The following is a 72,089-nucleotide window of genomic DNA, read 5'->3' as shown; positions in this document are numbered from 1 at the left end:
AGACTATTCTCTGACAAAGTGAAAATATCCCCATCCAAATTTCATATTCCAATTGTTAAAAACAAATATTGCTGTTTTAAATGTTATTTATGGGACAGCTGGAGAGGTATCGTTTGTCAAGATATTCCAAAACAGTCACTGGAATTGCTGCATGTCCCCACTCTCTTTACATATTTAAGTGTGTGTTACTTATTTTTCCTTAAAGATACAGTTCTGTATGCAAAAAATACAAAAATAAATACAAAAAATGATAACAATGATTTGCATTTTATATATATAATATATATATATATATGTTATATATATATATATATATTATATAAAATTGTATGATTTCCTAAAAGAAAAAATTATCTCACAAACGTATCACATTTAGAAACACATTTAAAAATATATAAACCTTTTTTACTGCTATGATCAGATACAGTGTTGACAATCTGAAAGCTGGAATAAAAAAACGCTATCTAGATACACCTAGATACAATTTATGATGTTTTCTATATGGATATGTATTCTACCTATATATGAATGGAGAAACACTATAGTGTTTAGATCAATCACAGTATGTTATATCTATTTCTTTTAATTTTACAATAGTATTGTTGTAATGTATGCCCTTTCCTAACAAAAATCTAATCTAATTTAAAATTTGTTAACTCATTGCCTAGGGCTGTTGAGCCCGCAAAGCTTAGGGCTGCTGAGCCCGCAAAGCTTAGGGCTGCTGAGCCCACAAAGCCTAGGCCTGCCGAGCCCGGAAAGCCTAGGCCTGCCGAGCCCGCAAAGCTTAGGGCTGCTGAGCCCACAAAGCCTAGGCCTGCCGAGCCCGCAAAGCCTAGGGCTGCTGAGCCCACAAAGCCTAGGCCTGCCGAGCCCGCAAAGCCTAGGGCTGCTGAGCCCGCAAAGCTTAGGGCTGCTGAGCCCGCAGCACCTGGGGATGCCTGTTCGTCATTGCCTGGAGATGCTTGTGTGCTATTGCCAGGAAATGTCTGTTCCGAAGTTCGTTTGCTTGTGACCTCCAGTGATTTGCTGGGGTTGGAGGAGCCAGACTTGGCGCTGTCAGCATGTCTTTTGGTTTTAAAATACCTTGTGAAGATGCATGTCTGATCAGCTACTGAGGATTTAATTAGTTGAGAGTCACGCATCCTTATTAAACTCGTGCAGAATGTGGGGGACAATATAATAATAGCTAGCTAGTTAGTCCCTCGGTCACAAATGTAAAAGATTCGCAGTTTTGCTGCACGGAAAAAAGTGTGTTCAAGAGTGGAGAAGGGTGTGGAGAGGAGGTCATAATTTAACTAAAGACATAACAATTGCTAATGTCCTGGGTCAGCACAATACTTGTTATTGTTTGTTGTTTGTTCATTCTGGCCAATGTGCCTTTTGCTTTATAAAAGTGTTGTGTTTTGTTTAAATCTTTTGTTTTATTATTTAACAAAATGCTGAGTGCCATAGCGTCTTAGTTTCATCCCGCAGTTACCTGCGTTTTGGTTTCAATTCTCTAGTCTGACGTCACCGTTGCAGCCATCCTTGTCACACGGAGCAGACTGAAACTTCAACAATGGGTTTATAAAACAGCTATTTTACCACTGTATGAAATAGATTGCGAATATACAGTGGGCTTTGGCAGATTACAAAAGAATGTGTGTGTATACCACTCACCCGATAAACCTGTTAACAAAATAATCCTGTTTTTTCCAGAAATAATCCTAAAGGTGTATTCTATCAAAATAGTAATAATTTTCCAGTTCAAAAACATAAAATTGTTAGCAGTCAAGTGAAATGAAGTGCTATCAACTCCAAAAATAACAGTAGAAGCACTACAGTCAAATGATAGTGCCTTTTGCAAGCATTAAAGATATTCTGATTGTACTGGGATGTGCTGTTGGCTAACACTGACTTACTGTATGAACTTCAATAAATGCAAATTATTCATCAGGTAAAAGCAAGGTGAATGGATCTTTAGGGACTTTTTTTTTTCATATACTACCGTCCAAAACGTGTATGAACCAGTTATTAAAAAATGAAAGAAGCAAACCAAATTAAAACAAGATCGTTTTTAGCTGATTTAACCCTTTAAGGACCGCGATCATGTAAAAACGAATATACCGAAATGTCTTTCTGGGCCCATGATCGGGTAAACAAGATAGAAAACGCACTTCGTTTCTTTGCCATACTGAGCCTCCATACTTTGCAGTACAGCTTGTTAACACATATCACTGGATAGGGGAGGGATTGAATGTCACTTGTTGCTTGTTTGTTTATTCAAGTGACATCACTGAGACGGGCATTTCATTTTTAAAGGGCAGAGACATTTCACAGCAACAAGCAGAAACAAAACATGACACAGGAACTTGTTTACAGATAAGAAAAAAAGGAAACACTGTAAATCTCATATATTTGTCTTATGGCTATATTAGAGCATTTATTCTGCCTTGTTTTTTTTTTATAATATATATATATATATATATATATATATATATATATATATATATATATATATATGATATCTAAACAATTGTGTTGCCACCGGCCTGTCTGTATGTTTTTACAACGTTTTGTTGATTATAAAATATTCAGTTTCAGGAAGTAAATTTATCAGGTACTTTTATTTTCATTTAAAATAGTAATAAAATAAAAGGAATCAATGTTATTTATTTATTTAGGAATCAATTTATTTATTTATTTTCCTTGGTTCCTGGGTAGTAAGTGTTATTTCCTAATTGCTTATGCCTCAAAAGTATAGAAAATGGCTATTATACCCCACAAATGATATTTTGGAAAGAAGAACTGTTTTTTTTTTTTTTTTTTTTTTATAAATATTTCTTTTCAGAAAAAGAAAAAGAGAGTAGCATCCACTATTGCTTATAAAGACCCTGTAAGGTCCCTCAGGTCATAGCATAACCTACTTTTACTTTAAAGTGTTAGAAAACTGTGAAAAGCTTGTATGGTTTCTGAAGTACTTTATAATGTTCCCCAGAGTGTTCTGAAAAAATGACACCAATTCCAAGATGCTACTGTAAAAAAAGATTTTTAATGAATTTTTATAGAAGAGAGTCAACTACAACCAGAAAAACACTGGTCCTGGGGGAGCATCCCACTGAAAAAAACTTGGTTCTTAAAAGGTTAAGTTGATAAGCCAACACTCAAGCCACTGCACCATTTAATTTATCATACACAATTTTTATGTTTTCTATTGATCAATTAATCATTTGATCTATTAATCAATTAATCACACCTGTTTGCGAGGGATATGAAATTGTATTGAAAGACAATTACAGTAAAACGAAGTATAACCATAACATAATGCTATTGAAGCTAGATGAAAGAAAACACTTCCAAACAGATATTGTGAAACCAATCGATGTAACGTTTATTGTTATATCTCCCAAATACAAAGTACTGATTATGCCTTTGCCAATTATACAAACAGGAATAAGAACTGATGGTCTTGAAAGTTTGAAGCTGCCCAATTAACACATGGATTGCAAGGTTGTTCTACAACTATAACTCCTCCACTATCCCTGCAAGTAGTGAGTGACGGGGCCAGCGGGATTGGGAGGCATGGGAATAAATTTCTCTGTTTACAGGAATGGATGGAAATGGAAATAAAACTGGCAGGAATGGATGGGACCGTGAATAAAGAGTTTTAATTCTCAAAGGAACAGATGGGAGTGGAACTGAAGGCTGCAGGAATGAGTGGGAGCAAAACTGAAGGCTGCAAGAAGAGCACTGGCAAGTTTTAGTTTGTCAGACAAGTTACAAGAGCTTTACTGCCTGAATCATAAACTGTGCCCATGGTCACCTTTTGTTTCTACCTATCTATATTAAATGTTGTAATATTAAACCAATCAAATGTGTACTCAAACTTCTGGGTATCCACATATTTACCAAGACAGACACCATAACCCTTGTATCAACGACACTCAGTTTAACTGTCACACCACATTTAGTGATGTCACTGGCCCACCCATTCAATTCAACCCCATTGCATCTTGCTATCGTTGATTGCAACCAACATTAATTAACTCGCCTCCATAATTAGTGGTATAACAAATAAAAATTGAGTAATCCAAATCAACTATCCAAGAACTTGATCAAAGTGGCAGAATCTCTTACCAAACAACTCACGGCAAAAGCAATATCTGTCGTTACATACACATTTTTGAGAAGGTGTGGAGGTATATGGAAGACCATTTTTTTCTCCTGTCACCTTTGATGCTGAGTTTTTCTGGGCTTTGAGGGCTGATTAACCAGAGCATGGTCCTCAAAAATTGTGCTATATGACTGCAGTCCCCACAGTCATAACACTGGATAGCCCCTAAACGAGGTTGGTTAATTAACCCAGGTTTATCTTTGTCCCTCTGTGCCCAAGGTCCCTTCATGGAACCAGGCCACTCTTCAGCTCCAGTAAGTCCTGGCTCTGTTCTCTTACCAGTTTTCTGAAGATCATGTTACGAATGCTGCTGTTTTGACCTCAACAGCCCCAGAGTGTGTCTAAGTTGCTGTGACATGTGGTCCTTTAGCCCACTGGAAAGCATCAGCTGTCCTGAAACAATGGAAACAGACTTGGCTATCATGACGGATGCGTGGAAGGGGAGTGCTGCTTGTTCTCAGCAAGAAATCCTCGCTTCGAAACGCGTTCAAGCTGTCGTTGACTGAAGAAATGGCTGCAGCCGTACACAGTAAATAAAGAAAATGAACAGCACGTATAGCTTCAGAAGCCTGGGTGACCAGACAGCGGGAGCATGCTGTAAGTGGGACCACAAGACTGGCAGATTGTCCAGGAAGAGAAATGCCACCTTTTGAGAATTTGATTCTGGAAAGAATGAAAAAAGTGGTAGGTGAGTAGCCATTTCAAATTTAAATTGATCAGATTTAAATGATTAAGTTGGAGTCTGCAGGGCTGTGTAGCAATACAGAAACAAAAACAGACAGCCCATATGGGAATTCAGATTCAGCATTTGAGAATTCGGAGCGAGAAAACTTTGTCCAGCAGTGTAGAGGGTAGAATGGTCAGCTGCATTTGTCAGCTGTGTAGTGGCATGTAAGCAAAAAATGAAAGACAGAGCATGAGGGCATGATTTGGAGGGAGGTGCCCTAGCTCCTGCCTCCTGAATCACGGGATGATTACAATTAAATATCACGTGCTTTAGGGATTGATAACCATGCATTTTCTGCATCTTGCTACCATTATTACTGGTCCCTTTTATTGTGCTGAGAATATTTTGTGTTTTGTTTTTGTTTGTTTTTTTGTTTTTATTTATTTATTTATGATTAAGTGCAGAAGATAAGAGTGACACAATATTGTACTTAAGCACAGGCTCTGCCTTTATGGGTATTACAAATAATATTATTAAACAGTAAACTGAATTGTTTGAATTTCATTTCTAGTGTTTCCCATTGAGACCGTGGAAAGAGTATAGATACTTACACTGGATCAATTAATTCTGTACTAACTCTTTATTTTCTGTGGTCCCCATGCACTACATTACCTTCCCACCACCACCAAAAAGGAGGCAAAAGCCAAAGGTAGTTTTCATTTTTCACATTAATGCTCGATAACCCATGGCTACAGCTGGAGCTTAATTGGATTGAATCCTGGGGTTTAAAACATGGTGTTTGCTTGCATAGCTAGTGTGATGTTGTTGCTAATAATCTAGATAAAATGCAATATATGTCACTGTTTGACTCTCCTTGTCCTCCCACTCTATTTCTTACCCATCAAGTCCCTAATTTGTAATTAAAAAAAAAAAAAAAAACATCAAATAACTTTTGAAAATGCTCCTAAGATGGAACAAAAACAAGGACTGCAGTTTACAATTACCTGCAATGCTTTGATCACACAGCAGTTGGTCACATCCCTGGCTCTGCCCCTAGGTCCACTGATGTACAAACTACAGAAAGCTAAGCATAATGTACATGTAAAGAAGATACATACACACACACACACACACATTATATATATATATATATATATATATATATATATATATATATATATATATATATATATATATGTATGTGTGTGTGTGTGTGTGTGTGTGTTTTTGTTTTTAGGTGGGTGGTCACATAATGCAATTAAGGCATGTTTGTCGAAGTAGCCCTCTAGTTCAACAAGTTAATCACCCAGCAGCATCCAGCTCTAGAGACTCAATTTTCTACAGGTCATTTTTACTTGACACCAATGACAGTGCAAATGCCTCAGGGTGGGTAATTGTATGAGGTCGGTAGCACTATAATTTGCTTTGGACCTGATCTATATATATATTGAAGAAAGTGAAAAGCTTAAAATGCTCCCAGATAGACAGAACATATATCATAACATTTAAAGAGTGATAACCAACACTTCTTAAACATTATTACTGATCACTCTTTTAATGTGCTAAAAATCGTATGTGTACAAGTTTCTAACTTAAAGTTTGTAACAGGGGTGTTCTGTTACTGTGCGGCTTTTGTAAATGCAACGTAGCATCAATACAGCAAGAAATAACTTATCACAGATTGACATTTCAGGAACCACAAGCAGCTGTCTAAGTATTTGCTTTAGGCTATCTGTAACTACAGCTATGGCCAAAGGGTTTGCATCACCTCGAATTTTAGGATTTAGACATAATTTAAAACAAAAAAAAAAAACTATAGGAACATAATTTAGATCTTTTATTTAACATTATTTAATGAAAGATACTATAAAATCATACTGCAAAATTCAACAAGAAGCCAGTAGAGTATTTCATGTTAGATTTCGAAATGTCACATTTTTTCAGTTTTTTTTCAGTTTTTCATTAAGTTTAAGGGAACTACAAAGCGGTACTTAATTCAATATGTTAACATTATTTTCTTAGTCAGCAGGTTCATTCGACTTTATGAAGCAAAATTAGTAAATTCCTTAGGGTGATGAAAAAGTTTGGTCATAGCTGTATACTAATATGAAAATACAACATTCAACATTTAAAATAATAATAATAAAACATACTGTACATATAATGAATCTGTCAAAAAATGGAGAAAACATCCTCTATTTAATATTTGAATCATCCCTCTATGTTATTCTTCCATTCCTTAATATTTGAAAAAAAATAATAATCACTTTAGTTTTTGCTTAAAGTCATAAGGTTCCAAAGGCAAAGCTTAGTGCAAGGTTGTGTGGAGAGCGTGCAGATATTCAAAAGTTTATAAACTAACCTAATAACAACTACTGTAAACCAATATAATCCAATGTAAGTGGACAAGCTTTTTTCTACCCAAGTCTTGTGCATGCAACTCTTCTTTGTGAAAAATGGTTGGCTGTATTGATTACAGTATAGAGTCGTGGGGCAGCAAAACTGATAAACAACAGACTGGTGAATATGTTACTGCACTTACAGTTGCAGGCAGATTCATGTTAAATGCTAGTTGTACTCGTTGCTTCCTAGTTTGCCTAATGTGTTTTTCTCTCTTTTTTCACACACATGGCATAAAGTTAAATGCACAGAATGGTTATAAAATTTAAAGTTGTAATTGTTAATATAATATAAAGCAATGCTATTGCTCTTCTGAAATAGAAGGTTTGAATGGAATGAAAAAAAAACAAACAAAAAAAAAACAACATTACTCTTAGTGGGCGCATTGTTATCCAGGTTTCAGTAGTCTACCAATATATAATATACCTGCTTGTAATTTTTTAATTCTGTTTTAACATATTTTGTAGTTTTCAGGAGTTTTGTTGAGAATTAGTGTTGATCTGCTTCAAAATGCATGATCTTCACTGTTCTACTATATTCTATAAATGATGTGTAAAATACATTTGGTGTGATGCGTTCCAATCCAAATGCAAAAAGAAAAACATCTGATACAGCAGTTGGTAAGTCAAATCACATGCAGTTTCCCACTCAGTCAGTGCTACCACTTTGATTTCTGCATGGTATGACTGTAGCTTGATGTGACAGAGAGCGAATAAATCCTAGTCAACAATGTCCATCCCGATCTGTGAGAGCGCTGTATAACAGGTTGGTCTGGCATTTAATTCCAGGGTCAGTCAGAAGCCAGACATCCAGGAAGGGGACAGAGTCACAATGCCCAAAGTCATTGCCCTAAAGCTGTACGCGATGTGTCAGTCATGGATCGAAGGAGACGTGACTGAACTAGCTATTGCAGGGGCATGCCTAAGGGTATAATTGGGAGTGTGATGATGTAATCTGTTCCTTTGATCTGGTTATGAGAATGACCGAGAAAGGAAATGGACTGTGAAAAGTGTATTGTGAGTGTTAAGTGATTTGTTTGTTTGTGGAAACAGTCTGTGTTTGTCACTGTTAGACAGCTTACACAAACTGGGAGCTATCGCTACAGGCCAGCATCACTGCATGACTGTCGCTGTAATTACCTTGCACCGCACCTGCACTCGGAGCACTCACTGTCAGAAGTGACCGTGTCTGTGTTGTGTGTTGTTTTTTGTATTATTAGTTAGTGACTGAACCCTGTGTTTTATATTTTGGCAATACACATTGTTGTGTAGAGCCAGCATTATTATTTAACAGTCTCAAGCAGAAAAGAGAAAATAGAGAACTGTTTTGAACCATGAACTTTGTGTCTGTCTTTGTTGGATCACTTGCCTCACCTGTACACCTGCACACTGCAAACCACTTGATCATACTTGACCACTAGAGTAAGTTAAAACAACAGCACATAAATGATAAGGTACCAAGAAGCAGAAGCAACTTTTAATCTAAAACATGAAAAAACTGCAAGTTACTTTAAAGAACTAAAGTTCTTTGAATATGTCTTTCACACAAGCACACACACACACACACACACAAAGCAATATTTGTTTACTTGCAACCAAGCATAACTGGTTGATATTTGATCTGCTTTGTGTTTTTGCTGTACTATAGCTCTATGACTGTACACAAGATACAAGCTAAAGACCACACAGCTGTGTAGGTCTTGGCCACTCTAAAGTTTGCTGGTTCCCAGCTGTTTGATCATTATTTCAATGCCTATGGTTTGTTGTCTATTATTATTATTATCTTTCTTAGATAGTGGTAACCTTAAAACTAAAACATGACTGTGATGGAAACGGCATGGAAATTCAATAAATAATTCAGAAACTGCTCAATGCCTGAGTGAATAAACCTCTATGGGCTCTTATTTTAAATTATTAAATAATCTTTAGCTTGCTCCAGATATAGGAATTTAAATCTGTTTTGTGCTTTATGGAACATAAGGTGTATGGACAACTATAGGAACTATATAAAATACAGAATTTATTTGAATAATTTAGTGGTAAATGTTGTAATTTAGTAATGGTAAAACAAATGCTCTCTTTCCACCCATCTCCCTCCCACTTTTTGACATCTGTCCTAGTTGATAATCTTCAACCACCCTAAACCAATCACAAAATTGGGGGAAATTCACATTTATTTGTAATATGGGAGGGCCAGTATCTCCTTATTGACAGTTAGACATTTTTCACACAGTAAATTTACTGTGTTACAGCAGCATGGGAGATGAGGCAAGCAAAGTTGAAAGGCCACAGCATTATATTTTTCATTGCCATTTTTTTTTTTTTTTTTCTCCCAATTTGAAATGCCCAATTATTATTTAGGCTCAGCTCACTGCTCCCATCCCTGTGCTGACTCGGGAGCGGCGAAGATGAACACACGCTGTCCTCCGAAGCGTGTGCCGTCAGCCGACCGCTTCTTTACACACTGCGGATTCACCATGCAGCCGCCCAGGAGCTACAGCGCAGGAGGACAACACACCTCCCGGGCAGCTAACAGGCAAGCCCACAGACGCCCGGCCAGACTACAGGGGTCACTGGTGCGTTGTGAGCCGAGGACACCCTGGCCGACCTAAAAGTATAACAACACTTTATTGGCAAGAGACTTCCACTTACCTGCGGAATTCGGATTCAGGATATAATAATTAGAAGAAAAAGAAGAAGAAGAAGAAGATGTAGTGGGATATGTAGCCTATTGTAGTTTGAATAGATAATTTTTATATCATTACCCTAAAGTGCTGGATTTTAGCTCTGTTCTAGACTACCATAAAGATCAGAATTGCTGAAGCTATCATTCTATAAGAAAACATAATATCTTCTCTCTCTCTCTCTCTCTCTCTCTCTCTCTCTCTCTCTCTCTCTCTCTCTATATATATATATATATATATATATATATACATATATATATATATATATATATATACATGTGACATCTGTGATACTCTATTGCTCGGATTCAAAGCCAGAAGAAACAGACTGGCATCTCAAGCTGCCTGTAACCCAAAGCAGTGGGAATGAACCTACTCTAGTTTCCCAGCATTTAGAAAAAGCAGATCAGCCAATAAGATTTCTGTAAGCATGTGAGTGGAGTGGATGTGGGTAAAAATGGTAACAGCAAGTTCGAGCAAATTGTCAAATACCACAGCTAAGCAAAGAAGTGAAAAATATGCGAGTGAGTTGTTTTCTGTAAAGACAGAAGAACAGATGCATCTCAGATCAGACGTTTTCTGACTTACAAAGGCTTTTTGCACCACTAGTATTCCACTTCACGCCTTAGAAAAACCATGCTATGAAACCCTATTTGGAAAGCTCTCTGCAAAACATTAGTTATAACTGTTGAAGGAGTGTCTTGGACCAAGTCTTGTAGCAGATGACACGATGGATACTGAAGGCCATTATATTCAAAATATCATGTTATTCTTTTGCTGACACTTCAAGTTCAAGCCAACAAGGGGAGAAGAATGTGGAACTTAAGCCTCTTTTAATAGACTGCTTTTGTTTAGAGACTGTGAGCTGAAAAACTGTAAATCAAGCAGTGTTGGAAACAGTTCATAAATATAGAATGCCATTTGATAAAATCACTTCTTTTGTTAGTGGAAATGCTGCATACATGTCAAAAACCTGGGAACGAAGTCTCAAAAGAGTTTTTTCTGAATGCAGTGCATATGACTTGCATGGCACATCTGCTCGATTTAGTCGGAGATCTCTGGAGAAAAACACTCAGAAAAGTAAATAAACTTGCAATTGAGAGGGCTGCCCTCCAGCATTTGGTTCTCCTAGAGAACTGTTAACAGATAGAGTAGTCTAAGACTCCTGCCAGTGTCCTAGCCGCATGATCACAGCACAATGAGATCCGTGGTCCAGGGTCCTTCCTAAAGGGCCTCCGGAACCCCACCTACAACTGTGACTAGGGAGCTCCCCCATAACTCTGGTTCACCCTCTCCTTCCCCACCAATGTGGGAGGCATAGACGCCCCTCTGGTGGACACCACCAAGGTGGAACTGCTTGAGAGGGCGCTCACCAGGAGGCAGGTGATCGTAGCGGAGTTACCGCTCCCCTTGTAGGCACAGGCTCTCCCCTTCTGAGTCACCAGAGGGACTCCAAAGCTCAGATGAGCGACGTTTCAAGGAGCTGGCTCAGATAGCGAGGGCCCAGCAAACCATGCTGGAAACCCTGTTGCAAGCTCAGGGTAGACTGCCCCCTGCTACCGGGTAGCCCTAGCTTCCCATTCTCCGTCCCCGGCCCCACCTAGACCCCCAAGCCCTGGCAAGCTGTCTTTTATGGCAAAGAGGTCGGACGTGTCCGTCCCTGCCACTTCAGTTGGCAGGCCACAATGGGGGATTCAACACCACACATACCGCCTATTTCTCAGAGGGAGGAGTTCCGGGACCTGATGCAGGGTGTAGCATTGTTGGATGCCCCTGTAACACTGGGGCAGACGTTTGGAGCGACTGTTGATGTGAGCCTTGAGAGGTCCCACAAGGCCACGGAGGTCGCTTCCAAGTTTTTACGCCTTCCTCTCTATCGCTAGCCCCCTAGGTGGCCTGCCCAGCCTGCTGGGGCAACTGGGCCTGAATGCCGCCCTCTACCCCAGACCAAACAAGCAGGCAGAGGAAAACCCGGCAGCAAGGGACAACCGGCATTCAGGGGTAATCGGTTCTCTAGCTGGAGACCGAGGCTGGGCCCTAAAAAAGACGTGCCCCCTCCCAAACCCAAGGGAGACTGCCCCTGAGGGGCTCCGGCTGCTACCTTCCCCTCACACAACCGGACTGACCACTGGACACGACCCACGGCAAGGCTGCACCCAGGATTCCTGGGTGCTATCGACTATGAGAAATGGTTACGCTCTGCAATTCCGCTTAGGCCCGCCACCCTTCAAGGGTGTGCTCCTTACCACCATCGAACCAGCGTGTGTGATTCTTCTTCAACAGGAGATCACCAATCTTCAACAGAAGAACGCTGTGTGCTTGGTAAACCCAAGCGATGCTCTCAGTGGCTTCTACTCCAGGTACTTCTTGGTGCCCAAGAGGGACGGTGGTTTCCAACCTATTCTGGACCTAAGGGTCCTCAACATGTTCCTCAAACAAAGGAAGTTCAACATGTTGACCGCACAGCGTATCCTCCAGTCCATCCAGCCAGGCAACTGGTTCACATCGCTCGACCTGCAAGACACCTACTTCCATGTCCCGATCCGTCCCGTGCACAGAAAATATCTATGCTTCGCCTTTCAAGACAACACGTATGAATTCTGTGTGCTGCCGTTTGGCCTCTCGCTGGCACCTTGCACATTTTCCAAGTGCATGGATGCAGCACTGGCTCCACTCAGGCTGCGGGGTATTGCGATCTTGAATTACCTGGACAATTGGCTAGTTTGCATGCGTTCTAAAGCACGCGCCGAGGCTCACACCAGACAGGTCATAGATTATGTGACGAAGTTAAGGCTCTCCATACATCAACAGAATAGCAACTTCATACTGTCTCAGTCTACAGTGTACCTGAGGATCAAATTGAACTCTGTGACCATGCTTGCCTCACTGTCGGAAGACAGGATTCGGTTGTTGGAAGTCACACTCTCCCAGTTCAGAGATGATGCTCAGGTCAGAATATTTCAAAGGTTGCTGGGGCTGATGGCAGCTGCCTTGACAGGGCTGCTGAGAATGCGCCCGCTTCAAACCTGGGTAAATATGATCAAGTTGCACTCGGTCCGAGATCAGTACTGGCTGGTAAGTGTCCGGAAGACATTGGAGTGGTGCCTCCGCCCCGGCAATCTGCACCTCAGATCTCCCCTCGGCTCCCCTCACAGAAGGGAAGTTGTCACTATGGACGCCTGCAGACTGGGCTGGTGAGTGGTCTGGAATGGGAGGGGAATAAGGGGTCAGTGGAAGGGACATTGGCAGCGAGCGCATATAAATGCCCAAGAACTGCAAGCAGTAGTCCTGGCATTATCTCATTTTCACCAGTAGTTAGCGCACAAACACGTGCTGTTCTGGATGGACAACACAACAGTGGTAGCCTACATAAACCACCAAGGCGGCCTGCACTTGCTGGGCCTTCACAACGCAGCGCACAGACTCCTGTCTTGGATGCACAGAAACTTGTGTTCCATCAGGGCAGTTCACCTTCATGGTGTGGACAACAAAGCAACAGACCTCCTATCCAGAGAAGCTCTAGTCAGCTCGGAGTGGAAGCTGCACCCTCAGGTTGTGAAACAGACTGGGAGAGGTTTCGTACGGCAAAAGTCCACTCATTGCCCACTATTGTTCTCTATGGAGAGAGACGAGGGCCCCTGGGAAGCTGCACCCCCAGGTTGTGAAACAGACTGGGAGAGGTTTCGTACGGCAAAAGTCCACTCATTGCCCACTATTGTTCTCTATGGAGAGAGAGACGGGGGCCCCCTGGGAGTAGACTTGCTAGCTCACCCCTGGCCACAGTGGCTCTTGTATGTGTTCCCTCCACTACCACTATTACCCCTGACACTAGAGAGGATCAGAGTGGAGAGAGCCCAGGTTTTGCTGGTTGCACCCAGAAGGCCGAGGCGCCCCTGGTTTGCTCTCCTCTCTAACATGTTGTTGGGCCAACTGTGGCAGCTCCCGCTCCACAAGGACCTCCTGAGCCAAGCAGAGAGGCTATTATGGCACCCAAACCCAGCCAGCTCTAACTCTGGGTCTGGCCGTTGAACGGAGCCATCTAGCCAGACTAGGCTTGCCAGATACAGTGGTAGAGACCCTATAGTCTGCTAGGGCGCCTAGCACTAGAGCCCAGTATTCACATAAATAGAAAATTTTCCAAGACTGGTGCATTGCTGAGTGTCACAATCCTGTGACCTGCCCTATTGAGACAATTCTAACCTTCTTACAACATCTGTTTAATGCAGAAAAATCTGCATCCACTCTGAAAGTTTACTTGGCAGCAATATCGGTGTGTCACAATAAAATTGATTCTGTTCCCCTGGTGCACACTTCCTGTCAGTACAATTTCTTAAAGGGGCTCAAAGGCTTCCCAAGTGGGATCTGGAGCTAATTACGGGTCCCCAATTTGAGCCCATGGCCTCAGCAGAGCTGCATCCTGTTTCCCTCAGTGGTGTTTTTATTAGCCATTATGTCTGCCAGAAGAGTAAGCTTAAGAAGAGAGAGCTTCATGCGCTATCCACCGATGACACATGTATGGCTTTCACTGGAAATGACTCGAGGGTAACATTAAGAACAAACCCAGCCTTTTTGCCAAAGGCGGCCTCATCATTCCCTATTAACCAACCAGTGGTTTTGGAAGCTTTCAGACCTCCCCCGCACAAGTCACAGGAGGACCGTAGACAGCACACACTTTGCCCAGTCCGGGCTCTGCGCTGTTACCTGGATAGGACAGCATCCTGGAGACAGTCCAGCCAGCTGTTTGTGTGCTATGGGTTCCGCTCTAGAGGTCAAGCCCTATTGAAGCAACATCTAGCTCACTGGGTGGCAGATGCCATAAGCTTGGCGTACAGACTACACCATGCCGGGGGACATTACGGCCCATTCTACCAGGGGCCAAGCGACTTTGTGGGCTCTCTTTCATGGCGCCTCCTTCGATGAGTTTGCAATGCTGCTACATGGGCAGGTAGTCAGACATTTGCGTGTTTTTACTGCCTTGATGTTGCAAACTGAGGGAGGCCCTCTCTGGGCTCTAGGGTGTTGCAGGCGGCATGCCGTTAGACGGTACTGTCGGTAATCTGGAGCCACGACAGCTTTGGTACAGCTTCCCATTCGGTAATGGTTGACACTCCACTTGAAAGGGAACATTAGGTTATTACCATAACCCTGGTTCCCTGAAAAGAAAGAAAACCATTATCCTTCGAGGTCGTGTCCCCAGCTGACCTTTGATTTCGAAAATGGCGATAAGCTACTGTGAGGATGTTTTCTCTTTTCAGCAGGAGCAGGGCCCTTATAGGGCAGCTTTTTTATATATGCTCAGTGATTAACGGGTCAGTGAGGCTCTTCCCATTCAGTAATAGTTGTCATTCTTCCAGGGAACCAGAGCTATGGTAATAACCTAATGTTATCCATGTATGGTTCACTTTGTTTTGCTGCTTTATTACCAAGGTGTTAATCATAAACAAGCAACTGGTAGGTCCTAATGTGGTCAAGAACAGTCTTCACTTCAGTATAAGGCATGCAAATCCTTTTGAAAAGAATTGGCTGGGTGAATACCAGTTATTTTCAGGGCTCCCCAACAGCAGCAGGATCTGAGAGATTTGTGACTGACAGGCAGCAAGCTGAAGAATGAGGCAGCCCCTGAGGGAGATTGTTCACTGACGGCAGGGATCAGAACAAAAAAACCTACCCTAGGAACATCTGAATCTCCCTAACGCTAAGTAGTGTATTTGTTGGGTCCTATTTGACATAGGTAGTGTTATAAATAGACCCTGGAGACGGACGGCCATGTATCCAGCTTAGGGAGGGGAGTTGGGCAAGGGCTAGCGAGCCTGCTGCTAGAGAAAGTTTAAACAGGAACTGAGTGCTGTTTTGTTTTTTTAAAGGTTAGTTGTCAACTCATTTTCTTGCTGTGGAACGCCTGGACAAGAGTTTAAAGATTGTCCTTGCTGTGGCGTCAAGCCTGAATGCCAGCAGTGCAGCGGTGATGTCGCCTCCTCCTGGAGAACTTTGATAATGGCTTTCTTTTTTTTTTGTTGTTTTTAATTTTTTTTTTTAATTTCCTGGTGAAACTGTGCCTATGTAAAATCTAGAGGAACTTTTGTTTTAAATAAGGTATACAGGTGTGGTTTTTAAATGAGAACTGTTTTAGATATAAAAGTGATCTGTGTAGTGGGGATACATAGGGTAGAGCGCTGGGGTTACCGATGGAAACCAAATTGTGAGAATTAAATTGTCCACATTTTAATTAAAAAAAATATATGAAGATACATAGTTACCTGTCTAGTTGCTTTTGTCCTTCCATGTGGGACTCCTTGCGGTGGCTGATTTTTTAAGAACCTGTGGAACGAAAACAAAGAAACAAATTGTTGGCTAATTTGGTAGATGGTGCATTTGCCAATGTTACACATTGCCCCAATCTTGTTACGGTCACAGTATCGGTTTCTGGCACAGCTGGCACGGATCCAGCTAGTTATCTACAAAGGGTTAGTTAGACATGGATGGACAGGAGCAACAGACAGTGGCACCACAGCATGCTGCGATGATGTGACTACAGGCGTTATACCAATGTTGCGCAAACTTTTTAAATACCGTCCCCCTTTTTTAACATACATTTTGTCGTGCTACCCCCTATTCAAACATTAGACCTTCACTTTATATTTTAAGAGCTGTTTTTTCCCACGATTTCATGTAAATCGCATATTTTTTCCTTAATCACAAAAAGTACACATTTAGCTAAATACATATGCTTATCCCAAATTCAACATTTAAAATCAGCCTATAATTTTTTTTTTTTACACTTAGTGAGTGAACATTTAGCTGACATGTTAAACCTGAGGTTCTAACAAATAAATCTGTGAATTTAAATTGTGTTTGCACTTGGCAACACAACCTTTAGCTAACATTTCTAATAAATAAACCTGTGAAAAAATACATATATATATATTATATATATATATATATATATATATATATATATATATATATATTAGCAATTCATTCAACATTAACCTGACAGATACATCTGAAAAACATTTTTGTTAAGCAATTAACAAAAATGAATAAAGTATGCACACTGGGAGCAAAATGATAGACACGAGTACAGCACGATTATAAAAAAAAAAAAAAAACTGTGAGGCTAGTCATGAAAAAATACTCCTTTTTCTCCTTTTGTGGGGATGAAATAAAATAAATAAAACACAATAGAGTCTGGGTCCACCACACACTAAAGAAGGAAACAGTTCGGGGAATACCACTGGCTTGTTAAAGAGATAATGTGATTATTACTGTTGGTCAACATTATTAAAATAAAGAAGCCTCATTTTACAGAAATACAAAACCAGCGTGTGGTGCTCCCCATCATTTTTACTAAAGTTAAGGTGAAACAAAAAGAGACAGACATACAATCAATTTCCAATTGTTCTGCTATTTTTTGACATGTGACATCCTTCTTTTTATTGTCTTTATAACCACGGACACTGGCATCATAAAGAACATTATATTTTTCGACTTTAACAATTACCTTGTCATTGATGTCGATTTCTTTCGATTTCTGTGGTAATCGCTGCGTGAGCGAGACGCTGACAGTCAGACAACCACTACCTTTGACCTTATTTCTGATTGGTCCATTGCGACGTGAACAGCGCGTAGCAAAATACAAATAAAACAAATGTATTTCTATATTTGCTTGCTTCATTCGCGCTGCTCACTTTGCTTGCGTTGTGCATTACTCCATTTAAATAAAAAGTTTTAATTATTTTTGATTCGCGTCCGGTGTGCATAGCTCTTTATGCAAGCCCATGCCCATTGACGCATTTGATTTGGCATTGTATGCAGCAGAGCTTTACTTACACGCCGACTTCTAAGAATGTGTTTGTTAACATTTATGTATTCAGCTAAATCAGGACTTTTTTTGTTCTAGGAAAAAAAATACAATATTTACATTAAATACGGGAAAAAATGCCTGTTAAAACATTAGTGCTTTTTTTATTATTATTTATTTATTTTTTTACACTTGTCACCCCTGTTCACTGCAGTTTCTTTGACACACTCGCCACTTCAAACATAATTTCTCAATTTCTACAAGTCCTAAAGTGATTGTCAGCCGCTCATTTGAAAGGTAGGTAAGGCCTAATTAGCTGTCATTTATGTATTTATTTAAAATGTTCTATCCTTCTTTTTTTAAAATGGGAAATAAATATGTTTTCCTTTAGATATAAAAAAGGGGGCGTATCTGCCCCATGCACCACATAGATAACACAGACATAAACAAAGGAGATAGCTGCTTCTGCATCCAGCGTTCAAAGATCACAGACATTTGCAGAGCTTTTTGAGATGTTATAGTAATAAAATAATGACTTGGATCGCATTATTGAGGAGTTTGGTAATAAAACGAGTGAGCAGGATAGGATTTAGTATGCACGTCTATAAAGAGGTATGTGAAAAATACAGTGAACAAGGGGTTAGGCTTGGCTGGAGATGCAATACTGAGTGCTTTTGCAATTCAGTGCCTTTTAACCCTGTTTTACTCTGAAAAAAGAAATTAAACCATGCATGTAAAATATACAGCACATGTGAAAATAAATTGGACCTGACGCACCTGACAAGTGCTGAATAAATGGACTGCAAAGGGTTAGAGAGAGATACTAAATGGAAGGTTTTGATTCTAGGTGTTTCAGGTCCTAGAAGAATTACATGAGATAGAACCTCGTTGGCAAAACAGCAAACAAATTGTTTTGGTTTTAGACAATTCACTCTTCGGCTCCATGAATTGTTTTCTAGGCTGCAGCAGAGGGACTTGGAAGTGCTCTGGGCCCAACTGATCTTGGGACTGCAAGGGGGTCCTGTACTCCAAGCCCTCCAGAGGCAAGTATAACAAAATGCAGCCACGACTTTCGCTGATGTCCGCCGGGAGGCACAAATCTTGGAAGAGGAAGCCCTCTGAGAAGGTAAGGACAGAACGGAATGCCATGTAGTATGGGAAGCCCCTGTATGAGGGCTACCACTGGACCTAAAGAACTGGAAATGAGAGGTGCGAGCAGAACTGTTCCAGGAAGTTTAGAGGCAAATTGCGCAAATGACTAAAGTAGTCATGGAAGAAAAAAGAACATAGTTACGGCTGAGCTTCATTAGACCCCCAACAGGTTATGTAGAGCAGTGTCGTTATTGACCCCCTTCAGCCCAATCCCTGTGTATTAGTGGGACACTCAGGGGAGACCAATCTGCCACCACTGTGGGCAGAGCAGACATGTGGCACGCACGTGCTCACAGAGCAAAACCCCTACTCTGGATCTAACCACCCAGCGGCTTATCCTGCGATTTCCACGTAGAGCGCAAGCGAGTCCAAACTTGTCACTGGTGTTATATGTACATCTGCAAAGTTTATCACATCTTTTAGACGTGCTTCACTAAATCAATTTAAAGAATATAGGCTAATATAGTCTGCAGTTTAGTTTTTCGCTGGCATGTGGCAGCAGTCCCTAAGAAATGTGCTTGACAGACTAGCCCATCTATATATAAGCACAGCTGGTCAGGAGCATTTGCAAAGTAAAAAATGAATGCCTGCTCAGAGAATGACATGAGGGTATTTATTTCTTTGTCAGGATTGATACTGGTCAAAATGACCTATTTATTCTGCTGATAAAGTACACTTCATAGATAATATTACATATAATAGCTTGATAGTCAGTAAGTTTACCACATCAATAATATGGTACGTTGATGTGGTAAACTTACTTTCTAATCCCCCTGTATATGACGTGATTGAAAATTTGTGACGCAAGTTTAGCATTCATGAGAGTTTGAAGGGCGCCTGCTTTGAAATCTATCACACAAAAAATAATTTCTAAAAAGTGATATGACTGCACAATTACTTTTTACTCACTTTTATTATAATGCTGCAATTGTAAAACAAAATGTGGTTATGTATACTTATATAATGCTGCCATTGGAAAAATGTTTTAAAAACTGTCCAAATTGCTTATTTGAGAGCTAAGAATGTAAAATATGCACCAAAAAAAATGCCAGTTTTTGACATGGAAATTGGCAAAATACATGGTCAGCTGGGTGGTTAAGCTAGATGGCCCAGTCACTGTGGGATGAGTGATCAGGGTTTCTACTACAGGGGAAGGAGCAAAAGAGAAGCCTGTAGTAGTAGGGACCTGTCCTGTAGTAGAAGTGGAAACACGTGGCAGCAGGGTGCCATGTTTATTGGACACTGGCTCACAAGTAACTCTTTTTAGCTAATCTTTCTCTCAGAAATGGCTGGGGGATTTGACTGGTGAGGGACAGAGCGCTGTTATCAGCATTGCCGCTGCCACCCCATTTGGGTCCCCCATCGTCGGTTCTCATCCCTTCACAGAGGCGCAGGAAGGTGGATTGACTTGCCCTACATTCGACGGGTGCTCTTAGAGTCACAAGAATCTCCCCACCTAACCGGGATGTTACCCCCTACCCCCTAAACCCCTTTTGGGGGATGGCTACCCCCCCTACGGATGGGGGATGGGGGATAAGGGGGGGGGGGGGGCGTTGGCCAATTGCAGCCATGTGTGCTGCGCACATGAGGGGGGATATGTTGTCGAGGTGGAGGTCCATGTTTTGTATTGCTGTGCTGTGCTTATGTCCTTGAGTTTTTGTAGACCTGTTATTCTGGTCCTTGTGCTGTTTGTTTTGTTGGTACTGTCTTTGTATTAAATGTGCGTACTAGAACTTAAACTGCAGCTTCTGTCTCCTGGTCTACTTCCTGTCATTCACCAGCTTAAAGGAGACAGAAGGAATGCTGTCCATCTGCCACTGTTTAAAAAGGTGCTAGCATTTTTTTTTTTTTTTTAAAGAAGCACTAAAGATTGCTGGCGACGACCATGACATACACCAGCAAATCAGTTGTCGTACTGGATTTGTTTCTATCTCTAAATAAAATGATATTCTCTCTTTCCTTCATCGGCTAACTGTTAACAGCTTACTGAACACATCTGCCATATTATAAAATGAAACAAAAACTGCTTAAGCTCAACATTTATAACCTTAATTCAAGTTTTGTATTTGTATTTTCTATTGTATCTATTAGCTCTATGTATCTGTTAGCTGCAGATTGTTTTGCAGATGCATAAAATGTATTGCAGTTGTATGGTATGGAAAAATATATAAAACCTGCCAAAATACACTTGTGATTTTGGCAGTTTTTTTTTTCTTGTTTACACAATTTATACCGTCCATATTGTATACTAAATGAAAACATGTTTTTTATAGCAAACAAATATGTTAATTATGCATTATCAACTTCCGGCACATTTATTCTCAGAGGAACCCATAAGAAAATTCACAGAAGGTTTGTAATTTCCTTTGGGCACACACACAATATTATATACAGCTCATTTGTGGGTTAAATATTAACAAATTTATTAAATTAAATTACATTAACCAGGAAAAAGCTCATTGAGTTTTATCATCTTGTTTTTAAGAGCACACAGAACAGATAAAAGCAGCAGATATGTTTGGAAAAACTACAATATTGAAACAATTCAAAATAATCACATATGGGGGGGATCTAATCTTGCCTGTGATTAAATAATAAATAAGAACTAAACCTTTAATTGTGCCTAATTTTATAAAAAGAAAAATATTGTAACAGGGGGGTAATGGCCTTTTAACACAATTGACTTGGAGGCAGCAGTCAACCTAATAACCTGGGCAGGGAATAATAAAGCTTTATTGAACTTTTGCAAAGAAGACCTATTTTACACAATGTAAGTGAGGAATGGCCATAACTTTACCTATTATAGATGGTAGGGTGCAGTGCAGGTCTGTCTTCAATCAGTGCCTATTGGAACATGTCTTGCCCTCAGTGGAGGGCCTTCAGGTAAGTTGGAATTTGAAGTTTAATGTCAAAGAGCGCATAAAAAATAAACATGAGGGTTATCAGCATGGAAATTAACCTACTATTAACTTAGTAAAACTGATGTAAAGAAATTGAACTCCCTGCGGTTTACAAAACATAAAAACGAGAGCATGTACATTTGTATAGACAGCGCTCCACATAAGTTGTGTACTGGATGTTTTATGCATTGAAAAAATATGAATTACATTTAAATTTAATACGTAAAATATACACATTAGCAATTGTGCTGCACAGCTTGAGTTTGGATGTTTTCATCAAGCTTCGTGTATTTCGTTGGTTTCTGGCAACTCAATGGTCAATTGTGAATATACTGCATGCGATAGCTAGAGACATGCTGGGACAGCTATGCAGGGTTTTTAATAATAATATAAATAAATAATAAATAAAAAAAACTATGGTTGAATTGCCATCTTAGTCCCCCTCAACATAAAAGTATTATAAAAACACATTCATTCACACATTGTTGAACCTGCATTAGGTAATTTAGGTAAAAACTGTTTCAGCATGCTTTAAGAGTCATGTTTAAAAAGTGAACACAACATATAAATGGAATTTTAAATGTGCATTATATCATACGAAAATGCACCATATTCCATAGCTATAATAAACAGTACATCCAGCCATGGAAACTGGTGTCCCCTTGGTTTCTAACAAACAAAAAAAAGTCATATTTTAGGCTATAAAGTGTTTATAATGTTCATTGAGACGTGAGACGTGGACATTGTGAATGTTACATTTGTAAGAGTACAGAATATTTTATTAAAAAAATTGTACATGAGTAAATTTGGCATCATTGGACCAGATAAAAGATAAAGCGCACATATTTTTCTATGTGATTTAATAACTTCTTTTGTAACAAAAGGCACTTGAAGTGTCTGTCATTTTTAACATGACTGTATAAAATTGCAAGTTCAAAACAAAAAATAACAGTTTTTCCTCATAAAAATATGAATACTATAAAAAAAAACTTTTGATTTGACCACAACCAAACTGATATACCACCCCAAATATTAAATTATAATATATATATATATATATATATATATATATATATATATATATATATATATAAAATTCATTGCATTGTGCAATTTATGAAGTACAACAATTAAAACATTTTCCTAATAAAAATAAAATAATACTATATCTGCATTTGCAAGTCTATAATAAATTTTGTACATCTGTGATATTTCATACTCCAACTATGAACTTTCTCATTTTAGGTAGCTGAGAATTCATCAGTCATATTGTGGTTCTATTTTGTGTCGACGTTTTCGAAGCAATTACTCTCTTTTGTGAGACACAAAGCCAATCCACATTTTTCACACTGGATACAGGAGTGAGCTTTTATACTCTGCCTTTCCTTCACATTGTTGTTTTTACTTTTGACTACCCTGCCAACTCCAATGACAATGAACTGTTCTTCATGAGAACTGCTTTCACTGTACCTCTGGCTGAGGTACATAGTCAGCATCCTCAGTTCCCCATCACACACCTCTACCTCAAGTCCAATAGCTGGTAGCTGACCTGCACTTTCACTCTCTACTTCGTAATCTGGAGTTTGCATTTCCCTTTACTCATCTGACTCAAAGCTAGCATCAGACTGATCTCCTGCAGGTACAACTATGTATTTAGTCTGTGCTTTCCAGTAGAACACACTTGTAGGTATCCCGCCATCTAAATGATAAAATGTAACTTATCTTTAATACAGACATAACTACACAATATTTTGCAGAAAATATCTGCTGTCAGAATTTATATTTCCACACATAAACTGCCCCTCAACCTTCCCTGACTCTGGCCCATGCTTTATCCTAGCACCTGCAATACATCCATTCATTATCCCAGGTGTTTTGTATTATGTAAAGCGCTTTGTATAAAGCACTGTATGAATTCTAATAAATAAATATTTCTAAAACATAACACTGTAAGTAAAACGCACCACTGCTGTACACTTTTACTGATTCAAGCATCAAATTTATGGAAAAACAAACAGATATCACATGATGCACTGAGGTGCATGCCATAGGCCTACTGACTGCCCGCAGCACACATTTTTATGCTACATTTTTAAAGTTATAAAACACTTTTTGGCACTAGGTACAAACATCTATCAAACATGTTTGCAGGAAAATAACTGCAATAATTTTTAAGAATACTGTTCAAAGAATTGAAATAAAGTTGGAAGAACAGGAGGAGTTACTAGCCTTCAGTTTATGCACTCTAAGTCACATGACTATGTAACCCCCCACCCCCCCTTCTTTAATATCCCTTACCATTGGTCCAGATTTTAACCAATAGCTGCCTTTATTACCACTAATGTTGACTAATGTTTATTTTGAGCACAAATGCTGAAATCTAAGACCCTAAAACAACTATTCCAATTGGCATCGCTGGGCTGGAAAGTGTGATGACTTCCAGTATTTTCAACTTAGTCTTCCTGTGTTACCTTGTGTATTTTTGGTGGATTATTAAAACTTTTGACAGTCGGCTGTGCGTTCATCTCAGGAGCTGCTGCTCACAGGCAGTCGCTGCACGTTATTGCAGTAGCAGCTGAGTCGCCATAAACAGTTTGTGGGTGTTATTTCATTAGCAACAAGCCAAGGTACCAAACGATAGCTTTGTCTAAACTAGGGTACACTTCAATATATCGAAATGTTCTTGAAACTACCTATTATTCTAAAATACACACAATAACAAAAATGGTTTGTTTACTTCTATATGCTTCTACATACCATACCTAAATAAATGGATGCAATCCTTTAATTAATTCATTAGAAAATGCATGTTTTCTTCCCTTCTGTTGTTTTCTATGCTCCTAATACAGGTGTTTGTGGAGATGATGTCACTTCTTTTTCCATTAGAGGCTGGTCTGATTAGTGGAAATTGAAATTTCAGTTCCCACCCAAAAGATAAAACATCCCTGGTGACTGTGTCTCAGCGCCTTCAATTTCAGGAATTGTTTGATTTGATGTTGCATAAGAAGCAAAACACATACATTCTGGCTTATTTATAGTGACCATTTAAAAGGTGTTTTTTTTCTATATTTAAGTAAAATGTATGTACTGCAGTGAAATTAGTTTAGCATCCTGTTCGGCATTCACCTGTGGGCTGCTCACAACCTGCGCAACAAAATGTAGTACATTTTTAAAAAGTTCCCGTTAAATATGATACAAAACCATATATTGTATAAACAGAATCTTGATCATTGAAAGTGATAAATAATAAATCACTGCAGCTTGTATTCATGGAATATTCTCTGTGCATTGTTGCACTGATAATCACAAAGCAACAAACAAATATTTTTCACAATGAATTGTAGGCCATAGTGAGGGGGAAATGTTAGTTATGGATGGAAAATGTTACTAGCATAACAACCTTCTGCTAATTACCTACGTTTTAATACGTACTTCCTTTTTTTTAATATGAGGTTTATAAATCTATTTATGTGGGTCTCAAAACAGCAGCTAACCAAACCAAACCCACATGTAGTTTCTCAAGTGACTCACAGAAGAGAATCTGTGTGCAAAGTTGTGGAGTCAAAGCTGTAGGTTAGCTCTTATTGATATAGCTTGAGCTCTGAAATAATGGTGTCATCCTCATAATACATGTGCATGCTGGAAACCACACAGCAAGTTGAAAGTTCATTTACAAAAATTGAAAAAGCAGAGGACCTAAAAAGATCTGCAGAGTCACGCATTAGAGAAGCATGACCATGATAGAAATAAACTTAATAAAGTTTAGTTCTCCATATGAGACCAAGTTATAGCGAAGTCACCCAATGCTAAACACCAATTTGTTAGAAAACATTTTGGCCAGCGGTTCCCAAACTGTGGTACGCGTACCCCCAGGGGCACACAAGATGTGTCTAGGGAGTATGCATGACAAATTGTGTAATGGCAAAAATTTGTAGGTTTATTTTGTATTTTCATAAGACATGCCGACAAAGACAAAGCTTTACGATTAATTGAGAATTCCTTTTAATTTCTGGCGTGAAACGAAAAAAGAGCCTGTGCGGTGCAAGACAATCATACGGCTGTGGGACACTTGAGTTCGAGGCCCTGGCGCACACGTTTAATGCAAACCTCTAAGAGGTACCAATGAGAACAAAGATATACAGAGACAATGACGTACAGAGCCCTCAGCACCAATCACATACAGCGCAAATTATATGTATTATATTGTTTATGTGTATTATGAAAGCATATATTAAAATATCCTTAAAATAGAAACCTGTATGCTAAGGATATGCAGACAGTTGATAGGTCTGGAAAGGGGTAAGCGACATTCAAAGGTTTGGGAACCACTGACCTAGGCCAATCATTAACAACATCATACTATATACAGTTCTGTGGTAGTGGTTGTACATTACAGCAGAATGGATTTATTTTGTCCATAGTCACACAGGTTTTTTTTTAAAAAGTCAAAAACTTGCACCAGAAATATTCTACAAACAATCTTGCATACAGATACTGTCAAAACTGGTATTACTTTATTTCTTACATTTACTCTCTTTTACATCTACCTTAGTTTCTTAAGGGAAAGTGCCAAACCCTCACTTTTAATTTTATTCCAAAGATGTAGCTTTAAAGATTAATTTGACTTTTTTTTACTTTTTCTTCAATGTACAGAGTGATACTGACAGCTCTTCTATTCATACACTTCCAAACACACTCACTTAATATATTAGTCCTATGCTAATTTTTGTTCTAGAGGCAACAGTTCTTATTTTTGCATCTTTATTTTCTTTTATACATATAATTAATCCTGGCTCCTTGCTCTCCTTCTAAACAAATAATGGGATTTTATATTAAAAAAAGCACATATTAAAAGTAATTGCATATAATTCACACAATGAGAATTAAGCTATCCAGTAAAAACTAAAACTGGAATTCAAAAACTAGGTAAAGGAAGCATCTGCTGAGTACCTTCTTCACTTCAGTCATTAAACTCTCTCTCACTCAAATACGCATAATTTCCTGTAATGTGATACACCAAATCCCACATCAGCTCTTTGCATCTACTTCGAAAGGAAATGGGCACAGGATGTTTTATCTGTATTTAATTATTTATATTATTTTGTTGCAATGTAAAAGTAAATTAAAAAAAAAAAAAATTACCATTACAGTACAGTTGTGGTATCATGTACTTAGGGATGTAGATAAAAGGCAAGAGCCAGGAAAAATCCATGACTATTTTCATAAAATTTTCATAAAATACCCAACTACCGTATTTTAATGAGATGTTATGGGAAAGACACCAACTCGTCAATACCTGTCTTCTGTCTCTGTGGCAAAGACAACTGAATAAGCAGTTTATAGACTGGTAGCTAGAAATTCAGCTGATTCAATGAGTTCATATAGTATATATATATATATATATATATAGAGCGTTTCTCAATATAGGAAGGCGAGAGAGAGAGGAGAGAGAGAGAGAGAGAGAGAGAGAGTGTGTGTGTATGTATATATATATATATATATATATATATATATATATATATATATATATATATATATATATATATATTTTTTTTTATAAAAATATATATGGAAATTATAAGGTTAATTATATAATATATGTGAAAAAAATTAATATACCTTTGATAGGGCAATTAAAAGGCCAATCTCACCGTTCAATGAAGAGGAAAAAAAAATTGGGGGAGGAAACCTCTGGTGGTCCCATCAGAGAGATAGCCCCCACCCTGGGCATCTAACAATACTGTGTTGGGCATAAGATATATCTTGAGCAAATATGTATCCTGGAGAAGAATGAACACAAGATTCCACAGCCGTGGAAGACCTGTTGACTATGAGGAAGTTTTCATGTGTGGTTATTTAATATAACGGCCACTGAGAGGGATAGGGAAAATCTCATTTACTCGTGAGCATGTCGTAAAACATGAGAAATACGATATGCCAATCCACCAATGGACATTTGAAAAACAATTTGGGCAAGAGCAGTAAAACACATTATTAAACAACCAGGCATGAGGCATTTACAAATCACAGCTTTATAGCACGATCTTAACACTATGTTTTAAAGTTTCACTCAAACAAGAAGTCACTTGACAGCTATGGATTTCCAGGTGAGGTTCTCTCGTATACCTGTTCTCTGTGCATGGAAACCACATTTTCCCGAACTGTCAGTGAAAACAGCACGAAAACTCTACGCATGGCTAATTTTCATATCGACCTCCTCCTTTCCCCTTCATTTGCATGACGTCAGGTAAAAATAGGGTCTTCTCGGGTAAAATAAACTCAGCCAATAGAAACCCCGAAATGTATAGGGTCATTTTTCATTTGGCTTAAGCACAATGTCTCAAGAAAATTTAGAACACATATGGAAACTCCTCCACTGACTGCTGCATATATATTGAAGGAATAAATATTATGTTTAACCATGATATATTCAGATAAATATTTTAAGGCTGTGAAATGCCGTGAATGAGCCATGTGCAACCACACAGAGCCAAAAGTGTATATCATTTGATTAAATGCTGGTTAACAATACTTATGGCTTTTTTAGCTGAACAAAAGCAGATACTATACCACCATAGAATTAAAATTAATATATTTTACATAACTAATCACCAAACTCTGATATGACTGGAGAACTGAAGAAGTCACTCTTGGGACCTCCAGCGGCACAAACTGGCAACTGCTTGACTCACGACAGTGAGTGTGTAACTTCCATTGAGAGTGTACTGCTGAAAGAAAAATAATATTACTGAATGAATTGCCTGGGCAAGGGCAGCAGATTGCATAGGGAGCACTATAATATAAAACACGATGAAATGAACATGAAATATTGACAGCTTTGAAAACAAATTGGGAGAAGCAGTGTTGAGCTAGCACAGCAAAAGCAAGGATTGAACAGTCAATCCCTTGGTTCAATTGTGTAATCCCATGATTCAATACTCATATCCTGGCAGCCGCCATTATTGGAGCTCACTCAGAGTTGTGGGTAACAAAGCATTGCCACTCCATAATTAATGTAGACAAAACAAACACAGTCATGATTGTAAGGGGCGCTGCTGAAATAAAATATTTTAGTATGAATGAATGTGGTGTTACTAATTCTGGAGCCTGAACGGGTCAGCGGGGCTAAGCCAGCAGCCTCTGGATTGAACAAACAAGTACACCCAAAACACATACCTATTTATACCTTCACTCATAACCCCTTGGTAAACGACTGCAGCCGCTCCTCCAATCCACGACTACCACATAATTTCCCTTCTAGGTCAATGAGTTAGTGTACCAAAGTTCTGAACCTTTCCTAAATGACCGCCTTCAATTTAATTTCACATGCAATTTTTTTTTTCCAAGTAAAACCGGTTTGAATGGCATTGCAATGCTAAGCGACATCAGTACTGCATCTCCAGCCAAGCCCCACCCTGTCTTCGCTGTATTTTTCACATAACTCTTTATAGACGTGCATACTGATAAATCCTCTCCTGATCACTCGTTTTATCACCAAAGTCCTCAATAATGCCATCCAAGTCATTATTTTATTACAATAACATCTCAAAAAGCTCTACAAATGTCTGTGATATTCTCTGAGCGCTGGATGCGGAAGCAGCTACCTCCTTTGTTTATGTCTGCTTATCTCTGTATGGCGCAGCTGCTAGGGCTATTGCTCACACACACACCTTTTTTCCAGTTTCATTCAGCGCTATTGGTCTCACCATTGAATGGTCTCAGCCATTGAATGGTTTTTTCTTTTTTTTCCGGAGGAAAAACGACTAGAGACCTGTGCTTTACGTCTTTTCTATGATGTCGGACAGGGTACAACATTCGACCGCAAAGTTAAAGCTTCTCTGCAGAGCTTGGCAAACTGATCATGATCCAAAGATCGGTAGAATTCCAGCAGTGTCGCTTCCCTATTCACCACAGTTCTTGTTCTTCAGCACACTGGAACACTGCAGTTCATTGACTTCCAGCTGGAGTTCATCAGGGAAGCTGTCAGCATCAACAGAGAAAGGGTCTGAAAAGAGTTTAAATAAGGCTTGAGCTGCTCAGATCTGCTACCAAACACTTCCTGCAGTTGTTTCAGTACACTTGCATAGTGATTCCATCTGTATGTTGTGTCCTGTGGAAAGGCTTCTTGACATGTTTCAAGTGTGTCAAGCTGTTTTGTGAACTTTAACTTCAAACACATCAGAAATAAGATGCTGCCTTGTAACTTCAGGTTTAAGTCATTAAGATGACCTATAATATAACTTTAAAAGAGCAAGATCAGCAATTCAGTCACTGTCTTCCATAATGGAGGTGTCCAATCCCTTCTTTAGCAGAAATGTTTTTATTTCATTTCAGTGCAAAAAAACAAACAAACAAAAAAAGTCATTGCCACGGCTAAGCCATCTAACTTCTGTGTGATAAACAACACCCCTGTAAATGGCATTATATTTTCCATACAATAATTTAAAGAACGTGCATGAATGAAGTTAACTGTAGATACAACAAAGTCCATGACCTCTTTTGAATTTCAAATACTTCACACATAAGGCCCCCTGGTGTATTATTCAATAGTACTGCTTTAACAGCTCAGCTCTTTCATCAAGGTGCTTCTTTAAACATCCAATGAACCCTGTACTTGCACCAGTCATAGCCGGTGTACCGTCAGTAATCACCCCCTCCAGCTTCGCAAGGGCAAACGTATCTTCTATTGCAATTTTAAATACACGATAGATATCAAAGCCAGTGGTTCTGTCATGCAGAGATGCAAGCAATGCCAGCTCCTGGTTGTCTTCAGATGTTTTCATTACTCCAGGAATGTAAATTAGAAGTTGGGCTGTGTCACTAGAATCGGTGCTTTCATCAAGAGCAGCTGAGAAGTACAAAAAATCATTACATTCACTTTTTAGATGATCATAGCTATTTTCAGACATATTAACTATACGTTGCTGCATACTCGTTCTGGAATAGCAAACTTTTTTTGTAAATGGCATCACACATGTACATCAGATATTCTTTTACAAAATGTGTCAAAGATCTGTGCGCCAGTAGTGCTGGTTGGTAGTGTCAAGCAGCACAACAAATTCGCTGCTCCAAACATACATAATGTAAACTAACAAGGTTGCACAATTTGCAATGTCAGTGCTTTCATCCAGTTGTATGGAAAAATCCCTGGCTAACTTTAACCAAGAAATCAGCTGTACTTCTAAATTCTCAGCGATATCACAAATTCAACGCGACACTGTGTTATCATTCAGTGGGATGCATTTCAGTTTTTCAGCTGACTTTTCGTCTAAGACCATACAGACCTTGTCTAATGCTGCAGGAAGAATACATTTCTCTGTAATAGTGTGGGGCATTTTTCTTTAGCTACGTCATAAGCCACAATGTAAGAGGCTAATTGTGCTTTGTCATTCAATGTTACATTTCTTGAGCTGATGATTTAAGTTCTTGCTGCTTCCTTTGAAAAAAGTCCAAAGGATTATTCTCCAGATCACCATGTTTAGTCTTTAAATGTCTTTGCAGTTTCGAAGGTTTTAAACTCTCATTCGCCAGTGTTTCCCTACATGCAACACACGTGGGGTTTGCATCCGGAACAACTGACAAAACCGTACCTCAGAAAATCATCTTTGTACTGCTTTCTTCCTGATTTTAGTTTTCTCTTTGCAGGCTGTTCACCGGAGGTCCCTTGGCTCTGTTTATAGCTCGTGCTGCTCTGTCCTGTCATGGATTTGGTGGAGATGCTAATGTTCTCTCTGTCAGATTCAGATGTGAGATCCTGGCCAGTAGATTTATCGGCTATTTGTGTCTCTGGCCCTCTCTTTCGGATGATAAAGCGATCTATGGTTACTCACAGCTTGTCATTACATGGGTAGTGTAGAGTGTGGTTTAAATTTTACTTTACCTACTCACGGACATCCGGGTTTACAATAGATGTAACTGGAGCTCTCTACTTGTTATCTCTGCTTTTTTTGTTTTAATCTCCAAACATGGTTAAATTTAACTGAATTTCTTTTTAATTTTGTACTATAAATATGTGTTTTGTTTTATGGTTCTCTCTTCTTACTCAGCAATGCAATCATCAGAATAGCTTCACTATAATACAAACTTTATTCAAACTGAAACTAATTGTCTCTTGTAAAAGACGTACAATGCTTGGCTCCAAATCAATTAATTCTGAAAAAAAGTCTGTTATAATTATTATAAGCTAAAACTTTTGTATTAAATACTTTCTAACAACGGGATTTCATGGTATGATAATTTCTTAATACAAGATTACAGGAGATTAGGGAGTGTATTTCTGTCTCAGTAAGATGATGATTCTTCAATTTGTCCCTTCAATTTAACGTATTTTGATCCATGGAATGATATTCATTATATCAAACTGGCACTGACATACTCCCTCCAGGCATTCCATTAGAAAAGTACAATGACGCTTTGATTAGATCAAAATTCCAGAAAAAGAATGTTCCATTTTGGGTGCTGAAAATCTATTATTCTATTAAGTTACTAAAGTTAACTAAAACAGTTTTATATTCTGATAACTATCTTGACAAACGCTATGTAGTAATCTTACATAATGCCAGGGACAGTACAAAAATAGATGATAAATGAAAAAAAAACTCAATAGCTTAGCATTTCATTTCAAATGTCATGTGTTAATAGGTTTGAAACTTGCATACACTGCTATGTGGTTTCAAAAGGCCATCATTGCCAATACATCATTATGCAATTCTTAATGATTATACTTTACTAGTTGAATAAATATATGTAGAGGCAGTGTGTGTATGAAAACCAAAGGAAATATGGTAGAGGATTGTGTTTTGCTCAATACAAAACAAGTGCAACCAAAAGTTTAAACTTCTAAAGTTTATATATATAGAGACATCAGTATATACAATGTTAAAATATTTTGTGATTCAGAATTTTGGTCTTAATTTTTTGTTTTTATATTACTTGTATTTGTCAATTTTAACTGTAATTTCATTTTATAAAACGTAAATAAAAAAAAAAAAGGTTTCCGCTTATACCGTGTGAAAGATTATTTCGGGTTTTTTTTTGCACAATGAGTATATTGAGTCCAAAATACTTCATTGCTGAAATGGAACTCTTACCAGTATACTACATATAAGTATGGTTTTTTAAATTCCTATTTTTGTAAGACATTGGGCTATCCTGTCAGTTAAGTTAAACTTGTAAAACAGTTTTAATAAATACATATTAAAATACTCTAAATATACTAACAAACACAAAAATTAGGTAAATCATGACAGGAACGTATACAATTGTGTTGTTTTTATACTACTGTGTTAAGATGATGGCATTTTGAAAGTTGAAAAATGACCAAATAATTGCAGTAGGTTATTGTAAAGACATCTAATCCGACACTTCTCAGACTAGCTGCTAGATTTTAGTATTTTAGAAAATTCAGTTTTGAGGCGGCTTGGTCTTTTTTTGTAGTGTAAACGCAGCCGTCCTAGGTCCAGTCATCCGAAAAAGTAGCCTGTGGCTTTGGTCTTTTTTTCTTGCTGTACTGTGAATGCATCGATCCCTGAGATGGCTCACATTTTCCACGTACACTTGTGGGCAACATCCCCATTATCAGCATCAAACAGGCACAGAAAACAGCAACAGGACGTTGGGTTTGTTACTCATACCACAGAACCAAATGATATCTTTGACAGAAGGCTGAGAGAGACCGAGGATTCCAAAATACAAACAGACTTTTATATGTGTGCTAAAATGTGAAAAGGCATTTAATCCTTTACGGTCCTATGTCGGACCAGGTCCAACATTACAATTTTCCCTTTCCCATCCAATGTTGGACCCAGACGAAAAGTTGTTTTTTCTCCGGAAAAAGCCGAGAAAACCTTTCAATGGCTGAGTGAGACCGAAAGGAGCTGAGAGAAGCCGAAAAAAAAGTATGCATGACTGTGAAGAGGTATGTGATAAATGCAGCGAACAAGGCATGGGGTGGGGCTGGAGATGCAGTACTGAGTATCCTGTTGATATGCAGTGCCTTTTAAACCTGTTTCACTTTGTGTGGGATACATGTGAAAACTTAATTGTCGGAAATATTATTTTTCACACATATCTACAAACCTGTGATCGTATTTTGATGCATGTCATTATGAAGGAAAGTTTGGTTTTGTGGGTACCTCTATCTAGAATTAAACAAATAATTCAAATCAAGAAAATAAAAGTTTTCCTTTACGGTGTTGTGGCAAAGTGGTTGATTATATACAGGTGCAGGAGTGATGTGGTGCGTAATCAACAGAGAGAGGTTTATAATTGGTTGGAAGATTGTTTATTTTTAATCCCAGTCTGGTGACCAAACAATAATCCCCGGCAATACACAATACAATACAATTTGTACAATTGGTAGTTCACGGGGTAAATAATAATGGGGTTGCAGTCCCAAACAATAAAGACACGTATCCTTTCCACAATATACTGGGTGCTTGCAGCAGTGCTCATGGTGGTTGATACAGGTTTATATTTGACAATAGTGCAGCACGTCTTGTTTTTTGTGCTGGCCGTTGGCAACAGCTCCGGAATGTGTTAGCCGTCTAATAACAAACAAGAACAATTATAGACATAACAAACAAACACTCACGCTACATTTATCACAGGTTTCACACGGTCCTTCTGGGTTATGTTTCTTAACAGATTGCGTCTCTCCTTCCCCTTTTGTGCTGTCACACATGACGCCTTGGTTGATGAGTTAATGCACCTGAGTTCCACCCCCTTTCTAGCTGGCCGACTTTCCTTGAACCCTGAGAAAGAACTGTCGGGCCAGCCCATCCAAGGCACTCTGTTCTCGCTGCTTAGCGCCCTCACAAGTCGGGAGGGAGATTTACCACCAAGAATCACTGTATTTCTGTCAAAGGGGTGAATACAGTCCTTTGTTTAAAAGTAACATGCTTTAGACCGGAACATAGTGCTTGTTTAATTATGTACATCATGGCACTAGCAATTATACCATTTTAAAAATAAAGCCACAAGCTTGTGGAAGTTTAATCAATTTAAATGTATAGGCTTTGTTTTTCAAAGTATATCATTATAAGTCCCGTGATGTGAATATATGTGTATTCTTCAGGTCCAAAAGTACTTTATTACTTTTAAATAGAAGGAACCACTAGAAGGAAATCTTTAGATTTATGACATGCTTTATTTTCTAAATTGTATAATCGATGGTACCATGATGTGCTGTTAGTATATGGTGAATAAATGGTTCTGGGGGAGAATGTATATCTCTCTCTCTCTCTCTCTCTCTCTCTCTCTCTCTCTCTCTCTCTCTCTCTCTCTCTCTCTCTCTCTCTCTCTCTCTCCATGCAGCTCCAAAACCTCTCTCACAATGGAGCTTCTAGCTCCCTTTTTATATCATGTGGTTGTTCCTAATTAGCACATGTATTTGGCAAGGATAGGAGCCTATCCCTGCCAACCACCACCACAAACCCACAAACAAAACATTCGAAACACACTTCATTTTTAATAATTACACATGGATGAGTTGAAGGGAATGTTGGAGCTCAGACGGCCTCTATCAAACACCAGACTATTTGCACGCCATGCTGTCTGATGCCAGCTGGCCCCAACATTAGCCCCCTGTTTCTTACTGGCTTATATAGGGGTGCCCGTTTAACTCCTGGCTTACCTCTTAACCCCAGTGTCCCATGTGCCTATTTGTGGGTCCCTGCTGGTAGCAGTACTGGAAGTAGCACTGGCTCTGGATCCACTGGACATGTTGGCAGCAGTGGCAACGCTGTCTGCGGAAATGCTGGCTCCTCCAGACCTGTAGCCAGCTGTCAGCAATGCTGAGAGCAGTGCAGGGCACTCTCGGTGGCAACTCCTCCCTGTCTGGCTCTCAGGCAGGTAGCTCCTCCTTCTTTGTCCCTTGGGCAGGCAGCTGTTCCTTCTCTGTTTCCCTCAGCAGTGCCTCTGTTGGCTGCTGAGGATTAAGTGTGGCTTGCTTGACTAACTGATGGGCAATGAAGCCCTAGCCACATGGTATATAAAAAGGGAGCCAAATCCTTTGTTAGCGGGATGTAATTGGAAGGGGTTTTGAGTGAAGGCTAATGCCCAGTGTGAACAGCATGAGTAAACACACTGTGATAGCCGAAGCTTGGGTGTTTTGATATGTAGTTTGTTTGGTATTGTTTTGTTTAAACCTTTATTTTGTTCCTGTGTTTTTATTCCTGTTTTATTTGTATTTGTAATCAAAAGAATTCACCACCCTCTCTCCCTCCACATCCACCAAGAGCCTTGGTGTCACACTCGACCCTTCCCTCTTCTACTCTACAGCACTACTATTTCTACTCTGGTGCACTCCGGTCGCTTCTTCCTCAGCAACATGTGTAGAATTTGCCCCTTCTTCACTGACTACACACAGCTCCTAGTTCGGGCCCCACCTTGACTACTGCAACTCCCTCCTGCCCGGCCTTCCTATCTCTGCTATCAGTCCGCTTCAGCTCATCCAAAACTCTGCTGCCTACCTTGTCTTTTCCGTTCTTATTTCTCCAACGCTACACCACTGCTCCACTCCCTCCACTGGCTCCCTGTCGCCACTCACATCCAATTCAAACCTCTTGTACTCGCCTATTGCTGTCTGGACCTTTCTGCTCCCTCCTATCTCCAGACTTTCTCCCTACAACCCCTCTCGCCCCCTCCGTCCCTCCACCACTGGCAGATTAGCTGTACCCCCCCTCCACTCCACTTCCAAATCCACTTCTCCACCCTTTCCCCTCAGTGGTGGAACGACCTAATCACAGATATCAGGACTGTTCAGTCCTTGACCACCTTCTGGCGCCTCCTCAAAACTTGTACAGACAGCAGCATCTGTAAACCTCACAACTCTCGACTATATGGCTGAACTGCCCCATACTTTGCTGTATTCTACTGCTGCTCTTAATTATAACTATTTCCTGTATCATGTACTTGATTTTTCTCTTAGAGGTTATCTGTATTCACAATTTTTTGTAATTGCTCTTATTTGAAATCTTTCTTAGCCATTTATCATACTTACTATGTGCTTTTAATGGAACATACTCTTATAAGCAAATATTTTTACTGTAAGTTTAACAGCTCTTAGTCGAATTCACTCTTAATCACTTCAGCTCCAGGGTGTATGCATGTGCAAGGTTTGCAGTCTATTCTGTTTTTTTTTTCAAACTGATCTCTTTGTATACATGCCTGTCAAGAGCTGAGTGGTGTGGGTGACAAAATTAATGTCCAAACAGTCTTATAATTACCAAAATAGTCACTTTTAATTAATAATAATCACTGTATTTTTCTTATTTTGTGAAACCTTTTTGTTTGGGACTGAAAATCTGCCATTTTACAACCCCCCCAAACCCTAACCCTAACCCCAACCCTAACCCCCACCCCCCCATTGCTGGTATAGGAGTAGAACAGCGGGTTATCAGTCCCAAATAAAAGGGTTTCATAAAATAATAACACAGTACAGTGATCCACAAGTGCACAGGAAAGTGCTCGAGTTGTAGTACAGTGGTGCTCTGTTGTGCTGTGGGGTCCATGCTGGCTCCTCAGCTACACAAATAAACAAACAAAAACACAGCACTCTGGCTGCATCCCCTTTCTACTGAGATTAGCAGCTCAGAACCCTTCTATCTCTGTCATAATGCCCTAAAGCAGTGTTAGTAATGTGATATGTGTTTTGAAGTTGGGAACGAGAGATCAAAATCATCAGGTAACATTGTTATCCAGTTGCATTCCATGCAAAAATCCCTATGTATCTGTGAAGACATTGAGAAGAGTTGGAGATACCACAGGAAATAAAGTATATCTAAAGTATGTACATAGTATTTCATTTTATTTTACAATTTTTTATTTATTTTTTGCATTCCTTTTATATATTGTGTGCGCAATTTTGTACATACTTTACATAAATAAATGTGAATATTTCGGTTAGGTATATAAAATGTTTATTTTACTGTGTATATATTTTGCTACTGATAAATATATTATATATTATATATATATATATATATATATATATATATATATATAGATATATATATATATAGATATAGAGAGAGAGAGAGAGAGAGAGAGAGAGAGAGAGAGAGAGAGAGAGAGGGTTTGTTTTTGTTCCTCATACAAAATAAAATGTAAAAAAAAGACATAACTTTTATGTCTGTTTGGCACTGTTGAATATCTAGTACTATCTAGTACTCAGGAGCCTAAAGGGTTAATGAAAATGTTATAAATGTATTTGCTTTTTTCTAAATATTATTGTTTTATACCAAATTCAGGGGTAAAATTGTCTGGATAGTTGTGTTTTATAATTCTGAGATTGTTAACTCCGTTCTGTGCTTGCCTGTTTTGAATTTGTGTCACCTTGATAGTCGGTGTAGCGTTGCGGTAGGGAGGGACAGTCTGGAACTGTCTTACTGAAACACTCGGCTAGCCGATAGTTTGCCTGCTTTTCAACATATACTGGTGTCTGCTGTTTCTCATGGGTAAACCCCACAACAGTGCTTGTCATCGCTACAATATGTACAATAATAAATACTGGTATGGTTGTGTGGCAAAGTGCCCTGCCCCTGGGCTATTTATTTGTGTTGTATATTACATGTAGTGTGTTAATGTTGGTGTATAGTCATTGGTACACTGGATATAAATGGGTCTGTGTAACACGAGTGGTTTAAAACGTATATTTGTATTTAGGCATGAGGATTGCACAGCACTTCACAGGGAATTTCCCTTTATTAATTCACTTGCTGTTGTACCGAGACTCCAACTGAATGATTGATTAGCAGTCGAGTCTCTGTACAGCTGCATAAAAGCAGCATATTTTCACTCACTTGTGTGTTCGGTGAGTGGAGAACGGGTATGGTGAGGAGAAAGTAAAAAAGTAAAATAAATAATTGATTTTAACTCCCTGTGTTTGTCTGTTCGTCCGCTGTTTGCTAGTGTCTGTTTCGTGTAGTGTTAATTTTTGTTTGTCTGTTTATTTTGGCCTCTAGTGCCGTGTGCATTCTGCATTCTGTATTGGTTCCTGTTTCTGGTCTGACGTCACCCACTACAGCCGTCTTTGTGACAGGTTGTCATTTAATAGTGTATGTATGTAGAGTGTATGTACTATTTACTAGGGAAAATAACTTTTTAAGGTAATTTCAGTCATATCCTCTAACTACTCGACACAGACACACATTCCATGCTTCTTTTTCCTGCAGTAATTTCTGGTTGTTTTCAACCCCTTAGCAACAATTTCTATAGGTAAAGTATGACTTACAATTTGTTTAGTTTTTTTACTCGATGGTGGGTGTAATACATCAGAGGTAATTTGTGTTGGCCTCACCCAGTTTTCCAGTGTTCTGAGGCTAAGCAGGGTTTTAATGCTCAAACTTCAACTAAAGAGCAATGCAATGTATCGGAGTTCAATAATGTTTAAAAAAGTTTTTTTTTTTTTTTTTACCTACACATATTCCCTTCAACTTAGACTGCATTTCTATTCTCTGAGTCTTAAAGGCAGAATGAGCAACATATCTGCAGAACACATTCATGAGAATTAATCTGCTAATACTGGAGTAAAAACATGTTATGCTTCAACTACATCTTGTGATTTGTGTGTGTGTGGTGTTACATTACGTCTGCCAGGTGACAATTTTGATGCTCAGTATGACATTTTATGGTACACCATTTATATATGCACTTCATTTTTGATATAACTTGAGATCATAATGTCATTAGAGGTTGTGAAAATGATAATGAGACATGACAGAATCATACATTCAGAAATTTTTATACACAGTCCTGTTATTTCTGGTAATATCCAATGCTTAATTGTCTTGCTGCTTGTTCTAGATGAGAAGCTTTCCCAGTGGCTTAAAATGTAAAGCAATTCTAAGACCATTGCAAAACAAGAAGCATTCAAAGGCACTGGAATGTTAAAGAAGTCCTTGGCGCTTTATGAGTTTCACACCCACAATTAATGACACATAATAAATACAGAGATCATAATACATTCCAATGGCAAGATGAGAATTCATCATTATAAAGCCATGGCAATTTGCAAAAAAAGTAAAATGCTTCCCAACGAAAAGAATAATTTTCAAGTTGCATAAAGGATTGTTTCCTTTACTTTCTGTAATGTATTTCAACTTGTCACATGAATGGCTTGGTGGTGACGTTAGACCAGGTAATAGACAGACACAGTACTGCGGGAAGAAGCACTGATGTGTGTATTTATTATATTAAATAAAAGATTTAAACAAAACAAAAACACTTAACAAACCAATAGGCATGCTGGCCAAAACAAATAATAAACAGAGACAAACAAACACTGAACAAACAAGTATCATGCTGGTCCAAATCCAGCACGAGTAGCAATTGTTTATATTTTTCACTCACTTCTATCTCCCGTTCTTTCTCTCTGAACACCCAACCAAGACTAAGAGGTTCCTGCCTCTTTTATACAGCTGTGCCTGAGCTTGAGTGCTTGTTAATCATTCAGCCATGCTCAGGCACATAATACACATGAAGTGATTTGGCAGGGAAGGCAATTAACCCTTCCCTGCTGACTTAAAACAACAGTGCACAAAAAACATTTACATCATAATACAGCAGTGCACAGTACAAACACAAAATACGCACAGGCTGGGTGTACCCCGCCATAGAACCGCTATGTCATAAATGTTCTGTATCTACAGCTATGGCCAAAGGTTTTGCATCACCTAGAATTTTATGATTGATACATAATACAAAAAACATAACTGAACATTGTAACAGTGGCTTGCTGCCATTGAATGAAGGAACTAATGCTGGGACATACGGACTGGCATACAAAAGGCAAAATAAACACTGTATAAAAACTTTCAAACAAAAGGAGCCATGAAGATGGCTCGAACTACTCCGCTAACAAATGTAGGTCCTACTTACACACCTGTCTGCTATACTGGGTGGGATCTTCTATCACAAAACTAACTCCCTAACAATTAAATGTTGCAGTGTTATTTGTATTGCCTCCATGTATTGTAGTTTGATTATGTCAGTCTTGTGTCACTCAAGTGAGTGGTTTTCTGTCAGTTCTATTGTTTCAGTGAGCCTCCTGATAGTCCATCAATCAACCTTGACAGCTCACGGCACCAAGCTTTCCCTCTGCACTCTGGTTACTATACATCACTCGTTTTCCTAAGAAATTCATTGTTATCCCAATACACATTGAAAATGGATCACGGAAGATGCAGGACAGCAAAGCACTGTTTGGAATTACTACAAATATTACCAAACAACAACAATGATGCAGCAGAGATGGACAATGATAGATCTAGCTCTGAAGCAGACCGGGTTTGCAAAGATGAATCTTCCAGCAGCAGTGACACTGAAAGTGCAGGAGATCCCATGGAAGAAGAAGCTTTATTCTTTTAAATTACATCTCAATCTTAAAATCTCCATTATGTTTGCACCAGTGTAAAGTACAATATACCTCCATTTTTGACAAGGAGAAAATATGTTCTAAAATAATGGTGCTAAAATTTGCACTGCTTCGAATTTCAAAACTCAGTCTCTACGTGTGTTACACAAACCTTTTTCTCACTTTGTATTCACGCCATAGTCCTATGCAGGTCTGATTTTTTTAAAACCCGCTTCTGACCCAGACCCGATACTACAGGACCTGACATGAACCCACAACCCTCTGCAACACCGTCTTCTTACCCGCGACCCGACCCGCGATAATAAGACCTGTAACTGGACCCAAACCCGCAAGTGTTTGTCCTTTACCTACTGCCTGCGTCAATTGACTCTCTCACGCTCTCACATTCACACACAGATATATCTACCATTCTCCATAGATTGAGTTTATACAATAGGCTGTACCTCATGACAGCTTTCTGTAGTGGTCTGGATATATTTTAATATTGTAACATATTAACTATCTCTACTTACTTTGCTATAAAATACCTGTCTATTCCTTTCATGCCATCAGTTGAAAGGGAGCTTGTGACAGGGTACACCCTGCCCCTGTACGTATTATGTTTTGTATTTTTGTATTTGTATTATTATTTAAAATGCAGAGTGAACGAAAAGCTGTCCGCCATTAGTGTTATTGTTTGTATTTTATTGGAGTACTCTCATGAGAATGCATGACTGATCAGGTACTGAATATTGAATTAGCTGACAGTCACGCAGATCTATTAAATTTGTGCAGACTATGGTCGAGGGTTTAACAAGATAATTAATAGCCAGTTAATCTCTCGGCCATAATATAAATGACCTACAGCTTTGGCTGCACGAGGAGGGTGTTCGGAGGCAGAATGAGATTCATGGGTCGTGACATAAAGAAACAGATCTAAAAATAATTGCTATCCTTGCTGGTTGTACTCTAGCAGAATACTTGTTTGGTTCTATCTGTTTATTTTGGCCAACGCACCTTTTTGTTTTGTTTTGTTTGAACCTTTTGTTTTGTTATTTTGATTAATAAATATGCGCATCCTATGGCTGTCGTACACAAAAAACATAATGACAGGTTTTACAACAATGAATCCAGTCACATGTTCATTATTTTCATTCATTTCATTCCAAAATAATTCTACACTTCTGATTTACCTATTGAACTATCCACTACATGATACAAACCCTGTGCTATCTTTTGTTTCACCTCATCCACAGACATTTTTGATATCACCAAGTAGACCTGATAAAAGGATCTTGTGACGTATCAAACAAGCGGCAATACAAACCAAGAACACTGCTTAGTCAGCTGACTCCTTAATCGCCTCCTGCTTAAGTGTTGGAAATACTGGTACATTTACCTTCTAGTATGTAATTTGGGAAAGAGTTACAGACGAGTACACTGAAAGGACAAAGAACATTTTTGGTGATTTAAATTCAGACCCCAGCCTAACCCGAAAACGTAATTTTTTTGGCCCACGCCCAAACCGCAAACCGTGAAAAAATTAATATTTTGACCTGAACCCGAACCACTTTTACAGGTGACCTGCCGGTACCCAGCCTGATGTAGGACTCTAATTCACACTTCCACTGTTGGGATATAGTGTTTTGAACACAAAAAGTATTTGAACAAAAAAATGACCACCTTTTTATGAGAAACACCAATACAAATATACAAGCACCAATATAATAGGATTTTAAAAAGTTATGAAATTCAATATTATGAAAATGTAACTGGCATAAAGTAACACTTCATGGTCTACAGGCTATATGCATAGTTATTGTCATCCTGGAATGCAAAATGCCACTACTTGGCTCACTGATAAAATTCAGCTATCTTGACAGTGGTGCTTATGTGCAAGTAACCTTTATTAATTTGCAGAATTATTTTGCTTTATATTAGATCATCATAAACATGCATAATATAAACTAGAATACTTGGGCTTTGATTAATTTAATATAAACTAGTTTAATTTACATTTACCCAGTAGGACCCAATTTAAGATATAAGATGTAGGCGTTTATTTAAAGTTTATTGGTACAGCACAGTTTTTCCCAAGGATCAATTTTGAGCCCTTTGCTATGTCTTTTTTTATTAATGATATGTCAAAAGTTTGCACCCACTCTACTATTATACTATATTGATTTTTAAATAACTTGACTGAAAATAAATCTAAAAATGACTTTGATGAAGTTGTTAATTGGCTCTTGACTAACTTGCTTTCTTAAAATATAAATACAAATTTAAAACTTTTGAGGCTAAACCCGAATCTTTAAAAAAAAGTTTGATTAGCTAACCTGGCAATTAGTATATCATTTTATATTACAGAGCATACATAACTACAGAATGTAATCCTTTTGTAATAACTGGCTAACCAACTGGCATGTATTCCTGATCTTACATGGTACAAGTAAATGACTGGTGGAATAACATTATCTGTTACCATGGAATTACACCAATATTTCCATGTAATTATTATTATTTATTTATTTGGCATGCACCTTTATCCAAGGTGACTTACAGGTATTAAACATGACAGTACAGGGTTAGGTCATGTTTTATTTTAAGGGCTATTTTTTTTAGTTTATTAACTGTTAACAAACATTGTTAACTTTTAGCTAAGGATTAGGGTTAGGGTTAATAAAAACCTGATTTAATTTGCTAAACATTATTACAGTAAGAATTTGAACCAATTTCAGGCATATGATTGACTGACTGTTGATCATTCATAGAGCTCTGGTGTTTGGTTAATCATCCATAGGGCTCTGGTGTTTGATTGATTATCTATAGGGCTCTGGTGTTTGCAGTTTTAGCTGGCCTATTATATATTATTAACTAACAGTTAACAGAAAATAAATAATGTAAATTAACATGTTCGATATCAGTTAGGAAACAAACAAACAAAAAAATGGCCTTTAAAATAAAGTGTGACCCAGGGTTGCAATGAAAGATTGATATTTAAATACAGTAGATTACAGTAAGTACAATACTCCTAATAGAATACAATATGAACAAGGATGCAACGATGTAGGATTACAAGTTAACTATACAACGGCTTAGTGGTGCAATAATACACAAGCTGAGGATCCAGTAGCATGGTGCTTAGATCAGGCAAGTTCAGTCCATAGTAGGAGGGGTAGATGAAGGGATCTACAAGTGCAGGCTAATTACACAATGGGAACCCAAGAACTTTCATCCACCAACATCTAGCTTTCAAAAAGCGTAAGGGAACCATAACGATAAAGCTACTGTTTACCAGTTTCTAACCACACTTATCACTAATATCAGGCCTTTTCCTGGTAGTTGACCATCGATATATATATATATATATATATATATATATATTAATATATATATATATAGTATATATATATATATGTCAGTTAGTCAATCAGCCTAAAAGTATCATTGATGTTGGTTATTCCGAGTTATTCCCCAGGTGATCTTTCTCTTCTGTTAATTTCGGGCATGGGTTATACAGACAGCCTTTACCATTAGACATGGGACACTTATTAACGGTGACTCACTGTTGCTTTCAAACAAGCTTTTGTGCTATTTCATCCTATGGCGTTACCAAAGGTTGTATTCGGTGGATCATGGACAAGGTTGGGATTAAGTCACCGTGGTCAGTGGAATCATGGTTTCCGTGATTTTTGTTGATTTTTGTAGGTATCAGTGATTTTACTCCATCTCAACCAAACAAATGATGTTGAACTAGCTTGGTTGCCTTACTTTATAATATCGCTGCTCACAGTACTCAAAACATTGTAATTAACCGTTCACACTACTCAATACTTTACCACATTGCAAACATTTTAAAAATGAGAAAAACAGTAAAAATAAGTGCACAGTTACGATCTGCACAAGCCCCAGAAATGTATTTTATGAAAGCGGAGGTTTATTGTTTTGGTCAACGTGCAACGTACCGGTAGATTATAGTCATAAAGCCAGCTGTGATAAACACTTGGAGATTTGGAGACAGCTGCATTTTTCAATGCCTGTCGGGTCTTTGAGCCACATCAAGCAAAGTATCTCAGCATAGCTGAGAAAGAAGTGTTTGATGCAATCACACTGTTTGAAGATAACTGTGTAGCACAGCGTGAATACCATGAATACTATGAAACTGTCAGTGAAATAAAATGCGATAACGTTTACCATTTTGATAAAACAGGAAACGAGATTCTCATCTCTTGCTGTCAGGTGCTTGGCAGTACCAGTAAATAGTGTTGATGCAGAAATATAATTTTCTATATACAAAAATGTAGTTTGGGATGACCGACGCTTCACAAAAGCATCAAACCTCTCAACGTTCAAATAGTATGTAAACAAATGTAAAATAACTGCAAACTGTACCACAGCAGAAGCAACAGATGCACACAAAGAGAGTCTTTTTGAACTTCAAACATTATTTTTGAAAGGTATGCAAAACCTACTGCTTTTGTTTGCTGTCCTGTGGAAAACCCTCCAAATGTTATGTAAAATGAACATTTTGCTTCGTAAACGCTATGAAGCTTAATCATTTACATGATTAAAACTTGAAGCTGATGTTGTGAAAACCATAATAAATAAATACAATATTTTATTATTTTTTTCCTTTTTTCCTACTTGTGTAGATAGACTCATTTTATTTGTGTGTGAGTATATAGTATTGTGACGGAAAGATGAGTTCTGGTGATGAATCTTCCTCCCAACCTGTGAGGGCGCTAAAGAACGAGAGGAGAAGTATCTGGAAGGGCTGGCCTGACAGTTCGTTTCCGGGTCAGGGAAGTGGGTCAGCCTGGAGAGAAGCGCGACTCTGTTGTAAGACCGTATTGATTTGAGAGATAAACGAGAGGCAGCTGCAAGTAATAAGGCAGCTGCAACCGTTTATCTCGATATCATGCGGGATTACATATAGGGGCCAGGGTAACGCTGGTCTTCTCCTTCGTTTGGGTTAACGCTTGGAGAGAGAAGGATCGAGAGAGGAGCTCTCGTTGTAAAGAGGAATTACGTGTTGTGTGTGTTTGTTTGTAATTGTCTGCGTTTTGCACCACCAGACAGTTAACTCACCTATCCGGAGCTGTCGACCAGGGTCAGCACAATCCGGATCACCACTGCACGGAACCGTCACAAAATACAGTGTCTTCACCCACCACAAGCACGTCTGCACTCACCCAGGACTGGTGACGTGTGTTGGTTTTGTTCGGGACTGTGCCCTATTATTGCTATCCCCGTGCTTTACACATTGTTGTGTATAGCCGGGGATTTATTATTTAACGGTCACCAGACCTGGATTATAAATAAAAGCGCCTTTTCACTGGAAACTGTTGTCTGCCTGTCACTCCTGCATCGCATCACCGCTATACCTGTTCCCCTCCACTAGCCACTTTGCCACAAGTATAAAATAAAATAAAAAAACATAATAGAATGTTCATCCCTGTGACTTCACACACTATTTCAGCCTTCCTCTGTAATTTTAAGCATATTTACTATGGCTGCTCTGTGATTTTTCATATAAGTTTCCATGACAAAATGGTGGTGAACAGGCAAATCATGGTAACATTTGGTAAACACATATTATTAGTTTCTGAAGCGAGCCGGAACAAAATGCACAGCAATTATTTCCAAGCCAAGTAGAACCAGACTGTCCCCATCTTTTTTACAATCAATAGCTTCTATCTGAGTCCAGAAAATGATTAATTAATTCAATTCCATCACAATTTAATGTGGAATATAGCATGTCAGAAAACGTGTAAGCTCTGTAACCTTGCAGCTGCTAAAACTAAATAATATATATATATATATATATATATATATATATATATATATATATATAGTATATATTATATTTTTAATAGTTTTTAATTATGTGGCCATGGTGAGCTGTTGTGACAAGTGTGTTGTCTTTTGTGTTTCAAGGTGGCAGTGTGAATCATCAGATGAGAAAGCCTGCTTGCTTTGTGTAGAGAGTTTATCATAATGTCTTAACGCCTTCAATCTTACTTTCTTTATTATGTGAGGTTCTCAAAGGAACGAGCTGCTTTTTCTGACAATCTAGCAGAAGTATAGAAGATCAGGGTCAGATGGGAGAAGAGGGGATAAACGAGCCCACATTCACGCTGGGGATCACAAATTGTTACAGTACAAAGCCCATGACTTACATCATCGCTGTCAAAAGAAAATACAAGGCCGAATTAATAAAGACATTGAACAAACATTAACTTTTTGCTTTTGTTTTTGCATAACTAACAAAAAGTAAGACTATTACAGTAATCTGTCACGTATCTGACTGCAATGGGCCAAGTGTAAGGGCAGATATGTAAAAAGGTGGATAAATTAATCTTGTTTTAAATACTATTATACACAGCTGTAACAATTACTGTACTATATTATTATTGTTTTGAGATTCAGCTTTTATTAGGGAGCGCCACTAAATCCCTTGTTTAGAAAGATACAGGGTATTAATGCTTGTGACAGAGTAAAGGTCTGGGTGTGTGAATTCGCTGCTGAGTGACAGGCAGGAGGTCGAGACGGGCGTTGAAGTTGATTCGTCATGCAGGCGAACAGGATTTATTTACATATTGTAGTGCTGAACTGCGGAGGGTGGTTCAGGGATATAATGAGACAGACAACCGTTGTGGTTCAAAACAGTAGGAAACCGCTGTCTTTTTTTGCTTTTAGTGAACAATGGCTCTTATTTCTCTTCTCTCACTAGCAAACTCAACCTCTTTTCTCTCTCTCAATTCTACCACCACTAGATCCCACTTCTCTCTTTCAAACTGTTATCTCCACACACACACACCCAAGTCCCTCACCCTTCCTCACTCATTGGTCCAACACTCCCTATCTCTGACTGGTTGTGTCAGACCTGCTCCCATCTCCCTCAGCAATGCACTCACACACTGACAGTCTCTCAGGTCTCAGTCACACAAGCACCAAAACACACAGAGAATGCTAACAGATCTGAAGAATAACACAGTTTACAAATACACATTATTTACAGAGTACTTCATCCCTTTCCCCAGTCCATTCCCACGTTGTCTTGCAAATCATCTGCCCCCACACTACAAAATCAACACAGTGAACAGCTCACATGACACTACTAGCAAAGGTTACGCACGGAGCACATACAACACAGTGTACGAAAACTTTGGTAGGATATACACTCTCTGAACTAATCTTCTTTGGTCAATAATAAACTAAAGTTGCTGCAGAGATTAATCATGGCAGATAAACGGCTAGGGAAGATATGTGACGGGCTGATACGCAATAGATTACGGTACTTGTGAGCCTTTTCTTTGTGTTAGTTACACAGGCATCTTTTAGCCCCTTGTATTGTTTTAAGAGTTGATGTGTCTCCAAAGTTTAAAAATGCCCACCAGTAGGGGTCCCAAGTGATGCATCTGGTAAAGGCTGTCCACCTGGAGATCAGCGGTTCAAATCCAAGTTATGCCACTGCCAACTGTGGACGGGAGTTCCAGGGGGGCAACGCAAAATTGGCCAATTGCCCAAACACTGCCCGGGCAGAGTAGGGGTTAGGTTGGTCAGAGCTGTAAGTTCTGGATATGGCTGCACTGGGGACTTGCAGAGTGAAAAAAAGTAGACGGCTGACAGCACTCATTTCGGTATAAAGAAAATGCGATATGGAAACTGACGATATTATCCCCATAAACACTCTTTCGCAAAAACGATCAGGGTTTGATTTGGTCCGGCATTCTGAAATAGGTAGAAATGCATCAATTGTGCTGCAGTATCTTCAGACATTAGTCATTTCTACAAAAGAGCAAGGCTCGCTTGCACAAGGAGTTACAGATGTGATATATAGACATTCACTACTTAGTTTAGATCCTACTGACTTTTTTCCTGCATCCTTTCCTATGCAGACAACTAGAGACTGTCATGGAATGAAGATGGGGATACAAATTTGGAAAGAGTCACTAAGAAAATGGAAGAGCGTTAAATTGAACAAAAAGGACTAACACTACTGCACATTCATTCATTTTTATATAATGTTAATAATACTAAAAAAGTTAGAAATAAATACTAGTTAACTATACTTAGTCTGCAAGCAATTGAACTATTGGAATGAAACTATAATGCATAATCTTAATTTTCCATGACAACAAATGAATGCATTTTGCAAATTAGATCAAATCATCATATGGTTAGCAGCCTAATTTAAAAACAGAAATTTCTGTTTAGTGTCAAATTAGTGTCAAAAATAATTATTTGTATAATTCATCAAAACTGAATCTTAAGTCTTTTTTGCATAAAGATTGACACTCTTTTTATTAGTACAATTAGCTGTTTACTCATTTTCTAAATTAGAGTAGCTGCACAACTGAGTAGACACTGCAAAACTGAATAACTGAGTGAAGTTTCATCTGCAGGAGATCATGATAGCTATGGTTCAGAATTATTAATGTTTTTGTTGATAGCATGTAAATCTAGCTATGGAATGGTCAGGTGATAACTTCTCATACTGTGTTGGCAGACAAGAGTCCGGAGAACACAAGAAAGTGTCATAAGAACATAAGAACATAAGAAAGTTTACAAACGAGAGGAAGCCATTCGGCCCATCTTGCTCGTTTGGTTGTTAGTAGCTTATTGATCCCAGAATCTCATCAAGTAGCTTCTTGAAGGATCCCAGGGTGTCAGCTTCAACAACATTACTGGGGAGTTGATTCCAGACCCTCACAATTCTCTGTGTAAAAAAGTGCCTCCTATTTTCTGTTCTGAATGCCCCTTTGTCTAATCTCCATTTGTGACCCCTGATCCTTGTTTCTTTTTTCAGGTTGAAAAAGTCCCTTGGGTCGACACTGTCAATACCTTTTAGAATTTTGAATGCTTGAATTAGGTCGCCACGTAGTCTTCTTTGTTGAAGACTGAACATATTCAATTCTTTTAGCCTGTCTGCATATGACATGCCTTTTAAGCCCGGAATAATTCTGGTTGCTCTTCTTTGCACTCTTTCTAGAGCAGCAATATCTTTTTTATAGCAAGGTGACCAGAACTGCACACAATATTCAAGATGAGGTCTTACTAATGCATTGTACAGTTTTAACATTACTTCCCTTGATTTAAATTCAACACTTTTCACAATGTATCTGAGCATCTTGTTAGCCTTTTTTATAGCTTTCCCACATTGTCTAGATGAAGACATTTCTGAGCCAACAAAAACTCCTAGGTCTTTTTCATAGATTCCTTCTCCAATTTCAGTATCTCCCATATGATATTTATAATGTACATTTTTATTTCCTGCATGCAGTACCTTACACTTTTCTCTATTAAATGTCATTTGCCATGTGTCTGCCCAGTTCTGAATCTTGTCTAGATCATTTTGAATGACCTTTGCTGCTGCAACAGTGTTTGCCACTCCTCCTACTTTTGTGTCGTCTGCAAATTTAACAAGTTTGCTTACTATACCAGAATCTAAATCATTAATGTAGATTAGGAATAGCAGAGGACCTAATACTGATCCCTGTGGTACACCACTGGTAACCACACTCCATTCTGAGGTTTCTCCTCTAATCAGTACTTTCTGTTTTCTACATGTTAACCACTCCCTAATCCATGTACATGCGTTTCCTTGAATCCCAACTGCGTTCAGTTTGAGAATTAATCTTTTGTGCGGGACTTTGTCAAAAGCTTTCTGGAAATCTAAATAAACCATGTCATATGCTTTGCAATTATCCATTATCGATGTTGCATCCTCAAAAAAATCAAGCAAGTTAGTTAGACACGATCTCCCTTTCCTAAAACCATGTTGACTGTCTCCCAGGACCCTGTTACCATATAGGTAATTTTCCATTTTGGATCTTATTATAGTTTCCATAAGTTTGCATATAATAGAAGTCAGGCTTACTGGTCTGTAGTTACCTGGTTCAGTTTTGTTTCCCTTTTTGTGGATCGGTATTATGTTTGCAATTTTCCAGTCTGTCAGTACCACCCCTGTGTCAACAGACTGCTGCATAGTCTTGGTTAGCGGTTTGTAAATTACTTCTTTCATTTCTTTGAGTACTACTGGGAGGATCTCATCCGGCCCAGGGGATTTGTTTATTTTAAGAGCTCCTAGTCCCTTTAACACTTCTGCCTCAGTTATGCTAAAGTTATTTAAAACTGGATAGGAACTGGATGACATGTGGGGCATGTTGTCAGTATCTTCCTTTGTAAAAACTTGTGAAAAGTAATCATTTAATATATTTGCTATTTTTTTTTCTTCATCTACGATTTTGCCATTTGTATCTCTTAAACATTTAATCTCCTCTTTGAATGTTCTCTTGCTGGAAAAAGCAAAAAAATATTGGAAAAACATTTTGGAATTGGTTTTAGCTCCCTTAGCAATGTTCATTTCTATTTCTCTCTTGGCCTTTCTAACTTCCTTTTAGACTTGCGTTTGCAGTTCTGTGTACTCTTTCTGTGTACTTTCTTTTTGGTCCTTTTTTAATGCTCTGTAAAGTGCCTTTTTTCGCTGAATATTTTTCTGAATATTTTTCTGTTAAACCATTTTGGCAATCTAGTTTTACATTTAGATTTGTCTACTTTAGGGATGTAATTGTTTTGCGCCTCTAGTACTACATTTTTGAAGAACAACCATCCTTCTTCTGTGGGTGTTTTCTCTATTTTACTCCAATCTACTTCTGTTAGTCTCTGTTTCATACCTTCATAGTTTGCTTTTCTAAAATTGTAAACCTTAGCTTTAGTCATTACTTTTGGGGTTTTAAAAAGCACTTCAAATGAGACCATGTTGTGGTCTGAGTTTGCCAGTGGTTCTCTGCCCTCTGTTTTAGTTATTTTGTCTTCGTTATTTGAAAAGACTAAATCAAGGCATGCCTCCCCTCTAGTCGGTGTCTTGACAAATTGTGTTAGGAAGCAGTCATTTGTCATTTCCACCATTTCAATTTCATCCATCGTGCTACCCACCGGGTTTTCCCATTTTATATGGGGGAAGTTGAAATCCCCCATTATTATGGCTTCTCCTTTGCTACACGCATTTCTAATGTCATTGTATAACAGATTATTGTGCTCACCGTCTGAATCTGGTGGTCTATAGCATGCTCCTATTATTATGCCCAGCTTCTAATGTAGAGTTTAATGAGACTGAGGTGTTGTTTTTTTTTTACATTGTTTCTCTCTGGGCTTTAACTCATGCCTCATTAAAGTGTGTTTAGATCAATTTAATTTAGTATGCATGAAACTTATAACTAAAAGCTTTATAAATGTTTCAAAACAACACAATTCACTGGCTGCTTCTACCAGTTAATCTACTGCAAAAAATCAGCAAGATGAATCAACACCAATTTTGTTTTAATCAGTAATATTAGGAATGCCCTCTTTTATTCTACAACTGAGGTATGTACACAGTACCTACACAGGCAGTTCTGAGGGAAGTTATAAAAGGTCACTCTTCAAGAGCAGAAGTAGCTCATACCATTCCCATTTTATTTCTTGCTTTCATTTTTGGATGAAAAAAAACTCTCCAGCAGAAACTCATAGTGTAAGCATTTTATTTTATATTGCTGTCCTTATCCTACTAATATGAATTACATAAAAGCTAATGCCTATTATCAAATATTCAGAAATAATTAAGTTATATGATTAATTAAGCAATAGTGCCCGTTGATGAAGTCCCTACCATGTGGTAAATGACCACGACTGCAGTTATGCGTCCCTAGCCCAAGACGAGGGCGCTAACGAAAGTTAAGGTCAACTGCCACACGGTTGAAGTCCTCATCAAGAGGACACTGTCATTATTAGTAAAAGAAAATTCTCATTATTTTCTTTAAAAAAAAAACAGCAGTGGGCAATTCCGGTCCTGGAGGTCTGGTGCAGCTCTTGACTTTTGTTCTAACTGTGCTCTAAATTACTTAATTAGACCGATAATTGGTAATAATTGGTCAAATTAAGTAATTTAGGGCAAAACTGGAACAAAAGCCAATAGGGACCGGAATTGCCCACCCCTGCTCTAAAACCTAGTGTGGCAGGATGGAAAACTGGCTCATTTGACAGTTGCTGGTATAGGACTTGTTGCTTTCATCGGTGCAAAATATTTATTGGCTGGTTTTAGTGGCTGTCTGATAGAAGCCCATTAGAGCTGGAAGCTGACTGGCTGATGATACTGAATAGTTTTCTAATAATTCTTATATTGACTTATTTGTTCTTTTTTAACGCATTGTAAATCCAGAAATATTTGCAGCCAAATATTTGGTGAATCACACCCATAAGACCAATTTCGCTCCAGAAATGTTGTCCTGAAAGTTGTGAACTACTTCAAAATACTGTGTGTACACCATGAAGACCTGATGAGGGCTTCCTAGTTTGTGGAGAACAAACATAAGCCAGTTTGCATGCTTTGGTTTTATTGTGGATGTTTTCAGGTACACATCAATATCGGTAATGTCGGCTACTTACCCCCTCTAGTGGTGGGATGAATTTCGTATGAGTCTTCCATTGGAAGCATTTATATATGCGTCAAAAATGTTTGTGATTTCTTTTGATACGGGAAAATCACATAATAAAAGGCTTGCAAGTATTTCTGGAATTACAGTATGCTGCAAAAACATAACACTATTGATCACTGGAATACATATTATGTTTCAATGGGAGCAGTTCACACCGTGAAACCAATTATTGTACAAATCTGACATTTTGACAGATGCAACAAGATATGTGATATTTATTTTAATAGTTTGTCTCATTTATCCTGCAATGCTGTAAACATGTTAAGTGCAGCCTAATATGTTTTGAAACATCCTGCATTCCCGCAAGTGCTGTTTATGTCACAGTCTCATCTAGATCTTCAGAGATATTTATGCATGCAATAACATTGCCCAACTGTTTTAATAGCTAACTTTATGTTCAAGTCATGCTACTAATAAAAAAAATAATGGTAGGCTATAGCCAAGAGCACAAAAATACAAATGATGTTAACACAAGACCCATACACATCACACTACCTATTGTAGAACTCTACAGGGAGCACTATACACCAAACAATACTGTATAGTATGTTTGTTTTGTTTTTGCTTTTGCTATAAGCTGCTAATTCTTGAATGAAAAAACACTGAACACTACAAGAAACACAAGTACTTTTGAGGGGTTTTCTTTTCATCATCCTTGTTTGAAGGTAAGACAAATTACACAAAAATGTGGTGCACGGCTGAAACACTGGAACAGAACAGGGATTGTATTATTAGGCACCAGGTGTCTTTATAAAATGATAAAAGCAGTACAGAGAGCTGCGAAGAACTGTTATCCAGAGTTATCCACAGTGCCCAGCAGGCTCGCCCTGGCGAGGTAAGCTTTTTGATAATATTCACATTCAATTTCTCATAGTTTGTTTTTAGCTTTCCAAGCTTTCAGTCTGTGAGCACAATAAGAAGTCAAAGATATCACTTGTGTGTCCCAAATTCCTGTATAGAAATAGAACTAGATCTAGGGATTAATTCAACTGTGAAAACCTTGTTCAAACATCTGCGTTGTTTGACATCAATAATAAATCCACAAATAATAATTGCAGCTCCAAAGAGGACTGTACAGTATTAGTAAACTGAATATAGATATTGAGTGCTTTACTGGCAGAACTGCGCAACTGGGTTTTGTGGTAGAATAGATGTTTCTTTACTTAATACTCTCAGCTCAGAGGTAAGTTGAAGAGCCTGTGTTCTGAGTGCACAGTTCTTATGTGTAATAGTACTCCTACAGTACACACAGCTAGTATGTTCCTGCCCCAAACATATAAATCTCAATTTTTTAACTTTGAAAAGCAGTAAAAATGAATTAATGTGCATGTGGAGGGATGTTTTTGTCAAGGATGGAGTACCGTTGCAGTATGTCTCTGACGTGTGTGTTCTTTTTGTTACGGTATAGTACTGGTGAAACATACAATATTTCCAATGTAAAACAGCAGCATCTGAATTAACCATATAGTACATTTAAATAAGTGACAGCCATCAAATACTTCAGTTAAATGCAAAACATCCATGGTCATTATGTCTATTAAGTTATTAAATAATCAAGGTAATGTGATTTCTGAAATTATGTTGATTTACTAAATAATGTTAATATCTTAACAAGCAATGCTTCTTGTGAATATTTATTTTGTTTGCGTGAGAATTTAAAAGGAAATCCTTGTTAATTGTTATAATTTATCAGGAGTTAATTTGCACTTCACAAAGGAGAGTTTTAATTAATGAAAGCGTATATAACTCACCTTGAAACAAAAATTTAGTATACTGCGGCTGTGACGCCATCGATATAAAGAGAGAGTGCACAGGACCAGGGTTCATTTCTTACAAACTATCTAGATAATTCAGTATTTCTAGTTACGAAAATGGTTAAGCCTTTTCTATACTTGTGAAAATGGAACGTTTGTTGTATTGCTAAAATGATACATTGTTATTTGCATCCAGTGTAATGTACTACCAAGAAATTATCAATGCAACTGTAGCCTATCAGAACTGGATACGTACATTATATGACAACTGATCTGTACTGTAGTAAACTGTGGCAAAATATTCCCCTGAAAGAGGGTAAATGACCAATAGGGTTTAAGTTGTTTTTTTTTTTTTGTTGTTTTTATCCACGCCAGCTGATTTTTACCCACACACTAGATAATCGGAAATCCGCATTTTATATGTGAAGTGTTCTAAATAAATGTACATTCTGCATGACAAAATGCACAATTTAACAATAAGTTTACAAATCATACACAAAATAGATATTACCATTATTTTTTATTTCCATTTGGCTGCTGCTCGCTAGTAGTTTCCATAACAGCGAATTATGTTTCCACTCATTTTTCTTGATCTTGTAAACATGCATTTTAATTAACAAGTTCCCCTTATCTAGTTGTTGAGACAGGAAGAGATGTACGTGACCTGCAACAATTAAGCTTTTTAATGAGAAATGCGTTCATTAATGACATCTAAGACTCAATTTCAAAGCAACGGATTGATTTTATCAACAAATTCTATTTGAAAATCACTTGCTACCTGTGTTTCTTAAGTTTCTTAAGCTTTTCAAATGAGATCTTATTTTATTTCTTCATAGGTTGTTGTTTCAAAGTGGTTGACTGTGTTCAGGTGCAGGAGTGATGCAGTGCGCAATGAACAGACAGAGATTTGTAATCCAGTTGGAAAAGGGGTTTGTATTTGTTATAATCCTGGTCTGGTGACCAAACAATAATTCCAGGAAATACACACCAATGTGTATTGCATTGGAAACAAACAAACAGGTTGTAGTCCCAAATAATAAACACATGTATCTTTCCCACAAGGTACAAACACGGTCACCAGTCCAGGGTGCGTGCTGCAGTGCTCGTGGTGTGTGATACAAGTTTATTCGTGACAAAAGTGAAGTTAGCCGTCTAATAATTACAAACAAGCACTTATAGACAAACAAATCAAAACAATCACAGTAACTTTTAGCACTGGGTCTCTCACGGGTCCTTACAGGCTTAAATACTCAAACCATAACGAAGGAACATATGCATCGCTTCGACCCCTATTTGTACCGCACTCATGACCCCTTGGTAAACAATTACAGCCGCTCCAGTAATCTGCGGCTGCCACATTATTTACCTTCCGGGTCAATGAGTTAGTGTACCAAAGCTCCGTCACTTTTCTACATGACCAACTTCCTTTTAACCTTCGGAACGAAGTGTCAGGTCAAGTAGTCCAGAGTACTCTGTTCCCGTTATTTAGTGCCCTTAGTGACAACTGTGTCTTTCTGTCACGGTTGTCCATGGCATTTTTTATTAGTTGTATATAAAGACCTAAACATAAGGAGTTAAGGGCTGTAGTAACTGGTTATATGGGTGAAAGGACCAAAGTGTCTTGAGAAGACTTCTGTTGGCCCCTGTGAAGGGCATGCAGTCACTGTGAGATGACTTCTAAACCTGCTTAAACTAAACAATTCCTTTCCTTAACCCTGTTTTGCTTGTTTGTTTGTTTATTTCTTTAAATAAAAGTAATATTTGGTATTTAAACTTTATCTGAACCCTTGAATCACATTCACATAATTATGAGTAACTGTGGGCCACATGTAGTTCCATGTATGTACAAGTAAAGGTTACCCAATAAAGTTAATTCATTTTAGTGACATTAAACTAGAAAACTAATGCTTGTTTAGATGCAAAATGTTACAATGCAGTTTGCTTCTCTGCGGTTTATGATAGAGACACCATGTACAGTGAACCCTATTTTTTATAAACTATTTTATTTCAAAACAAACACTGTAACAGAAGAAGTATACTGTACGCCATGTAGCGGTCAATAGCAACTACAAAACTACATGGGTTTCCAGGCTTTACTGGTATCTTTTTTTTTTTTTTAAGTTTTACCAATTTATTAATTTATTTTGCTGGAGATGGTAAACTGAAAAAAAAAAGTATATATATATATATATATATATATATTTGTACCTATTGGGTATCTCAGTCTTGCTAAGCTACAGATAATTGCTGGATGAGAGAAAGTCCTGTATACTAATTAAGCTAACCCTTCACTTAAAGAAATTTCTGAACTAGACTAACAATATTTAGTTTTACTCTCCTGTAAAAAACGCTCACATTTGTATCATACTAATGGTGTTCTATTATTACAAGAACTTGGCGACATTATGTAATAATTGTACCTTAGGCATTTGGTAGACCATTTTAAAATATACATATATATATATATATATATATATATAGATATATATTATATACTATCTATATTTTTTTTTTTTTAAATCTTATTAACAGTCCCACATGTGATTTAACAATGTACTTAAATTTTAAAAATTTTAGTTTACACTTGTTAAACTGAAGTTCCCTATGCATAAAACTGCAGTAAGGATTTGAGAGTTACAGTATTTCCCTAATGTTATTTTTAGGTAGCCTATATCAAATGATCTAAATCCCTCGAATTAATTAATTGTATTAACATTTACTATATAAGTTGTGACTCTACCCTTTCATTAAGACTGTAAATGAATGTCCTAACGTCCTCCCAAACGTTGTGGTTCTTTGATTTGACATCAATATATTGACACTAACACTGGACAGTAACACTATTGTCCAGGAAAACATGAAGTAACACTTTACAGATCATATAACTTAATCCTGTTCATGTTAATGGCCTCCACAGTCTATTGAAAGTGTAAATGGGGGGGGGGGGGGGGGTCTATTGTTATTGTTGACAGTGAAATGTAATCGACATATGTATAACATTCTTAAGGAGTTCATCTGCATTTGGTAGGATCACATAATACCTAGAATGTTACAAAAAGAATAGAAAATAAGAATGACTATATTACCAGCATTGTGGAGCAGTGTTAGAGCATTGATCACAGGGTCATGGGTTCAATCCCAGGTGGGGGACACTGTTGCTGTACCTTAGAGCAAGGTACTTTACCTAGATTGCTCCAGTAAAGACCAAACTGTATAAATGATTAACTGTATGTAAAAAATAACGTGATATAGTTGTAACTCGCCCTGGATAAGGAAATTACCCCTAAATCAGATATATTTGCAATGATACGTACATATCACAGGAAACATTCTAACACAGTCTCAATTCAGGGTTGTGCATCTCTCATGACAAAGCTTGTTTTCCTTAATTAATTTACTTTGTAAATGATTCAGCAATTTTTGAAGCCCTGATTAATGTGCCTGTTTTTGATTAAATTCTCCATGGCATCTTGCAGAGTTGACAACTCACACACACAACTGCATTGTGCTTTTCAGATTATAAAACACATTTATTTTGTTGGGCAACTTTTAATGAGAGTTTAATATGTAAATAACTCATTATTATTGGAGTCCTTATTAGGTATAGGACTGACTTTTAAGTGCATCAGTCTGTATAAAACCCTAAAAATCCTACCACTAACCATTTTTTAAATGCAGTTTCAAATGCCAAACTACATAGAAGACACACTTATTGCTGCACATCTGTATCATAAAATTGTTGAATATTGGGAACCATATGCTATAAAGTAAATTTTAACCAATCATTCATCTATAAAACAGAATGTTAGTATTGCTTCTGATATTTGTTTTTGAATGTGTTTGGTGGGAGGAATAAATATTTTTACTATTGCAGTTTTGTACTTTTATATTGACTTCCCATTTCACTGTAATGGCAATATGTAAACACATTGGGAAGTCTTCCAGTGTCATTGTGTTCACAATAGGTTGTTCTGAGTCAGTACCAAACTCTGTGTCAACTGAAATGTGTGGTTATACCAAAACCCCAAGCAAATTTATGGCATCCCTCTGTTTTAACTGTACATGCCTATGACCAGAGCTGCCCTTTGGACTTGTCAGATATGGTATTGTGTTTTCAGTTAATAAATTACATATACAGGCAGAATTATTACATATGCAGGCAAAATGTCTTACATTTGATTTTGATTTTGATTTGAGTTCATTTTATGGCTGCAAGTGTTATTACATTTGTTCTACAGGGAGTCTTATTTTTAAAACATAAAAGGTATCCAGTGGTAAGTCAGAAATAAGCATGACATTAACAAGACTAGTTGACTATTTATGTAATAATCTATTTTCCATATTTTAGTTCATCTTATTATTTTAAAAGGCAGTCCTTGGTTAGAAAAGTGTCAAGGAGTGCACATTTTCAGTTGCCAGCTGTCATATTGAAAAACAACCTTCAATAGAACAATACTCTCTTTTGTGCAAGAAGTCAAGCTTTTGTTGTATAAGTACTGTGTACTTTGCTTTCAGTAAAATCAAGCACCACAATCTGGAGTTCATGCAAGTACAATTTTTCAATATAGAGTTACCCCACATAATCAAAGAACTAGGGGGCCATTTAAGACCCCAGTCTAATGTTATTATTGTATTCTGCCTGACAACACTTGTCATATTATTATTATTATTATTATTATTATTATTATTATTATTATTATTATATTATTATTATTATTATTATTATGTATTTATTTATTGGGCAAACACCTTTATCCAAGGTGATTTATAGGTGTTACAGGGCAGTACAGGGTTACAATGCAAGCTTAATATTTAAATACAGTGTAGTCTGCAGTAAATGCAAATAATACTACTAAATATGAAATAGGAAACAACAAGTTAGGATTACAACGAGTTATATCTACAATGACATAGTACAGCGATATTGTAAGGACACTGCAATAGCTGAGCATCCAGTAGTGTGGTGTGTAAGACAGGCAAGTCCAGTGCATAGATCTACTAGTGCAGTCTGAACAGGTTGTACCTCCATTTGGCTGTTAAATGCATTTTATCCACTAGCCAACAGAGAAAAGAAAACAGTAGCCCCATCATAGTTTATTCTAATAAACATAACTGTTATACACTGCCAGGGTATGTTTAATAAAGAACTGTATATAACATGAATATAGCATTTAGATTCCAAGACCACGTCACTAACATACTTTGCATAAAAATATTTTCTAAACTAAGTTGTTATGGCTGGAGAAAAACAGACAAAAATCAAGCACATCCTATTGAAGATTTGCAGAAGATTACAATCCCGCAGTTCACTGCAGAGATGACACATTTCTGAGGAAACTAAGAAAAGTGAAAAAAAAAAAAAAACTTACTATCAAAAGGATACAGGAAAGGTAAGACAAATAATTGCTTATAAAATATAAATGTGTTTCAGTTAGTTTGATCACAAGTTCTATATTATCTAACTTTTCAATAATTGTGTAAACAAGGGAAATGGAGGGACTGCACTGTGTTGAGAAATGTACATGTTTTATTCCATTCAATTAATACCTAACAATGTCTAACTTTTTTAAGTTAATAACTCAAAATTACTTGAAAAATATGACTTTCGCCTTACCCAGAACTCCACATAAGATTTTGGGTCATTGAGTAATTTACTCTCCAATTTAGAAACTGTGAGCACCAGTCATAAAAGTACTTGCCAACTGCCGTAATAAAATTAATTTCATTTAAAACTAACGAAAGCCATACATATTGCTATTCAAAATCCACCTATTTTTGACGACATCATTAGCATTATTAATGTTCCCTGGGTAGCATCCGTAGCTGTTACAAAAATAAAAGCGGAAACCACAGACAGTAGCCAACTACAGAAACCAAGTCAGTTTGCAAAACCTGATTTCAATGCCCCTATGACGTCTGCCAAAAACTCAGGACGTCATAATTTAGAATTTTATTTTTTGTTTAAATAAATAGTTATATTTTTACTTATATACTTGTATTTTCATTTTGTTTGGCAACACTGGTAAACACATTTCCGTACGATTTTTCAAAATGATTTTGCCAGAGAATATTTTCTTCTGTGAGTATATATTTATATTAAACATTTTCCTTCAAATAAAGCTACAGATAAAATCAATAACAAACTTATTTTATTTTCAATACATGCAGCTTCTCTCTAACACATGCAGTCATCTTGTCATTTTGTACATAAAGAGGTTCCTGCCATGGTTGTTAAGACTATTGCTAAGGAAATAGAAAACACCTTTCTAGCCTATAGCACCGTTCTGTGATCATAACGTCACAAGCAGCAGGGAGTCCCACAATCAAAATGTGTAGATGGGAAGCAAAGACAGATTTCTGATCACTGATCACAGACGATCCTAAGGAAAATAGTGATTTTTTTAGTTCCCTTTCAATTCGAAGAGGGCCACCAAAACATCGTTACACTCGATACACTCCTGCTGATTGGTAGATGTCACTGAGCTCTTTCTATCAAAGCTGCTGATAGGCCCTATCCCCTCGGTGACCCCCTTGGTCCCGCCTCCCAAAGGTACTTAACCGTCACGCAGGGGAGACTCACTCTTTTTTCGCTTCTCAAGTTTGGTACGGTAGGACTGCTCTGTGTTGCATTGAGCCTTTTTTCTTCTAAAAAGTGCTGCGTAAGCTATTGCTAGTTCCCATGCTAGTTCGTAGCCTTTTTATTCTATTTCTGACTATCAACACCTGCTCGCTCCGCATGTCAGGCTGCTTCCTTTTATCTCTCCGTCTTAGTACGGTAAGTATTATTGTTAGGAATTGTGTGTGTTTTTCACCCTTTCTTGCTTCGGAAAGCACTGTTACTCCACGGGGCCGAGCTTGCCTTGTCCCCGTTATCGAGCTAGCCCACCAGCTGCCTGTGGGCTGCAAGTTGGGCCTTGTTTTGATTGTAGCTACACATCCCTGTGCTCGCGTAGATGACTAGCCGCACCACGGTGATGTTCCCTTTTAATAATTATACAGTCGACCTGGAGAGAAACAAGCAGTCTGCATCCTGCCAGCACTGTAAAGCAACAATATGAATAAACTGCATTTAAAACACAGCACCGGTAACTGCCACTAATTTATACTGGTAGGTTTTTAGTTTTTTTCAAAGGCTGAAATGAGAATCTGAATTAATTAAAAACTAAGGCACAGTGCAACAGCGGTATTTTTCCAAAATGAGTAGGTAGTCGGTATTCAATATATTAAAAATAATTTAAAAATAATGCCAGGGCAAATTAATCAATGTCATCCTTCTGGAGTCCTCAGAATGCTTTTTAATTTGTTTGTTTTTTAAAACTATTTAAATGCCAAACCATAACGAAAGATGTATACAGGCTTTTTTTTATTATTATTTATTTATTATTTGTCCAGCGGTTGCCTTTAATAATTATAAAAACAAATAGACAAATATAGTTGCATATAAATATATTTTAGTTAAATCACATTATCAGATTGATAATGATTGGTATTTACTTAAACAAGGTGAATCAAGGGGATGGTTTGTTTTGTGTTAAGTCATTTTATTCCATTTATTAAATACCTAACAACTTAAAACAAGTAACTGCACACCGCTTAATAGTTATCACTTGTATAACACTTGACAACAGTGGCTGACTCAGCCACAGTTACTGCTGAAATAAAATAATGGAGGGCTGTCAAATAATTTTATTTTGCCATCTTTGACCTTTTTTAGCATTTGACTTAAAAGAAATAAGAGATCCAGTTTTACAGAATGGTTTTGAGGTTAAAAAATGGATCCAAGCCCCCCAGAGACTTAATATAATACTGCATCCACAGTATTTGTTTTATAGGCACTATCTCAAATAAAGGTCACATTTAAGCCTGGGAAGAATGACAGCCTTTGTTCTTGGCACTGCACGTTATAAGATGTCAGGGCTAGTTTAACATTTAATAACCGCTGCTATTGGACAGTTATTTGACATGCACACAACTAAGATTCTTGGTTAGGGGGCAGACAGACATTGATTAAAGGCCCATCAAATTTTAACCTACTGAACAGACTGGGGGGAAAGTTTTAAAATAGTTAACCAAACTGTAACTTAATTAATTTAGGTCAAAGATTGGAATATTGTTCAGGTTACTGTATTATCTGCTGTTGTCCATCAAAAATTGTGTTCTTTGATATTTTAATATATCGAAACAGGCTATTATTTGCTCAGTAAAGGTCACTGAAGGCAATACTTGATTGTCTTCATTTGCATTTATGCAATGGAGGCTAGGATTTTAGATTTTAATTTAAATTTTAATTTATTTTTTTTGGAAGCTGGAACTGAAGATGTGGTGGTGAAAAGTAGCCTGTCTAGATGTTAGGTGTTTTTTCCTTCTTCTGTGGAGAGAAGCTTTTCATTTTAATTAAATGAAATAGGCTGTAGATGTATTTTACGATTAAACAGTGATTTCTCAATAGTAATCAATCAATCTTTATTTTATATAGCGCCTTTCATAGTGGAACACCATAACAAATCACTTTACAAGATTCAGTAACAACAAGAAAATTCATAATACTTTAAATACAGAGAAATGCATAATACGTGATATACAGTTAAAAAAAAAAAAAAAAAGCATAATACATTAAATACAGTGAAAAATGCAATAACACATGAATTAGTAGAAACAACATAGCAGCTAATAGCAGATATCAGGCTTAAAGAGCATGGAAAACAAGAGAGAACAGGTGGGTCTTGAGAGTTGATTTAAAGCGAGCGACAGTGGGAGCATCACATACCGCAGCCGGGAAACAGTTCCAAAGAGTCTGAGCCATGAAGCTAAACAAGCCTTCTCCAAGTGTGGTGCACTTTTGCTTGGGGATAACAAGCAGGCCAGAGTTGGAGGACCTCAGCTTGCGGGCAGGGACATAAGTGGGTCAGCAGGTTGAGGAGGTACTCAGGACCTGTGTGATGAAGAGCATTGTAGGTGAGCAGAAGAGTTTTGAAAGTAATTCTGAACTTTACAGGTAGTCAGTGCAGCTGGGCAAGACGGGGGTGATGTGATCATATTTTTTACATCTAGTGAGGATCCCAGCAGCGGCATTCTGAACTAGCTGCAGTCTGTTTATGGTGCATGTCGGGAGACCACCATATAGAGAGCAGCAGTCGTCAAGTCGAGAGGAGCTGAATGCATGACAAAGTATGTCCGCACTCATGGACTTTGGAGATGTTTCGAAGATGGTAGAAGGAAGATTTGACCACTGAAGCGATGTGGGCATCAAAGGAGAGGTTGCTGTCAAGAAGTATGCCAAGGCATCATCCTATGGGGGAAAGCAGCAGTAGTCAGCTTCCAAGGTTCAGGGCAGCTATATTGAGATTCTTAAGTTGAGTTTTAGATCCTACTAGAAGGAGTTCAGATTTGCTAGTGTTCAGCTGAGGAACATTGACAGACATCCAGGCCTTGATGTCTTGAATGCAAGCCGAGAACTGGACCATGCAGAGGGGCTACCAGGGTCGAGTTTTAAGTAGAGCTGTGTGTCATCAGCATAGGAGTGAAACATGAGGCTGTGCTGGCAATGGGATGATCCAAGGGAAGCATGTAGATATTGAAGAGAAGGGGCCCAAGAACAGACCCAGTTGCTGGGTTTGCGACACCACTGCATCCAGCATAGAAAACATCAGATAGGTAAGATGACATCCAGTTGAGACAGGTTCCAGAGATCCCAGCATACTTCTGAAGGCAATCAAGAAGAATGCTATGATTTATGGTGTCAAAAGTGTCTGTTAGGTCAAGCACAGAGGGAGCACCAGCATCAGCATTAAGCAGGAGATCATTCACAATCCGGAGCAGAGCAGTTTCAGTACTGTGATGCGGCCGGAAGCCAGACTGTAGAGATTCAAGCAGATTCTTATCCATGAGATGTTTCATCAGCTGACTGGCTACAATCCTTTCAAGAGTTTTGGAAAGGAAACGGAGATGGGACTGAAATTAAATAAGTAAGCCGGGTCCAGGGAGGGTTTTTTGAGTACGTCTCGGCTAGTAAGGCTTTGTTTGTCAAAGAGGGAATAGCCCTTTGGGGTGGCTTGATGCAGCAAGTGCATGTAATTTACAGAGTGCCATGTTTCCGCTAGACAGAGAAGATCAAGACTGGCATCAGTTGTAAGTTCGCTGAGAAGCAGAGATTTGTTAGTCAGGGAACAACAATTGAAAAAACTGATTTTCAAGTTTGTAGCAGGCAGCGTAGGGGGAGAAAGAGTTACTAACGGTATTTGCAGCAGCTTACCAGTGTTCATTCTGGGAGTGGAGAACAAGTGAGCCTGCTTTGTCCAGGGGATCCAGATGTTAGTTGTCAAGGTAGAAATGAGGCATCTAGTAGCCATTGGGAGTTGTTTGGGAAAGAGCCTCACTCTACCTGTCCTTGCTCTGACTGCCACAGTTCAGACTGCCCTTGGTCGTATGGCCCTTATGCCGGGCTTACTAATTACTAATTTCTTAAAATCTGGGTCAAAATGAGGTTGTCGGGGACAAAATGGTCGATAAGTGTGAGAGGGTCTACGATGCCCCGTTAATAGTTTCTGCAATCTTCCGACGCTCTTACGACGTCCACACAAATTTCTAACATGTTAGAAAACTTTAGTCCCGGACAAAGCAATTTGTGAAGTGTGTTAGGGGCTACGAGCCGATTTCTTGAAGAATGTTGCCAGCAACAATAGTGACAAAGAGAAAGGTTGTGCCCCTCTTTGACATAAGTGACATTTCCTATCAGGATCGCTCATTGAAGGTACTTGGTAAGTAAATTGTTATAACTTGTTAACGTCAAAGCAGATACTGTGTGTGGTAGCGTATGCTCTCCTGGCAATCAGTTTCTACAGTGACTTGTATTCGATATCCCTTTCAAACCCCTACTGTGTGCTTGTATTGCTAATTTATTCAAAATACGAGGGGTGCGTGTTTGTGTGTATGAGAAATAGAGAGAATGTAGATTACATTGTTGCATATTTAAACATATAACAAACTTGTAGTAGCCTATTATTAAAGTTGTATTCTAGTCTTTTCAAAAGTGCAACACTTGCACATAGTACAAAATATTATTATTTTAAAAGTCTTCAAATTATTCATTAGAATTTGGTATTCTGATGAAGATCATTTGACGGCCAATCTCCCACGCCAATCTTTTAATCTAATAAATATTTTGTACTATGAGCGAGTGTTGCGCTTTTTGAACAGGTTAGATTTTATTATTTTGGATGCACCTCGACTCCAGTTGCATTATCAGTCCTTACTGGCCATGTCTATTAAACCAATTGCATGTCCAAATTGATCTTCTCTGCGTTTTTTTCTTTTTTTCTGTGCACAACAATGAAGAGACAACAGCGATCGCCTCCTCGCTTGAGTCCACGATTCTTCCGAATGATGTCTACGATACTGCAATTAAAATAGGCGCAGTCCGCGACAAGATATCTCGTGTAGTGTGTGTAGCTAGCAATCCCCGATCTACAGTGAGAAATCGTAGTTGAATCGATAAGTGTGAGTGGAACTGCGTCTCCAGATTGCAAAAATTGTGCAGTGTAAGCCTGGCTTTAGACGGCTGGCGCTCAGAACGGCTGACGTTCTAAGACACTGTTTTCCAATTTATACTACCCTGTAGGCCTGAAGCTGTATAATTAACACACATTTATAATCAGCCTCCCAATTTAACACAGACCAGCACACAAAGGAAATATAAATCACAATGTTTAAGTGCAGTCTGGTTACCTTAGTAATCAAAGATTTAAACTATTAAAATTAACTGTAATTCACTTATCTATTTCAATGTTGTTTTCTCCAGTGACTGGAAACTCTTGTCTCTTCAGTTCTACTCACAAACTGAGCCCAAGTTTCTATATTTCTATTTTAGTAATGACATTATGGGATGTCTCTCAAGCACACATTTTAATAAAGTAATTTTAATATCAGCCAGCTTGCATAACTGATGATATAACCATGAAATATGTAAAAGTAACCATCCTGGAAACTAACCCAAATGTCTAATTATAGAAATGTAATTCATCAACTTGACATGGTTATATGGTTATACTCCAATTTTAGAACAATCATTTTGCTACCAGCGTTATTTATTCTATCTACTTTAGAGATATGCTGGAGGCCAATTATCAGACAGTGAAGTCAATATTTTTGTATTATACCTGTCTTCGACTGACAGGAAAATATTTTGCCTTTAACTTCCAGTTCTGGGATCAATTTCAATTTAATAAGGTATAAGTAACATGTTGCCGTCTTCATTAAAGAAACCCCCTGTGACTAAAGCACCCCTGTTGATAGATTCACTATGGGGTGGATTGACATGTTGATAATGAAAGATAAGGCTTTAAATGTATTGTCTAGTAGTAAATCTTGAAGAACTACATCGACTACATTGTAGTGCTATACATTTAAATATGAAGCCCTTTGTCATCTGAGACAGTGGGAAACATTCACAAACACATACAGTTTTTTTTTTTTTTTAAGTCATGAGTTAAAGCTTTTTGAAAAGGACACATTTTGAAGGTGATTCTTTAGCCTTTCTTTCTATATCTTTTTATTACATATTGAACAACAACAGACCATTTTATCAACTGTATCCTACATTAAAACTGGGTAACAAAACTGTTGCTGTACCCAGCTTTTGTGGCACAACTGTTGCACCAAAAAACCTGAATGGTTGTGATTATTGCCCATATTTTTAATTAGTTATATTAGTTGATAGAAGTATGGTACAGTGCTATTAAAATACTTTGGCCTACACAGTTATATGTAATGTGTAAAAAAAATGACCTGCCTGTCTTACAGATGCTACTGTGCCTTTAACAATAAGATTTGATTTTGCTTCTAGCAGACTAGATCAGTTGTGTGTTGCTGGGTGAAAACAAATCTTGGAACCACATGACAGCTGTGTTAAATCTTGACATAACATTTAACCAACCAGAGAGTTGAAGGGGTGGGTTTTCTGTGTTAAGCACTAAGAGAGGCTAAAACGTTAAAAATGACTGCTAAAAAATAACCAATTATTTTCAAAGCCAAAATAGTGACAATGAATGCAGGGGGTCAAAATAAGCCGGCAGGCGGCGCAATCCACCCTAATACTATATTTGCTCTGGCTACTTTATTACAAAAATATTACGATTATTTTCGGGTATTATCATTTAGTCCATCTTTTGTCATATTATTGTACTGTAAGGTGATATTTAGTACATAATAGCTATACATATGCACCAAAAAAAAAAAGCGTATTCCTTTAGTTGTGATATCGTAACAATATGTATCCAGGTGCTCGTGAGAGATATTGGGGCTCATATGTAGAGGCTGTACGCCTTTAAAAAGAAAGGATTGATGGGATATCAGCTGAACACTTGTCAGCTGACAAACAAATGCTTAAGTGCAGAAGTGCTGGATTATTACACTGCGGTTTCATGCAACAGTTATGATGGTGACCAAATGTGTGTGAGTACTGCTGTGTTTAAAAAAAAATGGTTAAAATGAACAGCTGCATAACAAAAATAGACAATTTAAATGAAGCAATAAGCTCAATAATTAAGCTAAAAAGGAAGTGAAAAAGTTAGGGTTTTTTTTTTTTTTTTTGTTAACTCCAATAACCCTACGCTATCGTTCCCCAGTCAAATCGCAGCGTGCCTAAATAAACACGGTAATTTACCATAATAAAAAACAGTAATGAAAAAGAAAATGTAGAACTTAAAAAAGGACAACCAGATCTAGTCAGCGAAAGACAACACATTATTCAAATTCTTTGTTGTATTATATATTTTAGGTAAGGCAAGTTTGTTTTTCCTTTAAAGTGCTCCCGGCTAGAATGTTCTGCCTGGAAATGTAAACCAAATAGTCCACAACAACAATAAAAGGTACAAATAAACCTATTTGACATACAGACTAGAAAACTACCTCACAAATCTTTTATGATGGTTCAATTTCCAATCATTAATCTTACAATCACTACAACTAATGTAATCAATAGTCATCCATTTTAACTAAGCATGGCATTTAAACATAAACTTTATTATTATTTTTTTTATCTTACATGGTGTGGCAAAACAGACAGTTAAAAAGTAAAACAATAACAATAACACAACTTGACAATTATGTGTTAATGATTAGGGCACTGTATTATTAATTTTAAGACACAGATATCATAAAAATACAAATTAAACTTTAAATGTGAAGTTACCATGTTCAGTCCTGGAAGAGCAGCGGAATTCTCTGGGCTCATCTTGAATCAAAGTCCCTCAATACTTTCTCAGTGTCAATGATACATCGTGATGGATGTTCGTCATTGCCAGTCGTGTTTGTTGTGTCTCTGTCATGGTACTGCACAGGTAGGTTTTCAAGCACCTCAGACAGCTAAAGGAGCACTCAGCTGAACATAAAAGTGTCCTGTAATATATCGCCCATATCACTACTACTCTAGGCACTTCCAGAAAGCCTCTAGAGCTCAAGCACCATATCAGCCATCACTAGATTGGGTAGCATAGCCTCATACTCCTCTTTTATCTCATTCCACATAGCTGAGGTCAGCATGGCCAGCTTGTTGGCTAGAAGGCACTGGGCTTTCAGTCTAGGCTAAGAACTACACAATTGATCATTCAACTGGGTGGTTAGATGATATAACAACGGGATAAGTAGGCTCAAGCATCAATATTCCCGAGGAGCTGTCTAGCTATACAAGGTATTAAGACAATTATTAAAAATGTTGCTGCCAGTGCACAGGCCTTTTCCCACAGGATATTACAGATGCAGTTTACTCTTTTGTCCCCAAGCAGTGAAATTAATCTGTTAGCTTGTTGACTTTCACAAGATCACAAGATGGGTTCTGAAGAGCATTGCTCAATGAATTAAAGTACTGTAGTAAACTTTGGCAAAGAGTAATACAGACCAGAAACTCAAATGACTCCATTGCTGTGGCTGTGAATGCAGCTGAGTCACTACACTTTTGGTCTATGACTAAAATACACTGTGCAGTTCAATAATCTTAAAATGTCTGATTCACCAAGTGAGCGTGCGAGATTCCATGTGTCCACATTTGATGATGCAGAAGCTTTGCAAACCAATGGTACACACAGTGTATAATGTGTGTACAGCTGTGGGTGCCAGAGTGTCTATGATTTATATTTCCTTTTCTATCTCTACTCTTTGTTATTGTATTTACTTGTCTAAATAAAGTAACTCTTGTTAAGACAATTCAGTTTTGCTACATGCGAGCTCCCTGTTCAGTTACTGGATTTAGGATATGACAGAAGTTATATAAAAATTAATTAAAATTAAATGTATTATCTAATGATGCTTTGTGAAAAATGCCCACTTGATATTACAGGGCTGCACAGCCTATACACAGCATATATACATCAGTTGACCGCTAAAGACGGGAAAATACTGTACACAGGAACTAATGTTGACATGCCACACAGGGACACAGATTTATTAACAGACAGCGCACAGGACAACCAAGCGATCATACAGTGTGTATGCAATTATAGAATGCAAAAAAATAAATAAATAAATGGATAAAGCATAGCTATAAAAAAAAGTCACTGTTAATATGGCAGTGTGCTACTCCTACTATAAAGGAGGTCCCACAAGCACATCTCTATTTTACTCTACTTTTTACGTGGAATTAAAATCATGACACAAATCCCTATCCTATTCCGATCAATCCACCCGGTCATCATGAGTTCAAAGAAACAAAGTCTCTTGGCTGCTCACCACCCGGAGGTGTTTTCCTTTCACAGCTGTACAGATTGGTGTGCCCTGTGAGATACTCTGCCGGGACACGCCCACCAGCTTGTTATCTTCGCTGGCAGCATGTCACAGTGACAGTATAAAGCAACTATATTAAAACAACCATAGTACATTATAGTGTGAGTTGATACTCGTTATAGATTTTACAACACAAGTATTTATGCATTATCATGTGATCATAAGGAGATCACTGCCTCAGTGTGTGTAAAATTGCACTTTGGTGGCTAATGTTCAGTGAATAGGTTTTGGAAGCATCTCCATGGTTGCAAAACACCAATCATATTCTGCGACACGGGTTGGGTCCTTCCATGCACACACTGAGCATGGTTTACAGAGCTCTTAATTGTAATCGAATCTGGAAAGGTTATCGCACAGCTTGAAACACAGACACAAAATCTACACAAAAAAGGCAGCAACATAGACTTTACTGACTAAAAAAAAAAGATTATCAAGGAGACTGGAATGGGAGCCCGGGGGATCAGAATATAATCAAATGCAATCCAATATGTCTATAGGAGACTAGGAATGTATGATAGCATAGATGATTGCTGGAAAACCAAGGCAGCTATTGTGCTCACCATGTAGTGACAAACAGACAGACTTTAGTCACTTAAATATTGAAATAAAATCTCTAATTACATTTTTTAGGAAAACTAGATACTGTACTTTATAGAACACTGATGCTGTCTGTGTAACACTTTCAATTTAGCTGCATTGTACTGTTATGTTAAGTATTCACCAACCTTGGACTTTTCCACATTTTATTGTGTTACAACATCAAAATTGATTTAATTAGGAATTTTAGCCACTGATCAACACAAAAATGTCCATAATGTCAAAGTGAAAAATAAAATCTACAAATTGTTCTAAATTAATTACAAATACAAAACAGAAAATAATTGATTGCATAAGTATTCGCCCCGAGTCAATATTTGGTAGAGGCACCTTTGGCAGCAATTACAGCCATGAGTCTATTTAGATAAGTCTCTA

Source organism: Polyodon spathula, chromosome 4, assembly GCF_017654505.1.
Source record: "Polyodon spathula isolate WHYD16114869_AA chromosome 4, ASM1765450v1, whole genome shotgun sequence".
NCBI classification, from domain to species: Eukaryota; Metazoa; Chordata; class Actinopteri; order Acipenseriformes; family Polyodontidae; genus Polyodon; species Polyodon spathula.
Note: the sequence above shows the minus strand (reverse complement) of the source record.